This window comes from Hylobates moloch, unplaced genomic scaffold, assembly GCF_009828535.3.
Source record: "Hylobates moloch isolate HMO894 unplaced genomic scaffold, HMol_V3 SCAFFOLD_13, whole genome shotgun sequence".
In the NCBI taxonomy this organism is placed as follows: domain Eukaryota; kingdom Metazoa; phylum Chordata; class Mammalia; order Primates; family Hylobatidae; genus Hylobates; species Hylobates moloch.
In genome coordinates this window covers 52,326,528-52,394,828 of record NW_026652288.1, presented here as the reverse complement: position 1 = coordinate 52,394,828, position 68,301 = coordinate 52,326,528, and the positions used below count along the sequence as shown (strand labels likewise).

Genomic DNA, 68,301 nt, shown 5'->3' with positions numbered 1-68,301 from the left:
CAGAGAAAGCCTGAGGAGATGGAATCAGGACATGGTGGGTGGGGCTGTCTTCTCAACTAAAGTCACTGCCCTCACCTCCTGCAGGAGATCCGCGTTCTCCAATCCCACATCTCAGACACCTCCGTGGTTGTCAAGCTGGACAACAGCCGGGACCTGAACATGGACTGCATCGTCGCCGAGATTAAGGCACAGTATGACGACATTGTCACCCGCAGCCGGGCCGAGGCCGAGTCCTGGTACCGCAGCAAGGTGAGTGGCACAGGACGCCTGCCTGCTAGACATGGCAGTGGGAGGGATTTGAGATTATCTATTAAATAGGCTTCCTTTTCTGGGGATGCACTAGGGATGAGAAGAGATGGCTGCCAATCTGAGGTTGGGGTGGTAGGGCAGGACTGCCACATGTGGTTGCACAGGCTGAGCACGGTTGCACAGGCTGAGCACCGTACAACCTGCAAATCATCCGTCGTGCCCTGAATGGATGGGAGGCCCCACCCTGAGCCTCACGAGCATCTCTACTTCCCCCAGTGTGAGGAGATGAAGGCCACGGTGATCAGGCACGGGGAGACCCTGCGCCGCACCAAGGAGGAGATCAATGAGCTGAATCGCATGATCCAGAGGCTGACGGCCGAGGTGGAGAATGCCAAGTGCCAGGTATGGTGCATCTGTGCCCAAGGTCAGAGAGACTGAGGGTCTAACCATTGTCACACAGCCTGTGTGTGCCGTATCTGGATCTCAGCATTCGTTCTCCAGCCCCTTTGTCCATGTAGAGTCCCTGGTTGTGGTCTCTGTGAGTCCCAGGTGATGAAGGCAAGAGGCTCTGTTCTGGGATGCTCCCAGCTTGGTGGGGAGCATGGTCTCATCCAGGTAAGCATCAGAGAGACCCAGGGACTCTAATCTACCTTGTTCTCTCTGTTCTCTTCAGAATTCCAAGCTGGAGGCGGCGGTGGCCCAGTCTGAGCAGCAGGGTGAGGCGGCCCTCAGCGATGCCCGCTGCAAGCTGGCCGAGCTGGAGGGCGCCCTGCAGAAGGCCAAGCAGGACATGGCCTGCCTGATCAGGGAGTACCAGGAGGTGATGAACTCCAAGCTGGGCCTGGACATCGAGATCGCCACCTACAGGCGCCTGCTGGAGGGCGAGGAGCAGAGGTGGGTCCCATAGACCTTTCCCTTTCCCAGCCCTGCCAGGGTTCTCAGCGTGCTCTGTCCTCACACTCCTGGCAGCATTCAAGTTTTGTTTCTTAACCTCCTCACCCAGCAACCAGACAGGTAATTTGTGTAAGTCCTTTAAGTATGATCTAGCCCCGTTTGAGTCTCTCATATTCACCCAGGCACTGATCTGAGATTGCAGTCTTGTTCATCTCAGTTGAGATCCAGCAATCTGGCAGCAGGTATTCCTGTTACTGAGAAGCCTAATTAAGGCTTGGGGCCAGCTTGCCTGGGTAGTGCTTCTTCCCTTCCAGCTGTAGCTGCATGTGCCTCTCAGGACTCCTTCTCTTTTTCCTAGTCTGGCCCTGGCCCCATCTCCAGACCTGGGAGTTCAGATGTATCCCATAAGGACAGCTTCAGATAGATGACACTATCAACTCATGCTTTTCTATTATAGTGGCAATGAGCATCCCAAAGTAGTCTTCCATTGCGGCAGGTGGGAATGAGTTAGGCAGAGAGCAAGGACTTATCCCTTGGGGCAGTTATGCCTTGCTTTCAGGATTTTTGCTTGTTTGCCTGCTTCAGAGGTGGGGGGACTGGAGAAGACCCATTGGTCACTCAGCCTTCCTATAGCTGGAGGGCAGCTCTACAGCTCCTGCTCCCAGAAGGACAACGCTCCCAGACTGTGAGCTCATTCTTTGCCCTTGGTTTCTTTCCCCTAGTTGGTCAGTTGGTCTCACTCAAAGCTCCTTTTTTTTTTGTGGACAGTCAGGCCCTTGACACTGGGGAGAGGAGGGTGAAGGTTGGGGATGGAGAGGGAGCATCTTGTGTATTTGGGAAATGGGGAACACAGGTTTGGGACCTAGAAATTAAAGTGACCACATGATGAGATTTCCACCAAACTCGAGTTGTTCCATTGGAAAGCTCAGAGGCAGGGGTCTGGCTGGGCCTGGGGAATTTCATAAGTGAAGAATTCTGGGAGGAGGAGTTTTCCAAGTCTGAATTTGGAAGTTGGAGAGACACATGGAGATGGCATTGGAATCTGAGTGGCCCACTCCTCCATCACACAGGGCTCTTGGAATGAACTCAGGAGCTTTGGTGTATGTTACCTAGGGAAACTGGGCATGGAATGATTTGATGGTGGCCGTGGCTTCTCTTATCTGAAGCTGATTTCACCAATCCTTGGCCAGTGTGCTTTCAGGGGAACTCCATTTTCTTCCCTTAGGGGAAGCTGTGTGGGAGGGAAATGTGGGCTGGGTAGAAATGAGTGTCTGGGGTGACAGCCCTGCCTTGTCACTGGATATGTCCTCCCTCTGGGCCTCAGCCTTTCCATCTGCCAGATGAGAGGACGGTGGTGGGCAGTCTCTGAGCCTGTTTTAAAATCCCATTCGTTTATCCAACAGTTTTGTATGAGCCAGGCATTGTTTTTAGGTAGTGCAGAAAGGAATAGACGAAAATGTCTACCCTCCTGATGCCTATAATCTAATGACACCAATCAGACCGGATTTCAGAAGTTAAATCTGCTCCCCTCAAATGCACCTGCGATTCAGTCAGGGCCAACTTCGAGGTAGTGGCAGCTAATAGCTCTTAAGGGCTATGAGCCAGGCACTAAGCACTGGGCGCCTCTTATTTGATTCAGTCCTAGCAAGAGATCTACGAAGTAGGTTTTCGTGATGAGGAGGCCTAGGCTGAGGTTGTTTGAAGCTGGGGTTGCACAGCTCAGAAGCGGTGGAGAGGGAGGCGCTCACAGGCCTTCTGTCTCCAGACCCTCACGGTGACCCGAGTCTACGCTGGCTCCTGGCCGAGAGCATTTCTTGCCCCTTCCCTTGGGCAAGTGCCCAGATGGAGGGCCACAGATGTCCCCCTCCACCTCAGTCACGGGGGCCCGGCGCCCTTTCCGCAGCACTGACCTGTCCCCCTCTCTCCCCGCAGGCTGTGTGAGGGCGTCGGCTCGGTGAATGTCTGTAAGTAGTGGGGTCCGTCCCCTCCTCCCGCTGGGCGGGTCTGGGAGCCTCTGGGGAAAGGGCGCATGGGCTCGCAGCAAAGCCACTCACTCAGGTCGCAGCTGCGCCTGACGCGCGCCTCCGTTTCTTCCCCCTGCAGGCGTCAGCAGCTCCCGCGGTGGCGTCGTCTGTGGCGATCTCTGCGCCTCCACTACTGCCCCTGTTGTCTCCACCAGAGTCAGTAGCGTCCCCAGCAACAGCAACGTGGTGGTGGGCACCACTAACGCCTGCGCCCCCTCCATCGGGGTTGGCATCTGCGGCGGCAGCTGTAAGAGGTGCTAGGAGGCTGCGGCCTCCGCCAGCGCCAGTCGCCGTCACTCTCCACCCAGCCAGCACCCCGCGCCACTGGAACGCGCCGCCCGCGCCGGCCTTCCAATAGCCTCCGCCCGCTGCCTGCACTCTAAGTGCCCTCCCCACCGCTCCGCTCCGGGAGCCATCCCCGGTCGCAGGGGTCCGCGGGGGGGGCCCGGGCGGCGCCGTGGTCTCTCTCTGTAGCCTTTCCTGGTAGTCAATTTGTTGTCCCGAGGATTCGTCCTTTTCTTCCGCCTGCCTTCTGTTTTTTGCTGTATGCATTGGTCTTGCCTGACCTCTTCCCCAAAGCTTGGAGGAACGGGGGAGTCCCAGGAATGTCCCTGTCTGCACGACCTGGGACTCTGCCCATGTGCTTCTGCCTGTGGAATGGAGACTCGGACCCTGGATGGTGGTTCTGTGACTCTGCGAGGGACAGGCCCACACGTGGGGAGAACATCTCCCTTCCGGGGCTGCCCGCAAGAGCTTCTGAAAAACTGATGACTCTGCTGCCTTCTCCTTTGTCTTTGTTTCACTCTGTGTTTCCAATAAACTCATTGTAGCGAATCAAGTCTAGTGTCTCAGAGTCTTGAAAATGCCAGGGCCTTCCTGTGATAGGGGCTCCCTGCCAGAGCGCCTCAGGACCTGTTGATCCACTATTTTTCAGTAGCTAAAAATGACCACAGTAGGTGATGCCCATCTGTACTTGAGCAGCCCAGGCCTTGGGGAAAACGAGAGAAGACTCACGGAGCTAGGGAATCTTATGGGGTCATGGGTTTCTCTAGACCAGGATTTCTCGACTTCAGCACTATTGACAGTGTGAGCTGGGTCATTCTTTGTTTTAGGGCTGTTGCGTGCATTTGGTAGGATGTTTAGTAGCATCCCTGGCCTCAATCCACTAGCTGCCAAGGGTCCTCCACCACCCTCTTGTGACAACTAAGAATGTCTCTGGATGTGGCCATATGTTTTCTAGGGGTTCTCAACCAAGGTGATCACCCACCGCCCCCACCCCAGGGCCTTCCTGGAGGGGAAAGTGCATGGGGAAAAAGACGGGGTGAGAATAGAAGGAAGGTATGTGAGAGAGGGGAAGTATGTGAGAGAAGCACTGTGAGGGGAGGAAGAGCCTTGGGTTGAGAGTCAGGAGAACTGGGCTTCTCATTCCGAGCCTCGATGGCCATTTGCCACATGTGTGACTTTGGACAAATTGCTTCCATCCCCTGATCTTCAGCTGGCTTGGCTGTGGAATGGGGAGATTGGACAGTATTCCTAAGGTCCTTCTAGCTCCCTATGTGAGATCGTGTTTGAAAGGGCTATGTTAATGCCCTTTGAGTTTGAGTGCTGGTTCAGCCATTTACTAGTCTGTAACTGTGGACAAATCACTAAGTCTCACTGAGCTTTAGTTCCTTCAAATTTAGAATGGGATGATGATATCTACTGGGCCATAGGGAGGTGTTTCAGATCTCTGTTACACACAACAAGTCACCTACATGGAGAGGCTTAAAACAGCAATACTTTATCATGCCTCAGGATTCTGTGGGTTTACTGAGTAGTTCTAATTTACATGATGCTGTTTGGAGGGTTAGAATGTCTGAAAGGCCCAATATGGCCAAAATCTCACAAGGCTGGACTTGGTGCTGGCCACCAGCTGGGAGTTCAGCTGACATGGTTGGCCAGGGTGTATCAGTCAGGGTCCAAACAGAAGACAATAATTTGAACAGAGAAAGTTTAACATAAAGCATTATTAACCATAACAGAGATTGGCCAGTAAAAAGCAAGAACTCTAAAGACCACAGAAGCTGCAGCCATAAGAAGCAGCCCCTACCCCCAGGCCTTTTCTCCAGCATCCAGTGACAATTTCTTCGCTAGGTGTCCAGCTTTCACTAATTGTCTCCTTGAGCACATTTAGGCTCTGCCTGATGTCTGGGCCCAAAGTCAACGACGCAGGTTTTGAGTTTTGTTTCAGCAGCATCTCCCTGCCAGGTACCAACTTGCCCTCCACTTATCTATTGCTATGTAACAAGACATCCCCAAATTTAGTGGCTTAAAACAACAATATTTTTCATAGCTGTGTGAATTGCCTGGGTGATTCTTCTGCTTCATATCATTGACTGGGGCTCTGGCACTGCTGAAAGGTCCAGGATGGCTTCACTCGTACGGTTGGCATTTGGAGCTAGCTCTGGTCAAGAGCTCAGGAGCTGATGGCCGGGGCCTCTGTTCTTCCCTATGTGCTCCAGTCCCTTTAAGGCCTCCTGGGCGTAGAAGCTGCAGAAGGTGCTTTCCATCAGATGCTATTGGTCAAAGCAGTTACGGGGCCAGCCCAAGATCAAGGGGAGGAAAAACAGGCTCCACCTTTGATATTAGCAGTGCCATGCACAGAGAGGGAGGAGCTGTTGGGGGCTCATCTCTGAAGATAGCTACCACAGGAGGATTAAAAGAGACATCACAAATAAGTTTGGGGTATAGTGTGGCATATAACAGATATTAAACAATTAGTGTTTATGACTGCTCTTGTTGTTATTACTATTACCATGACATCATAACAGTGCAGCATTCTCAGCCTCTGAATAGCAGGGGCAGAGTGGGCTGGTAGGAAATACTGGGAGCTGGAGGTTTGGCATCCTAGCTTTTGTCAGCAGGAGTGTGTGGCCAAGCTCCTTCAGCTTTTGGAGCCTTGGGTAGTTTACCCACTTAAAGGCAGGTGACAGCAGCAGCCCACTGAGTGAATGAGAGCTTCAGCTGGTGTGCAGAGAAGGGTGGATGTCACAGCACTGTTAGTCTGGGTACTGGCACTACCACACTCGCCCTACTTAGGCTTGTCAGCACAGAGGGATCCACCATCCAGCTAGCTCACATTCCTCAGCAGCCAGCAGGAGGCTTCCAGAGAAGGAGGCAGCTGGCTCTCTGTGAAGCAGGGGAGGCCTCATGAATTGGCCCATAGCATCTACCTCTGCAAGAGGATGGGAAAAGGGCCTGGAAGGAAGGAGGAATGAGAAATGCCCTTGGGTGAAGAAAGCTTTCATGGAATGGAGTTGGAGCTGGGGTAGGAGGGGCTATGGAGGAGGAGGTAGGAAGGAAGTGCTCATTTTCAGCTTTTAGAGGCATTGGAGAGCAGCCCCCACTCTCTCTCCTTGGTGGCCTTCCTGATACATCAGAGCTCCTGGATGGCCCCATGCTCCTTTTCCAGCTCCATCTTTATCTCTCACATACTGTTCCCATGTCTGGAGCACATCTCTCGTCCTGGCTAACTCCTTACTTCAGTTCACTTCTTGCTTTCAAATGTAAGCGTTGCATGGACAAGCATCTTTAATTATTTTTTTTCACTTATAGGAACCCAAGCATGTGTAACAGTACCTGCTACACAGCAGGTGCTCAGTAATGATTTGTTGTTGGAATAATGAGCTCCTGGTTTTCCTTTAGGTCTCAGCTTCAATATTACCTCCTTGAAGAAGTAATCAGCTTTGCCTGCTTAATAATCCTCCAGCTGTGCTTCTCTTTTTCTCCCAGCACCAAGGCTCAGGGCTCTTCATAGCCACCCCCTCCTTGGTGGAGAGGTGGTAGTGGTGGTGGAGAAGATGGGGCTCAGGGACTCAGGACCAGAGGCTCCAACAATCTTGTCTAGCCCCTTGAGCTGGTTGGGTGGAAGGAAAATGTGTCACTGCCAGAGGCATGGAGCCTCTGGGTTCCCCCAGGTGGCACATCCATGACCTCCCAAGGCTGGCAGTCCTTACAGTATCCTCCTTAACCCCTGAGAAGGCAGTGTTAAACCCCAGAGCAGAAATCAGAGCCCCTTCCCAAGACGGGCAGAACTGAAAAGGCCCTTGGAGAGCCTGTGGTCCAACCCCTCACTTGACAGGTGTTCAGGACATCTTGAACCAGAGTAGAGGAGAAAGGTGGGGGGCAATGGGAAATAGGAAGCAGTGAGAGGCAATGAGCGATCAGTCAGAGCTACACATACAGGGGATGGTACATTGTGTTTAAGTCTGGACTTTGTCCCCGGGACAGTGGTGACCCACTGAAAGCTCAGCCTTGTGTTTGATGAAGGTCTCTTTTGCTGCTGTGAGGTGGGGCATGGAAAGGAGAAGAGCAGGACTCCAGGCAAAATGGTGGTGGCTGCAGTAAGGAGTCCTTACTGTGCTGGCAGCAGTAAGGAGAGAGGAAAGAGGGGGACGGAGAGGTATTTAGGAGGCAGAAAAAGAAGTCCTTGGGGTTTAATGAATATTAAGGGTGCAGGCATGGATAAATCATAGGTTCTGGTCTGGGGAACTGTGTCGATGATCTTGGCAGGAGAGACTGGAGGAGACTCCGGTTGAGAGGGTGGGAAGCAATGAGTTAAGCTGGAAGATGTGCTGAGTTCGAAGCATCTCTAAGACTGACAAGTGGAGGTGTCTTGTAGGAACTGGAGCTGGTGGGTCTAAGCCGAGGAGGGAGGGTAGGCGAATCATCAGGGCTCTGAAGCCCAGGTGGGGGATTTTAACCAGGGAGGACATTAACTGTGGGTGGTAGCTGAAGGCAAGAGACTGATGCGACTGCCTAGGGAGAGTGCAGAGAGGTGGGAAAAGGCCCTGGGGTAGTTGGATGATTGAGGCAAGGTGCAGGGTGAGGTGTGAGCCAGTGAGCAGAGCTACCTGGGAGGAGCTGAGAGCCTGGCCTGGGAGACAAGGAGGTGAAAGGTCCGAGACTCAGGAATTGGGAGGTGGGAGGGAGAGAAGGCACTGGGGAGCCCCTGGAGCTTGGGTGGAGGTTAAAAGGTCCTGGAGAGCCTGGAGATTCCAGGGGGAGCAAAGGAAGGGGGTGGGTCCTCCAAGGACATCCTGGTGAGACGGGTGGGAGAGGCCAGGGGCTGGGTGAAGAGGAGAAATGAAGAGGGCCAGCAAGGAAGGCAGTGCGCTACCCTGGAGGTGGGCTGCAGCTTTGCAAGGACTGTTCCAGGCCTGATTCCTCGAGGGTGGGGTTAGGGACTTCTCAAAGTCTTCCAGAGCTCTCTAGAGCTTTCCAAGAGGAGGACAGGAGAGATTGGGCCAAGCAACGGGCAGAGGAGCCTCTCAGCCTTGGGGTTGAAGCTGTGAGGTATCTCGGATGAGGGCAGTGAGTGGGGCAGTTGAGGGAGTGAGTAGATGGTGTCCTCGTGTCAGCTGTGGAGAAGGCGGCCAGGTACTGAGGAGGTGTATGCATGGGGGAAGGGTGGGCCAGGGGCAGGTGCCAATGCTCTCATCTTTCCCTCTTTGGTGGGCAGCATGAGGAGGACGTGGCAATGGGGTGGGGTCCAGACTGACACAGGGCAACCCCCAAGGGTGGCTGCTGGCACTTTTGGTGGTTGCTGCTGTGGTAGGATGGCTGGGGAGCAAAGTGAGGATATGCTAGGAAGATAAAGTGGAGACTGTGTATGCAAGAAGGGGGCAAAACTCAAACACGCACATAAGCACACATACACGTGCACACATATAAACATGCGCATGCACATGCACTGCCTTCTGGCTGACCTCTGGCCTCCTTGGTCCCCTTCAGAGCCATCCAGACTGACAGGTGTGACAGGTAGAAGGTGCTGTGAGCACAGTCTGCATTGCCTGGCCAGGAAATGACAGAACCATCTGGGGACAGGGCACTATGGGTGTCCAGGTGGAGAACAGGCCAGAATGACTCTAGTCTTCAGGCCGTATCATCAGGCTGGGGTGCTCACCACTTGGTGGGTGTGGGCAGGCCCCAAGAAAGCAAGACATTACAGCACACAAAGCAGGTCTCCAAGTTTATTGGAAAAGCGGAGACAAGAGGCCAGAGAGGCAGGGGGAACAGTCTCACAGTGCTCCTTCCAGGGAAGGAAGGCCCTTCTCCCTGGGAGGGGCTGAAGGCTGAGATGGGGGAAGGAATGGGTCTATTCCCCAGCCACAGGCCCCTTTCCAGTGGGATGAGAGGTGGGGAGGAGCCGCTGGTGGGAATGAGCCGATGGTGTATTCTCAGAACACAAAGGGAAAAGCCAGCGATGTGCTGCTGTCTTCAGCTGGTGGTGGGGCAATGGCATGTCTGGCAGGCAGAAGGGGCTCCCCTGGCTCTCTTTTGGGCCACTTAACACCTCCCCTGGCTGCAGGAGCCCCCTCCACAGGTGGTGTTCAGCTGGCCACAGGGCTTGCACAAGCCGGTGCTCACCACCAGGTTCCCGTTGCAGGGGGCGCTGCAGACGCTGCCCGTCACCGGCCTGGAGCCTGACACGCAGAGGTCCCCGCACACAACCCCACCCCGGGAGCTGCTGACACCTGTGGGAACAAGGGCAGGGTCAAGAGACCCCTGCTGGTGGCCATCCCATCCAGCCACCTTCCTTGGTCTGTCTGATGTGTCGACCATCCAGGGAAGGATGTGAAGAGCCTCCAGTTCTATTCTGAAGGTGTGGAGGGAACCCTAGCCTGGGAGCCAGCAGACCGGGGTTCTGGTCCTGGTTCTGCTTTGTGACTTTTGGAGTCCCTTCCTCTATCTGGGCCTCAACTTTCTCATCTATACAAGGTGAAGGTTATGAGTGACATCTGAGGTCCCTTCTTGCAACGACATCTTATTATTTTTTCCCCTCCCCAACACATTCATGCTGTGAGGTTCTTCCTGCGAGCTAACCTCAGTCTGTCTTGCTGCATGACCAACCTACCCTCTTTACTGGGGGAATTATTGGAAACACTCCTCCCAAAGTCTCTGCATATACTCATAGTCAAGAAGTCCTTTGTCCCCAGTCTACATTTTCCTTTCCAGGTCTCAAGATACTTACAGACATTCACAGCTTCAACACCTTCACACAGCCTGAGTGGGGAAAAAGTAAGGAAGGGGAAGATAAAAGAAGTCAGAATGAGGTCATCAAATTTCCCCTAGGTGCTGAAATGGGTCTTCTCAGGGCTATTTCTGACCTACATTTATTCCCTTGTGCAGCTTAGAAAAAGTTGCCTTTCTGGCAGTTGAAGCAATGTCAGGTCACACTATTTAGCAAGTAGAGTATGGTTGGATTTCAATTCTTATTTGTCTCTCAGCTGTCATATGCCTTTGTGCAGTGAACAACCTGAACAACCATATCTGTCAGGTCTAGATAGGCTCAACTTTCAGAAGGGGAAGGCCCTCTTGGGAAGACGAAGTCAGGGGTGGAGTTTGGCCAGCAACCCTGCCCCAGAATAGGTGATGTCCTAGCAACCAGGCAGGGTATGGATCTTGGAAGAGTTGAGAATGAGACACCTTGAAGATATGGATCTGGGATCCATAGAGGCAAGAATGTCACCTGGGGACTGAGACTGAGATAGGGAAAAATCAAAGGTGGGCAGGTCTATGCAAGTGGAGTGCTTAGGGCTGGGTTGGACCCACCTCTGCTCCTCGCCCTCCAGCAGGCGCCTGTAGGTGGCGATCTCGATGTCCAGGCCCAGCTTGGAGTTCATCACCTCCTGGTACTCCCTGATCAGGCAGGCCATGTCCTGCTTGGCCTTCTGCAGGGCGCCCTCCAGCTCGGCCAGCTTGCAGCGGGCATCACTGAGGGCCGCCTCACCCTGCTGCTCAGACTGGGCCACCGCAGCCTCCAGCTTGGAGTTCTGGGCGGTAGGGGGAATATGGAGAGGATAAAGTGAAGTTTAGTTTCCTGAAATCCCAGCCAGTATCCAATAGGATCATTCAACTTTTATCTTAAAATATTATCTCTCCAATCAGCTTCCTAACCTTCCTTCCCTCCTCACTTACACCGCACACACACACTCACACCCCAGATACACACACCTTGGCCAAGTCAATCAGAAATATTTCAGTAGATTTCTCATCTTACTCTGTCACCCGTGAGACTGCACTGGGAAGACTTTTCCAGAACCTAACTCAAATCCCTCTGCTGAGGGCTAACCCTAGTCTCTTCCTTCACTGAGGGGTGGGCCGGGCTCCCATACCTGGCACTTGGCGTTCTCCACCTCGGCCGTCAGCCTCTGGATCATGCGGTTCAGCTCGTTGATCTCCTCCTTGGTGCGGCGCAGGGTCTCCCCGTGCCTGATCACCGTGGCCTTCATCTCCTCGCACTGCAGGAAGCAGAGATGTTCATGAGGCTCAGGATGAGACATCCCATTCATTCAGGACAGCTCAGATGATTGCACAGATTGTGCAGTGCTCAGCCTGTGCAACCACACGTGGCAGTCCTGCCCTGCCACCCCAACCTGAGAGCTATTGGTTTTTCTCTTATCATCCTTAGGGATCAGAATCCCTAGACAAAGAAGCCTTTTCTACTAGATACCTTGCATCCCTCCCACTGCCATGTCTAGCAGGCAGGTGTCCTGTGCCGCTCACCTTGCTGCGATACCAGGACTCGGCCTCGGCCCGGCTACGGGTGGCAATGTCATCATACTGTGCCTTGATCTCGGCAACAATGCAGTCCATGTTCAGGTCCCGGCTGTTGTCCAGCTTGACAACCACGGAGGTATCTGAGATGTGGGATTGGAGAATGCGGATCTCCTGCAGGAGGTGGGGAAAGGAAGGACAACTCACTTATCTGGGCTTCTCCTAATCCCTGGATGCCTATCATCCTTTTGGCTCATCGGGAGCGAACCTCTCATGTTTGGAGAAACAAACCTGATGAAATCACATAACTTTCTGCACAAATAGGAAATCCCGTTAGAGGAAAACACAACCGCTTCTCAACTGCTTGCTTTTGGAATCATTCAGGCCCATGTGCAGCCAGCATGGTCCAGATGCTTTCCAGGGGCTCAGACCCTGTATGGGGGGCCTCTTTCCATTCTCCTAGACGAACCCCATGAAGGAAGGCTATTGCTGCCAGAGAAAGCCCTGGGCCAGAGCAATGGGTTCAAGTCTGTCTGATGCTGTGTGAGGTCTATGCTGCAGTCCACTGGCTCAGGGGAAGGACGCAGGGCAGGTTCCCAAGGCACAGATGTCTGGGGTGCTCACTCTCCTGCCCCTTACTAAATTTGTTCCTTTTTGGTTTTTCCATCCCTTTGCCTCCCTGTTCCTTCCCTCTCCTTGCTCCCTGCCAACCCTCCAGCCGTGAACCTGGGTTCATATGTCAGCAGGCCTGGTTCATGCCTGTGGGTGTCTGGGCAGAGGGTCGGGGATCCCATGGGGGGATCTGTGCCCGCCATGGCTGAGAGCCCCTCACCTCCTCGTACAGCCGCCTCAGGAAGTCAATCTCCTGGATCAGGGCCTCCACGTTGGCCTCCAGGTCTGACTTGCGGAGGTAGGCGCAGTCCACATCCTGCGTGGGGTAGAAGGGGCTGTGAGGCCGGCTTTCCTCTGAGAGCTCTGAGGACCTGGCTGCCACGTGGCAGGACAAAGAGGATGGGTGGCGGGACTCATGGCGGGCTCAGGGCCAGCTGGGCTTCACTCACCTTCTTTAGAGCCACAAACTCGTTCTCTGCTGTGGCTCGAAGTGCAACTTCTTCTTCATACCTGAGGTGAGCAGGGAGAACAGGACCTTGTCTGAACAGCTCTTGATCCTGGCCATGAGCATGTATGCAAAGGAGCCTCCTTCCTAGACCTCCCCCTGATCATCTCCTGCCCCCAAGTGAAATGGGTGGGGCTCTGGAGGAACCAGGCTGCTGGCCTGGGCCTACTGGGATGCACTAGAGAACCAGAGGGCCCACTCCCCTGTTTTTTGTTTTGTTTTGTTTTTGAGTCGAGTCTCGCTCTGTCACCCAGGTTGGAGCGCAGTGGCGCGGTCTCGGCTCACTGCAAGCTCCACCTCCCAGGTTCATGCCGTTCTCCTGCCTCAGCCTCTCGAGTAGCTGGGACTACAGGCGCCCACCACCACGCCAGGGTAATTCACTCCCCTGTTTTGGTGGAGGTTGGGAGGGCAGGATCTGGAAGCTGAGTGTGTGAATGTGTGCGGTTGGTGAGTGGGAGGTGCTGTTTTTCTCACCCAGGTCTCCATCTTTTCTTCCTTCAAGCCCTCCCCTACCCCCACTCAGCTGCAGGTGGTGGGATCCTCACTCTGTCTCTCCCCTCCTGGCCTGAGCTGTGGGAGGCAGCTCAGAGACAGGGAGGGAGGGGTATGCTGGGCCTGGGGAGTCCATGGAGAGAATGTTACTGAAGGAAGCTGGCCACCCCTCAAAAGCAGATTCCTTCTGAGGATCCAGTGCGTATTCTTCATACCATATATCACGCTTTGTAGCTGAAGGGCTAGATCTGTGGCTCTGTCATGCCTGCCTTCCAGCAGACTGCGGGCTCCACAAGGACCCGCACAGTGTGAATTGTGTGGCCCTGCGTCACTAGCACCAGCACGGTGTGCTGGCATATGTGGTAGGTGATCAGATAGTGTTAGCTGAGTGAGAGAGCAAACTTAGGAAGACACATGTCCAGGACTTTGAGATCTGCTCTCAAAGGGACCAAGGAATACAAGTTTTTGTGAAAAATGGATGGAGAAAGGGAGAGAGCATTGTTTCCCTGATCTGCTGATGGAAAGACAAGCTGAGCCTCCATCCCCCACACCCAAGGGACCCCTATGTCTTGACCAGGGGCTACAGGTTCTTCTCCACTCTCAGGCAGAGATGCCAGCTGCAGACCGGATACTCCTCCGGGCTCAGGGAGCTGCCACCATGCTCTTTCTTGTGCCCAGAACCCCTCCTGCCCACACTCACTTCTTCTTGTAGCCCTCCAGCACCTCCTGCACGTGGTTGAGCTCTGAGGCCAGCCTCCCACTATCGGCCTCCACGCACTCGGCCTCCCGCCGCAGAGTCTCGATGTAGCCCTCGAACAGGGGCTCCAGGTTACTCTGGCAGCACTCGCGGTTTTGGTAGAACTGCAGCTTTGTCTCCAGCAGCTTGTTCTGCTGCTCCAGGAAGCGCACCTGCCACCCAGAGGCAGAGCCTAAGAACCTCTTCTTGTAGCATCAGAGGGCAAGAGGGGTTCCCAGCACCAGGGCCTGAAAGCCCCCAACTCTCTGACCCAGAGTCTTCCCTGGAAGGGGTTATGTCGTCTCTCTCAAAAACGCCACCAGGGCTTAACCAGTTCACCACCTGGAAGTTCTTCCTGGGAGTTAATCTCTTCTAAGTCAGTTTACCTGGTGTCATGGAAAATGATTGAAGAGTCCAGATTCTGCTGCCACTTGTTAACAATGTGCCCTTGGATAAAGCACTCACCCCTTCTGTAGAGTGGGGAGGTTAAAGCTCACCTTACTACGAGGATTAAAAGAACCCTTTAACAGAAAGTCACCCCACACTGAGCAGCTACTGCTGTTCAGTCACACCAAGGCAGGTGGACCTTTTCAGAAAGGCAAACTGTGAAAGTTGAAAAATAAAGCATGTGCCAATTATTCAAACCCTACAACAACGATGCAATTAGAATAATAGTCACCTGGAATATGAGAGTAGGAACGTCCTGTGCTCCAACCCCCTCATTTTACTGATGAAGAGTTGGAGGCCAAGGAGATTCCCTGACTGCCTGAGAGCTCCCAATGGCAGAGAAGAGCTCAAACTGCGATCTTCTGCTCTGCAGGGGCGTCTTCTCTCACTTTGACAATTATAGGAAATATTCACATCCCTCTCCCAGCCATGAGGTTGGCCCACTACTCCACTCAGCTTCTTTTGTCTAATAACTTGGTAGGTCCTATCTTATGCTATCCTTGGTCTCTCATGCTATTAGAAATTCCACATTTTTTTTCCCGATCCTTTCTGGTGGGCATCTCTCTAGTGTGACTCCTTTCTTGAGGTTTTGGCTCTGGAGGACTCTTTCCAACCCCAGAACATCTTCCTAGTCAGAGCCTTTTCTCCCAGTCTCTCACATCACTGCCACATGGTGGTTGCCTGGATTCAGTGGAGAAGGTGGCTGCGGACTCGAGTTGGACACTGACTCCACGGATGGTTTCGACCAAACCCAGACTGTGCACTGCCTGCCTCCCCATAAAGCCCGTGAGGTTGGGGACCATGTCTCTTGCTCACCCCTGGATCCTGAGCCCCAGGAGCAGTGGCTTGGACAAACTACTCTAGCCCCTGCTCAGTGGCCAAATCACTGTGTGGTATAGAAAGAGCTCTGTGCCATCCACGAGACCCACTTCCAGACAGTCTTTCAGCACCACACTTACTAGCCCTGCCTTGATGGAGACAGCATCTCCTTGGCATTTAAGCAGTTATTTGGCTTCAAATGCCCTGAGCGCCCACACAGTGGTCCTTTGCTCACTAGGTGATAATATCACTCAGTGTGGAAGGCTCTGCCCCTAGTTCTGCTTTTGTGTTTTCAGTTAATCTCCCCCATCAGTCTGGTAGCTCCTGGTCCTATTTTTGTCTTTCTGTCTGTGTCCTAGAAGTATGACTACTTTTCCCTTTGGCCTGGGAACTTCTGTGGGCAAGTTCTTGCTTTTGACTTCCCTGTCAGTGCCCAGCCTGGGTCCTGAACATAAGTAAGGGTTCAGGAAGGGTGTGATCCGGGACACCCACCTTGTCGATGAAGGCCGCGAACCTGCTGTTGAGGGACTTGATCTGCTCCTTCTCCTCCTGCTTCACGCACTGTGCGTTGGGGTCGATCTCCAGGTTGAGGGGCGTGAGGAGGCTCTCGTTGACCGACACGGTGGTGATGCATGGGGGGCTGGGTCCGCACACGCCCCCGGAGCGGTAGCCGAAGCTGCGTCCACAGGAGCCGGCCCGGAAGCCCCCGCATACGCTGTGGCTGCCAAAGCCCCCGGTGAGGCCGCGGTAGCAGGAGATGCCGCGGTAGGGGGCGGCGGTGATGCAGCAGCGGCCAGGCCGGGGCCCGCAGGCAGAGACACAGCTGAAGTTTCCAGGGCGGAACCCACAGCCCATGGAGCTGAAGCCACAGGTCATGATGGAGGTTAGGAGGTGTCTGAACAGTGGAGTAGATGGCAGAGGATGGAGCCAAGGGCCTGTGCTCCCTGGCTGATGGCAGGCCCTTTTATGTGCCAGGAGCAGCTGGCATTAAAACAGGGAGCAAAGAGACAATAGCTGAATTTTATTGGCTTGGCATTACCCTGGCCTCTTAAGCTAGAACCCTGCTTGCCTCTTCAGTGTGGCTGCATCAACAATCCCGGCCGTGGGCCCTGTTTCATCTTCAAAGCCCTTTATAAGCTTCCTCCTTGCTCCTGCCCCTCCCATTGGCACTGCTGTGGAGCGGGGAGAGGGGTTCCTAAAAGCATTAGTTGCATTCCACGCTCCAAGCGAGGGGAATGGGTGCAGTGACCTGGGGTGAAGCCTGCTCTCTGAACTCTGTTCTGAAAGGGGCAGAGCTGGGCTGTGGGCCCTGGACCCATGGCCAAGCCCTGGGGTGGAGTGGCTGGCCTGTCCCAAGGAGGGGGCTGCCTCCCAGACAACCTCTTGCTGTAGGCTTTCCTGTCTTTATCTCAAAGGCAGGTTCCTTTCCTCGTTGTCAAGATTGGCCTCTCCTATCCTATTCCTGCCCAGAGCCTGGTCAGGGATGGGAGTGGGGGTAGAGATTTGGGGGTGGGAAGAGGGCATGTTCTTTGCACTTTGGGTATTCCTAGTGCAGGGACACCATCTGGGTCATGGAAGAAACTGATTCTGAGAGTTCAGGACAGTGCCAGGGCTATGCTTCAGAGTTCCAGGCGTCATTGCTGATGGGATCGGGAGCGGGGAGTGTGGAATACCTCAGAGCTCCAGGGACTCATGGAGGAGAGTGGGGACCTGGGCTTGAGGAGGATTGGGGTGGGGTAGTACAGGGTTGACAGATGACCAGAAAAGAGTCCGGCTCTGATTTGCAGACTAGACTATGTGTATTCATTTATTCAGGAAATATTTATTTGGTGCCCACCAACTATGCACTAGCCACTGTGCTAGGTTCTGGAAATCCTACAAAGACCTGGGGCGCTTGGAAGTAGCATGCATGTGGGCGAGCCAACATTTGGCTGGGGGAAAGATGAGAAGCCAGAGGTGGGGGGAAGGCCCCCACAATGTCCAGGCTGATTGGTGTTCTTTAGGTTCCCAGCAGGGAAGCTCAGTGATGTGGTCTTGGGGTGTATGTACGCACCAGGAAGGAGGGAAGGTGCAGGAGGTGAGGGACGTCAGCAGGTTCCTTAAATGAGATCACTCTCTCACCTCAGAGAACACATTGGGTGGGAGAAGGGTGCTAGCTCATGTGGCTGTTCCTAAAGCCAAGCTCTCTTACTTTGGGCCCTTGTTCCTTTGGGTTAGGACAGGCAATGGCTTTGATGGATGGACAGTGGGACCGAGCCAGGAGGTTTGCCTTAACCCGAGGACCTGAGCCCATCAACCCTTCCAAACACACATCTCTAGGCTGCTTTTGTCAGGAAAGGATGAGGAGGACTCCACTGATGAACCTGTGTCCTGACCCAGCCACAACCCAACACTGACCCAGTCTGGGCTAATAGTAACCCTCCTGTGACTCTCATTTTTGCCCTTCCCAGTCCCGCTCAGGGTGAGTGGGCCAGTTATATCCCAGAGTGGGGATCTGGGAATGATGGAAGAGGGGCCCATCTTCTGTGGGCCTGAGGGAAGGCAGGCGATGGTGCTGTTGAAGTCTCTTAGGGAGCTGGACATCTGCCATGGATCCAAAAACAGGACTCTCCTAGCCCCTCTTCTTGGGTCCTGTGGACAGGCTTCCAGAGTCTTGTGTCTGGGGTGGGAACTCTGGGGGTGTGGGCTGTGTGATATGGGATCCTGGTGTGAAAGACACACCAGGGGGGCACAGCCTGAGGGTACCTGGGGGGCCTGGGTGTGGCTGACTGCAGCTGAGTGGCTAGTGGGATTTGGGGAGCATCTTTGAGGGAGGCTGCGCTGGCTGGTGCTGTCATGTTCAGTCTTGGCTGGGTCAAACATCTGCTAGACAGCCAAGAAAGACCAGGCTCTTCACGCACACTGGAACCAGTGAGCACCTGGCATGCTCTCCACACATATCCAATGATTATGGGGGATCTGTTTCTTGGTGAAATGCTGAGGACTGCAGGGCAGCGAACCCTCTGTGAAGCATTTCTCCATCACCGTGCTGGAAACTGCGCTGCTGTCTTCTGACCTGGCTCATCTGTCTCAATCCAGCAGGATTGGATCGTGTTGGACCTCTCCACCGAGGGGCTCTGTGTAGACACATGACCTCCTTGGGATGGGGGAGCCATGACCGTGCCCACCCCCGCCCTGATTGGAGCTGAAGATAGCATGGACCCTGGAGAAAAAAAAGACACAATTCGAAGCCCAACTATATCTCTTACCAGCTTTGTACCATGGCACAGGCGTTTTCCCCCAGGGTCCTTGCTTGTGAAATATAAATGGCAATCCACAGCTTGCTGGAGGCTGGGAGGACCGAGCGAGTGCCTGGTCGGGGGAAGCACCACCCCCACCTCACTTTGTGCTAGCAGGGTGACTGGGTCTTGGTTGCAGGCACCTGGCAGGGCCTTGCAAAGGGACAGTGTACACAGCTAGTGAGATGCAGAGTACCATTCCTGGGTAAGCAGAAAGCAGTTTTACAAGGCAATCGTTGCCGCCTCAGAAAGCCTTAATTAGAGCATCTATTTGTAAATGGCTCAGAACAAAGAGAACTGCAGACTAGGAGTCCCTTGAAAACAGACTTAGACAGGAAGCTGACAAAGAGACAGCAGCACCCAAATCCCCAGGCTACCTCCTCCCTCCTGGGCTCCAGGCTGTGATTGGTTCCCGCCCTAACCATGGGCCCAGAAAGGGTCCGGCAGAGCTGTTTCAGTCACCAGGGCCTGTACTCTGTGCCTGCCCTTCACACCTGGTCTGGGTTGGCCTGGAGGAATGACCGCTTGCCCTGTTGATCTGGTCCTCAGATTCCTGCCTGCCTCTCTTGGGGTGCAACCCCCTGGCCTTATTCCTGTGTGTTTTTCTGGTGTCTGCCTGCCTGTCTGCTGGGTTTCTGATACCCTGATGCTTTGACTTTTGTCACTTCTTTCTTGCCTTAATATCCATGTTCCTTCACATTTTTTGTCCCTTCTTAATGGAGTTTTGATAAACAGCTCTGAGATGAACATTAGGAAACACATCTTTGGGCACATGTCTAGTAATTTCCTTAAAACAAATTCCTGGAGGTGAAATCGTTGAGTCAAAGGGGACTGTTCTGATCTTCTCCAGGTGTGCCTGGCCACAGGTCTGTTGCTGACCTGGCTGTGGAAGTGACATTTCCATGGGAAGCCTGTTGCAGTGAAGTCGTTAGATCTGGGAGTCCTGGAAATATGGCTGCAGCTCTCATTTCGGTCACAGCGTATGTGTGATGAATTAGCTAATTTCTGTAAACCTTGTGTCTTCATCTGAAAAAGGAGGATTCTAATACTGGCCTTTTAGGCCTTTGTGAAGATGACCTAGGGTGGTGCATGTGAAGCCCGTGGAAGGCATGCAATCCAGGAGTGCAGAAGGTGCACGTGGCTTCCTGCTCCAGGCAGGAAGAATTCTTTGATGCCTCCAGTTTTGCCTTCTGGCCTTAAACTCACAACACACCTCCAGAGCTGATAAGATGTGGCACCTTCACATACTCACTACTATTTACTATGTAAGTTCTCTGTACTGAAGAGGAGGGAGAGAGATTTAATACACAGCCCCTGTCCTCGAGGATCCAGCAGTGTAGTTGGGCAGATTTGTAAGTATGCACAAGTTGTATTCTGGATGAAGCAGTTCTTCAAACCTCCTTTTCCTCGGAGTGGGAGCTTGCTTTGGGCAGGAGCAGTCAGAGGCTTTGTAGGAAAAGTCAGACTTGAGCTGGGATTTGAAGGGTAGAGGGATTTGGAAAGGATAGAAGGGTGGAGGCAATATCAGGCAGTGAATGGAAGAGAGCACAGACGTGTTCACAGGGCGGTGGATACCATGGTTGAAGCTTAGAGGATGTCACACCTAAAGGATGAACTTGAGGCACATGCCAATGAAGACTGAGAGCAAGAAAAAGGTGTCCATTCTTGGCCGGGCGCGGTGGCTCACGCTTGTAATCCCAGCACTTTGGGAGGCCGAGGCGGGCAGATCACGAGGTCAGGAGATCGAGACCACAGTGAAACCCCGTCTCTACTAAAAATACAAAAAAAAATTAGCCGGGCGTGGTGGCGGGCACCTGTAGTCCCAGCTACTCGGAGAGGCTGAGGCAGGAGAATGGCGTGAACCCGGGAGGCGGAGCTTGCAGTGAGCCGAGATTGCGCCACTGCACTCCAGCCTGGGCGACCGAGCGAGACTCCGTCTCAAAAAAAAAAAAAAAAAAAAGAAAAAGGTGTCCATTCTCAAGGCCATGCTGTAAAATGCTAGAATTCCTGGCCAAGAAAAGAAATGTCTGTAAGAATTGGGAGAGAAGAGATAGAACTGCCATTATTTTCAGACAACGGGATCAGCTGTGTAGAAAACCCAGCACAGTCAACCCATACAGGTAGAAGGAACAGGAAAAGTTGAGCAGTGCTGCTAGTTACAAAGTCAACTTACAAAAATCAAAAGTGCTTTTCTTTATCAGTGACAGCTAATCAGAAAATATATAGAAAATATGGCTGGGCACAATGGCTCACGCCTGTAATCCCAGCATGTTGGGAGGCCGAGGCGTGCAGATCACTTGAGGTCAGGAGTTCGAGACCAAACTGGCCAACATGGTGAAACCCCGTCTCTACTAAAAATACAAAAAAATTAGCCGGGCATGTTTGTAGTTCCAGCAACTCGGGAGGCTGAGGCAGGAGAATCGCTTGAACCCAGGAGGTGAAGGTTGCAGTGAGCTGAGATCACACCATTGCACTCCAGCCTGGGCGACAAGAGCTCAAAAAAGATGTCATTCCTAAGAGAGATTAAAAACAATAAAGTATGATATAACTTTGTAAAGTATGCACAAGATCTCTAAGGAGAACGATATAAAACTCTATAATGAAAAAAACAAGAAAATCTGATTAAATGGAATTATGCTATATTCAGGAATACTTTGACCTAGCATTCTAAAGTTATAAATTGCCCCTAAATTAGTTGGCAAATTCAATACAAACCCAACAATAATTCCAGCTGGATTTATTTTGAGGAACTTGATAAAATTAATTTTTTTCTGAAAGAGTAAAGCTTATTTATAGCAAAGCCAGTTATGAAAAAGGAAAGCAAAGAGGTGTCTGAGGACTAGAGATAAAATAGTAAATAGTAATAATACAGTGTGCAGCAATATGTAAATAGACTAATGGAGAGGCACAGACACTCACAACAGGCCCCTTCCCATCAGTAAAGCTTGGTATTTAATGAGGGTTGCAACAAGCAAAGGGCCATTTATTCAGTTGGTGAGATTTGTAAAAAATAGACACACCATATGGAAAGCATAGAACTGGAGTCTAGTTCATACCATGTCCCATGGGAAGCCTCGGATGAATTAAAGGCCAGGACAGATAAAGCTAAAAGGCAAGCAGAAGGCCATGTAGGAAAATGTCCTTACTTGTGGGTGGGGAAAGATTTCTTAAGCAAACCTTAAAAATAAAGACCAGGTAAAAAATGGATTGACGGCCGGGCGCGGTGGCTCACGCTTGTAATCCCAGCACTTTGGGAGGCCGAAGCGGGCGGATCACGAGGTCAGGAGATCGAGACCACGGTGAAACCCCGTCTCTACTAAAAATACAAAAAAATTAGCCAGGCGTAGTGGCCGGCGCCTGTAGTCCCAGCTACTCGGAGAGGCTGAGGCAGGAGAATGGCGTGAACCCGGGAGGCGGAGCTTGCAGTGAGCCAAGATTGCGCCACTGCACTCCAGCCTGGGCGACAGAGCGAGACTCCGTCTCAAAAAGACAAAAAAAAAAAAAAAGAAAAAAATGGATTGACACGACCACATTAAAATGAAAAATTCCAGTTTAGTGAAAGACTACACAGAAAAAAAATTAGTTGGTAGTTGATAGCCTGGGAGAAGTTTTACTTATATAAATATATATATAAAAGTTCCTTATACACACGTGTGCGTGTGTGTGTGTGTGTGTGTGTGTGTGTGTGTGTGTATAAGAAACGTCTATATATATAAGGGATGCCTGCAAATCCAAAAGTAAAAGAAAGGAAATCCAGTAGAAAGCTAGTCAGGGATCTGAATAGACGGTTGATCAAAGGGAAAGCCCAAACGGCTAAAAGGAATATGAAGAAATGATGACTGCCCCCCAGTCCTTAGAAAGACGCAGATCAGGCCACAAGATACGTTTGTACCATCAGAATGGCAAGGATCAGGAAGGTGGATGTGGAGGGGTGGGAGGATGAGAACCCTCGGGCACTGTGGTTGGGAGCGTGGGGTGGTGTAGACATTCTGGAAAGCAATGTAGAGTTGTTCAGTGAATTCAGGCACGTGTAAATGTGTAAATGACCCAGCACTCGCACTCCTGAGAGAAATCTAACCCCACATATGAAAGCAGTCCTTATGCAAAGAACAGGCTATTCATTGTGGCATTATGTGTAGCAGAAGGAAGTTGGAGGCACCCTAGCAGATGAGTTAGTGAGCTTTGCTAGGGCCAGCCTGAAAATCAGGCCCAGGAGCCTTCGGATGTCTTCTGCTGAGCCTTTGGTGCCTGGGGAGATGCGTCTTGAAAGTGGAACTTTTGGGAACTAAAGCTGCGAAGGCATATAACGGGCTGGAAGAGGGGAGACTGGCTCATAAGATCTATTTAGAAAGTTAATGTCTGGGATGGTGGTAGTGGGTTGCCCAGGGAGCGGTACACGGCCAAGTGCTGAGCACATGTAGAGAAGCCCCTGAGAAAGTGAAAAAAATCCAGGCAGGGAAGAGCCAGGAAAGCCACACTCCATGCTGATCAGTGTAGGAGGGCTTCTTGTAGGAAAAGGGCTCTCCCAGGTGGCAGCACTGGGTACCTCCTGATGCCAGGCTAGGGTGCCCTCAGGTGGGAACATTGTGGCAATCCTGGCAGTCCAGGACATCTTTTCTAAGGCACCCTCTGCAGCACAGCTATGACTCACACGGCTTCTCTGAGCCACAGAACTCAGGGTTTTGGTCTATGAAATGGATGCATGTCATGCAGGTGTGATGAAGCTGGGTGAGCTCCAGCTCCGGGGTAATGACAAGCGTTTCTGGGCCAAGGTTTTCTTCCTGTTCGTCTCTGACACTCCTCCCACAAGCCTTCCGAATGATTGGAGGGGGTAGCCCTGGAGGGCGTCGTGTCCCACCCCACCCTCCATGCTGTACCACTCCTGCTGGATCCCTCCAGGAACAGGGAGGCTCCAGCCAGGCTGGGCAACCTGAAGTGGGCCTTATGTTGAACCTGAAGCCAAGCCCCGGGCTTGAGCTTGTTGGTCACCCTCCGCCTGTCTGGTTATGCCCCACACATTAACCCGGTCCCCCAACAGCCTTGCTCAGCACCTCCCAAGTCCTCTCCACCCTGCACCCCACCCACTCCCATGAGATGCACACCCATCCTGCTCTCCTCAGGAGCACTCACAGTGCAGGCTTTCAGGGACCTGGGTGCACGGGGCACCCCTCTGGGTGCCATCTGGGCCAGCAGTGTCCTCTGGAAGCAGTGAGGGGCTGGGACTGGCCACTCTTCCCCTCATGGGGTCTGAGCAGCAGGGGAAGGGTGGCCACAGCTCTGGACGCTGTGCTTCTGTGGGTGCTGCCTGAGGGTGCAGGAGCTCCTTAAAACAGATACAATGAGCTCTCCCTGCTTGGACTGCAGTCCCCAAGTAAGACAAATCTGGTAGTTAAAGCCACTAAATTTGAGGACTTAGTAACTGCTGTAGTAAAGTGCAACAGACTTACCTGGATTCCGTAATTTGCAATCACTGTTGCGTATTGGCATCATTCCAGAAATTAAGACAATTGAAATTCATTGTAAGCTTTCAGTTTTAGCTCCATTTAAACCTCTTCTGTCTTCCCCCACCACTAGGCCACCTCCCCACATGCCCAAACTAACATATTTATGGCTCTCATGGCCTGGTGGGATGGGGGTCTTTTCATCACACACTTCCACCTTCCTTCTCTTGAGATTTGCAGCATGTATTGAGGCAGGGGAGGAACTGTCAGGCAGGGCTCCCTGCCTAGGTGATAGCTTGTTAGGGCAGCAGGCTCCGTGGCTGCCTCTAAATTTAGGTAGTGGCCCACAAGCCTGTTGTTGGAGGGTTGATTTCACAAGGTCCCCTACCCTGGTGCTGCTTTGCAACATATGGCCACATCTTGCCCTCCGTGCTGCTGGATGGCCCTTCCATCTCAGTTATCCTCTGAGACCATCTTTTGGGCCTATGGCTATGAGGGGTGGTGACCAGGTAGGTGTGTGCAGCTGTCTTAGAAGAGGAGGGATGCTGACAACCTCTTGTGCTCAGCTTTAGGCCTTGGCTGCAAATCAGGGAACACAGGAAAAATGCATCTGCTCTCCCCTTCCTCACGCAATACCACAGCGAATATCCTAGTTTATTGTACATAGCCTTCCATAGGAGTTTAGGGCTACTTCTTCACCCTAGAAATCAGAAGAGCCTGTGTCTCCCTTCCCCATCAGACACAGGAGATTCTAAGCTGCTCCCTCAGACACTCCCTTTCTTCAGCCTGGTCATGTACACTCTCTTCTCAGAACTCTGCATCCCAGAAACACTGCTTCTGCCTCCATGCTGCCTCAGGTGTAGCTGCACCCTCCCCCTTCTTGTCCTGGATCAAAGCTCTTATTCTGCCCTGGGCTCTCTGTCCTCTCCCCCAGCTATCAGTCTCACTTAGTTTGGAAGCATCTTAGAAGCAGGGTTCTAATTCACAGACAGGGACCTTCTGCTGATCTAGAATTACAAGAGAAGGAGGTGTTACTTTATAAGGTACTAAATACATGAAGTTTCACTCAAAACTCTTCTGTGGGGACAAAAATATTTCTAAAGTGAATTACTGGCTTTCAGGCTGCATTAAGTGCATTGGATATAACATGAAGTTTACTTGGAGGCTCAGGGTCACAGGGACCATGGTGCAGCCCCCATGGGCTCTCAGGGACCATCCTGTGCAAGCTTCTCCTTTTATGACCTGGGAATGACACTCTGTCCTTGCTGTGTTGCTGCCTCATCTTTGCATCAGCCAGCAGGATAGTGACTGTGGTGTAGCGCTTCACTGATTATGACGTTTTGCATCTGGCCTGTGCAATGACCCTGAGTTTTTCTTGCAAACCAGAGACAGTGAGATGTGTAGAATAATTTGTAGCCACGCTAAATTAGGACCCCATAGTCTGTGCTATTTTCAAGTTCACATTGGCTTGAGATGCCTGTGAGACCCTAAGGTGGAGATAACAGTAGAAGTTACCATTTATTGAGCATGCAGTATAGTATATGTTACTCACTGTGCTAAATACATTGCACAATTATCTCATTTAATCCTCTCAACCAGCTCAGGAGGAGCTGTGGTCAATCTCGATGCTTTTAATTGACTTATACTCTATACAGGGAGGGCCTGACATTGGGTGTACTCCCCAGAGAAGGGCATTTGGCTTGTGTTTGCCATTCTGTTGTCTTAAATGCTTATTCCTGACACAAAACTGTGCCTTGGATGGTGATATGGTTTGGCTGTGTCTCCACCCAAATCTCATCTTGAATTGCAGTTCCCATAACCCCCACATGTTGTGGGAGGAAGCTGGTGGGAGGAAGTTGAATTATGGGGGCAGTTTCCCCCATGCTGTTTTTGTGATAATGAGTGAGTTCTCATGAGATGTGATGGTTTTATAAGAGTCTGGCATTTCCCCCGCTTGCACTCATTCTCTTTCCTGCCGCCTTGTGAAGAGGTGCCTTCTGCCGTGATTGTAAGTTTCCGGCGGCCTCCCCAGCCATGTGGAACTGTGAGTCAACTAAACCCCTTTTCTTTGTAAATTACCCAGTGTCGGGTATTTCTTCACAACAGCGTGAGAATGGACTAATACAGATGGCAAGATGGCTTTAAGTTCAACCTCCAGGGAAGCAGAGTTCACTTAATACCAAGCTCTTAGTTGAAAGGCATTTGGCAGAGGTGTTCCTAGCGCCAACCATCATCCTTGTTGTGGGGGGATGTGTGAGTCCTTGTCATTAAATGGGGAATAGTGGCAACTGAGGACTCCCCTCTGCCCAGGTGCTGTGCTGTCACATCCAGCTTCCTCTGGACAGTCAGCCAGAGTGATGTGGGGTTTAGGAGACTGGCCTTGGACAAGCTGGCTCTTGTACTGACCTGCTGGTGACCAACCCATTTAGCTGAGCCTTAGTGACCTCTGGAGTGAGAATACTACATCTTCCGGAGATTGTCGTTAGCCTGGCCACCAGATAGTTATAGGTCTCTCCATTTCCAGGCACACGGCAGGATTGCCTTTCCCTGCCCTTTGGTGTGACTGGCTCCAGCCAGTGAAGTGTGAGCAAAAGTGATAAATAGCCTAGCTTGTCCTAGGCTATTCCAGTCCTGATGCTGCACTGTCAGTATGTGATCCCCAGACCTCTCTGTCCCTCTGCCACAGCAACTGGAAAAATTCCAGGGAGGGGCTGCTCCATCACGGCTGTTCCAGTGACCTGGAGTAAGTTTATTAAGAAGCAAAGCCCTTAGGCAACAATGGTGGATGTGGAGGATGAGTTAGAAGCAAAGCACTGCTGTTTTAAGCCACTGAGATTTTTGGGCTGTTTGTTGCCACTAAATAGCCTAGCTCATTCTAGCTGACACCCTCCCACACTGGGTTTGGGGAAGATTAAACGAACTGATGCCTGGAAAGCACTGAGCACATTCTGCCCATCACACATACTTGATACAAGTTAGTGTTTTCTGTGCTTCTCCATCTAATGTCCCATGGGCATTTCAACCTCAGCATACCGAAAACTGAGCTCAGACATTCATCCACGAATACCATGCCTGCATTTCCTCCTGCTCTCCATGCAGTGAGATTGCACCACCTCCTAGTCTCTCTCACAAGCTGACAACCTGAGAACCATCATCGGGACCACTCCTTTTCTCTCCCCTGACATCCAATAAATTGATGGGCCTTCTAGATACCTTGTGGTTCTTTCCATTTCCTCCAACACTGTCTTAGCTCAGGCCTATGTAATTTTTCATTTCATTTCATGTGTTGGCTTGCTAGCTGGGTTTCTTGCTTAATTTATTATGCTCCATAATCTGTTCTTCACTCCTCTACTTAGTTGATCTGGCCAAGCCTCCAGTCTCTCCTTCTTCTCACCCATCCATCAATTCACTCATCCTGATCCACCCACTTCTTTGTGTCACTACCACACAGAAGAATTGAAAATTCTTCACTGTTGACAGGAGAAAGTCTAAACTCCTAGGGGTGGCACACAGGCCTCTGTGTCCTGTCCTAGCCTGTTTCCAACCTCACTTCTCATCACGCTGCAGGGAAACACTCTGTTCCAACTATGCTCAACTGCACTTCTCTGAGGGTCATTCTTGATCATGCCTCTCTACCTTTCTATGCATTATTCCCTGGGTCTGGAAACTCAAGACTTGGTTCAGGGGCCATTTCCTTTCAACAGAGCCAGGCATCTTTGCACATCTCTATTAAGATGTTACAGTAGTCATCACACTGTACTGTAGATGTTTGATTTTCCATCTTGTGCAGTAACTGTGAGACTCATGAGGGTAGAGCCTGGCTGTGGTCCATCTTGGTGTCACCAGTGTCTAGTGTGGTGACAAATAGGCCCTGGATAAACAATATGGATTGAATGGATGGATGAGTGGATGAGGTTGGGCCAAGGACTCATGGATGAGGAGGAAGATAGGCACTAAGTGACCACTATGTCACCCCTATCGGCCACAGAGCACCAGCTTGCATGGCCATGATACCATCACCAGGCAAATTCAGGTAGCTACTAAGTAAAGGCTGACTGCCAAAGATGAATGCCAGGCAGGGCAGCTTGGTGGGCCATGAATGGGGCTCCCTTTGTAGTTTTGTTCTCTGTTGACAGGGACCTCCAGTCCTGGTGGTTTCCCATCTGGGGAGTATGGCCAAAAATTGTCAGCTTTCCTTCAGGATCTGAGCATATCAGAAAATCCAAGCTGAGATCTATCTATCTGGGTTTTTTGTTTCTGTTTTTTGGACACCCTCATAATGTTGCCGATGTTAGTAAAAAATCCAGCTATCCTTAAGCTGAAGGCAAAAGAGAAAGGCCATGTAGTGCATTCTTCTCTCAGTCCCTAGAATTGAAGATTCTTAGCTTTTCTTTGGCAATTTATCCAGCATCCTACAGCTCAAAGGCTTGCTGTATCTTGCAAGGTGAGGTAAAGAATCGCAACTTCAGAACTTGGTTCCTGAATGACTATTTGGAATAAAGTTGCCCTACTGACAATTGTACACTCTCAGTAGTGTTAAGTGAGCAAAGAATAAACTTTTATTGTGTTTGAGCCATTCAGTGGTGTATAGAGCTGCGTGTGGGGCAGTGGGACTGTTCCACCCTACGTATAGACCATAAGGAGTAAGTTTTTTTGTACAGAATTTAACAACAATAATAAAATAGACTAAAAATTAGTCTTCATTATCACCAATCACCAGCAATTCTAAACAATGTCAATGATAATAAATTCTTCCCCATCAGAGCAGACTTCTTCCATCCTCCATTCCCCTTTGATGATTAATCACCTGGGCTATTACACATTTTTTTTTTAACAGCAGCTAGCTTTGTTTACACTACATGAATACAATAATGCATTTGGTTATCCAGGACATTCTGCCTGCCCTGCACTTAGGTCCTGCTGGGGAAAGTGTTCCCAGATGCGTATCTCTCTATAAAGCTGCCATGCTTTGTGCTGTGTGATCCTGGATACAAGATTAGCAAGATTAGACCAGAAATTGGGCCAGAGGTAAACACGACCAGCACGGATATCAGGGAGAAAGCCAGCCTTGATGGGGGATTCTGCCTAACAGGGGTGTTGCATATGAGATGCAGATCTACTAGCCCAACCCAGTTTTCTATCTTTGAGAATAAACAAGTACAGCCCCCTCAGAGAAAGCAGGGGGAGCTGCTCCTGAGAAGATAACACCGCACGTGGGCTATTGGAGATGCCGTTGATACTGAACAATGTTAAGCCTTTTTCCATTAGTCTTTGCACACCGTGGAGAAGAAACTTGATGCTACTGCTGAGACAGATGCTTTTCTCCCTAATGTCCTCAGTTAGCCTTATCATATTCCCCCATCATCTAAATTGCTGAAACATGGGTCTTCCTTGAATTCTGAAAAAGCATGATGAATATAGGGAATTAGCAGGTAAACATGGAATGTTAACAAAAAGAGATAATTGTAAATTCATCAGTTGTTGGGATGGAGATGATGCTTTAAAAACTACAGACTGCAAGGCTTTAAATATTGTTGAATGAACAATTTCCTGTATCAGAATACATGCCAGATACCTGAACACAGATGTTAGGAACAGAGAACCTGCAATTATTGAGGTCCCTCCCCAACAGTTTTATCTCCCAGAGGGCAGAGTAATCCATGAGACTAAGTGCTTTCCTGGTCCAAAAAGCTCTAATTGCTGATATGACAATAAATAAACCGAAGAGAAAGAGACCTTGTTCCTTGCTTTTCCGTCACAGCAATGGAAGAACATTTTAAGAAAAGTATGTTTTACAATTAAATTTCAAGAAATTATTGGTATGACATAGTAAGAGACCCTAGGAAGAAATATAAAATAAAATTCTGCAGGTATTTTCATAAATAATTTTAATGAAAAAGGAAGGAGCTAGGCATGTAAAGAAATCAATGTTGCTAAAGAGAGAGATATTTGAACCCAGATTTTTTTTTTTTAGAGGGAGTTTCACTTTTGTTGCCCAGGCTGGAATGCAATGGTGCAATCTCGGCTCATCGCAACCTCCGCCTCCTGGGTTCAAGCGATTTTCCTGCCTCAGCCTCCCGTAGCTGGGATTATAGGTATGCACCACCACCCTTGGCTAATTTTTTTATTTTTAGTAGAGATGGGGTTTCTCCATGTTGGTCAGGCTGGTCTCAAACTCCTCACCTCAGGTGATCCACCCGCCTCGGCCTCCTGAAGTGCTGGGATTACAGGCGTGAGCCACTGCGCCTGGCCTGAACCCAGATTTTAAAAGGCTACCTTTATAACAGCCTGAAGGCAGGCTATATAATATCAATTCCAAAGACAACAAAGTAAGTTGGCTTTTATTTTCTGCGAGTAATTCTTGAAACCAGAAGCAGCTCAGGGATGCACAGGTGAGGAATGGGGCACAAGGTGAGGAACAGGTCTATTGGTTGAGGAAGAGAGTGTGACATTAGCAATTAGAAGAAGCAAAAGAAAGAACTCAGGGCCTGATTTACTTCTTTCTTCCTCATCAGAGTGAAAATGGTCACTCTTGAAAAGCAGGAGAATGTCATGTGTTGAGCAAAAGGTCAAAGGCATGACATTGAGGCTTCATCTTGATGCCTTAGAGGCCTAGGGCTCAGATAATATCACACTCAGGGGGACCAAAAAAAGTGTAGAAATGATGGAGAACAACTACCAGAAATCTTGGGAGAGTGATGTCAGCAAGATAGTGGGTTAGTTCCAGCCCTTGATCTCCCCAGAGAAATACCAATTTAGCAACCTTCTATGGAAAAAATACCTTTATGAGAGCTCTAGAATCCAGGTAAGAGGTTATAGCACCTGTGTAGAGCAAAGAACTAAGAAAAGATGTAAGGTGAATTAAAAAAGGGTAAGAAGGATTTACCGATGTCACCCCTTCGCCAAGCTTACATAGCACAATGCAGAGAGAGAGCGAAGAGAAAGAGAGAGAGACAGAGGGAGAGAGAGATCCTCTCAGCCTGGGAGTTCTGCTGTGAAAAGGAAAGTGAAGTGAACTTCTAACTTTTCTACAAACCCTGGCATTAGGTCCATATACCCATAGGCTCTGGCCCTTGGCATTAGGCCTATCTGTAGACCCTGGCACCAGGCCCAACTGAGGACCCTAGATCCTGGCACCAGGCCCACTCAGCTGCAGATCCTGGCACCAGGCCTATCTGCCCACAAACCCTGGCACTGGGCCTACCTATGGGCCTTGACACCAAACCTGCCAGTCTGTGGACCCCAGCACTAGCCCCACCCGAGGACCCCATCACTAAGTCTGTTTATGGATTCCAGACCCTAGCACCAGGCCCACTTGTCTGAGAACCCTGGCACTGAGCACACCCTCCTGTAGACTCTGGCACCAGGCCCACCCAGATTGCTGACTGGGGTGACTGCTGAAGGGCTTTCCCTGCCAAAGCCAGCCTAAAAAGACTGGAAGAGGTGACTGCTTCTTCAAATGCACAGACATCAATGTAAGGCTACAAAGATAATGAAAAATCAGAGAAACATGATGCCATCAAAGGAACAAAATAAAGCCCCTGTAACTGATCCTAATGAAATGAAGATCTACGATCTGCTTGACAAAGAATTCACAATAAGTTTTGTTGTTTTTTTTTTTTTTTTTTTGAGACGGAGTCTTGCTCTGTCACCCAGGCTGGAGTGCAATGGCACAGTCTCAGCTCACTGCAACTTCCACCTCCCAGGTTCAAGTGATTCTCCTGCCTCAGCCTCCTGAATAGCTGGGATTACAGGTGCCCACCACCACACCCAGCTTATTTTTGTATTTTCAGTAGAGACACGGTTTCATCATTTTGGTCAGGCTGGTCTTGAACTCCTGACCTCAGGTGATCCACCTGCCTCAGCCTCCCAAAGTGCTGGGATTACAGGTGTAAGCCACAGTGTCTGGCCCAAAATAATAGTTTTAAAGAAGTTCAGTGAATGACAAGAGAACACAGATAGACAACTAGGCAAAATTAGGAAAGCAACACATGAATAAAATGAGAAGTTCAACAAAGAGATAGAAATCACAAAAAAGAACCAAACAGAATTTCTGGGGCTGAAGAACAGTCACTGAACTGAAAAATTCAGTAGAGAGTTTCACCAACCTACCCAATCAAGCAGAAGAATGAATCAACAAACTCAAAGACAGGTCATTTGAAGTTAGCCAGTCAGAGGAATGAAAGAAAAAGAAAAAAAAAAGTGACAAAAACTGTGGTATTTTTACAGGACACCATAAGCAAACCAATATATGCATCATAGGAGTTTTAGGGGGAAAATAGAAAATGTACGAAAGATTTATTGAAATAAATAGTGGCTGAAAATTTTCCAAATGTGGGGAGGGAAATGGAGATCCAGATTCATAAAGCCCAAAGGACCCTAAATAGTTGAACCTAGAGAGGTCTACACTGAGACACATTATAATTAAATTGTCAAAAGTCAAAGACAAAAAGAATTTTGAAAGTAGCAAGAGAAAAATGACTCATCACTTTCAAGGGAAATTTCCTCCTCACTGCCCAAGACTATTAGCAGATTTCTCAGCAGAAACTTTGCAAGCTAGAAAGAGTGGGATGATATACTCAAAGTTTGCAAAGTTTTTACTTTGCCACCAACCAAAAAGTACTATATATGGCAAAATTGTCTTTTAAAAATAAAGAAAAGATAAATACTTTCTCAGACAAACAAAAGCTGAGGGAGTTTCTCATCACCAGCCCTGCCTTATAAGTGCTAAAGGGAGTTCTTCAAATTGAAACAAGAGGATGCTAAACAGCAACATGAAAGCATAGAAACATATAAATCTTACTGGTAAGATAAATATATAGACAAATGCAGAATAATATAATATTGTATTGGTAATATGTAAGTCACTTTTAACTCTAGCATAAAAGTTAAGAGACTAAAGTATGAGGAATAACCTATGACCATAAAATTGGTTAATGGATACACAATATAAAAAGAAGTGAATCCTGACATAAAGTGCTGGGGAGAGGGAGTACAAGTATAGAGCTTTGCGTGTGATTGAAGTTATCAGCTCAAAATAGAACAGTATAACTATAAAAAGTGCTGGTTATACAAGATGAATAAGTCCAAGAGATTTACTATACAGCATAGTGTGCATAGTTAAAAATATTGTATTGTATGCTTAAAAATTTGCTCAGCAAGTAGATCTTATGTTAAGTGTTCTTATCACATAATAAATAAATAAATAAATAAATAAATAAATAAACAAACAAACGGTAGAAGGAAACTTTTGGAGGTGATGGATAGGTTTATCTCATAGATTATGGTGACTGTTTCGCTGGTGTGTACACATCTTCAAACTCATTAAGTTGTATAGATTAAATGTATATAGCTTTTTGTATGACAATTATTCCTCAATCAGCCTGGGTTAAAAATCTAAGCACACACACAAAACAAACAAACAAAACAAAAAATAAATCTTGGTACTTAGGGAACAAGACGGGGGCTCTGAGGTTGGATAGATAGTGATCTCTTGGTTCTTAATCCTGGAAAGAGGACAAATGCCAAAGTGACTCTCAAGGATTTCCAACAAAAAGGAGACCGCATGGCTTCCTTAGGAAATGTTGAAAGTCAGCCGGTCCAACCCTTCCTTGTACAGTTGAGACACTGGGGACCAGAGAGGGGAGGTGACTTGTGCCAGGCTGCACGAGTCAGCAAAGCCACGATGAGCATTTGGGGCACTCACCTTGGCATTTGTCTCAGTGTGCTACTGCTTCTCTTTGTTGCAGAGACAAGTTTAACCTATCAGAAAGTGTGGAGGCGTTCTTGACTCTTCCCCTTGTCTCACATCTCAAATCCAGTAAGTCAAGAAATCTAGTTGGCTCTTTCCTCAAATTCGATCCATAGCTGGCCACCTCTCACGCCCTCCAGGGATTCTCATACCCTCCTCCCTGTCAGGAGCCTCTGCCATCTCCTAGGATTGACCCTTCTCCCTCCTTTCACTGTCACGTTACCTACAGTCTGTTTCCCAGGCAGCTGTCAGAGTGATCATTTAAACAAGTCGGGTCTTGTCAGTCCTGTGCACAAAACCTTCCAAGGCTCTACACCGCACTCTGTGTGGGAGCAGATGTCCTTACAACAACTCACTGGCCTTCCATGACCTGTGTGGAGACCCCTCATCGCTGTATCTCTCTGACCATGCCCATACTCACTCCTTCACTCTCACTGCAAAAACCACACCAGCCTCCTTGCTCTTGGTGGGAACACCAGGCCTGTTTGTTCCCACTGTGGGTCTTTGCACAAGCTCTTTCCTTGGCACATGTGGCTTGCCCTTACCCCCCTTAAAACTTTTGTCCAAATGTCCCCTTCTCAGTGGAGCTTACTCTAACCACAGCCGAAATTGTACCCACTCTTTCTCCCAGTTCTCCTGATTCCCCTTAACCTGTTTCTTTCTTCTTTCTGTAACACTCATTGCCATCTAACATATAATTTATTTATCTAAGTTTACCATTTATCTCTCCCACTGTAATGTGAATCCACAAAAGTATGTGTTTTTGTCTATTTTATTTACTGGTATATTCCCAGTTCATCTAAAGGTGCCTGGTATATAGTGGGTGCTCAGTAAATGCTGGTTGACTGAAATAAACAAATAGAGACCAACACGAGACAGGTCCTCCAGAGCATCAGCTTTGAACTCTGGTTTCTATTTTGCTTCCCTTGTTTAGTGTGTCCACCATGGAGGAACCCTCTCACCTTCAGACACACTCAACTCTTCCCCATGGGTTAGGATTAGTGTGGGGGTTGTCCTTCCGTGGCCAGCAAGTGGTGAGGTAGCCACATGGCCACAAGAACAAATGGCTGGAGGGCGTTGTTTCTTTACAGAATTCAATTTATAGGGTGCCTCCCCAGGCCTCCTCTGCTGTCTTGGTTCCCCTTGGAGCTCTGTGCTGCAGATGCAGAAACAAGGCCCTCATCTCAGACTGATGCTTCCTGGGGCTGGGATGGAACCTGCTCCCTCTGCATCCATCCTTACACTCTGCTCCTAGCATGTGACTCTGTCCTCTGTGTCTTTCTCTTGTGAGGAATGTGTGCATGCACGCATGTGTATGCATGTATATGTGTAGTCGTGTGCACACATGTGAAAGAAAAAGACCAGAAAGACTCCTACTCTCTCCTGTGGTGTTTGGCTCTTTTCTAGTGCCCCTTCCCCAAGCCTGTTTCTCTGAGAGAGAATTCCAGAAGATTATATTTTATTCTTGTCTTCATGCACAGAGAGCTCTACTCAAGGGCCTGGGGCTGAGGCGGTTTGGCAAAATTGCCTCCAGACTGCTGTATAAAAAGGCAGGCACTTTCCCCATTAAACCCCATTTCCATCCTGTTCTTGGTGTGACATAGAAGGTGCCCTATAGTTTGGGGAGGCAGGGGCGGGCAGTCCCTGGCCAAGGGCCCTGCTTTGTGAAGGATCTCATGCACTGGTTAATTTCCCTAGGAATTAGGTTTGTGCTCTGCCTGGAGACTGCACCCCCACCTCTGTTCTCCCTGAAGACGTTGCTATCCTCTGGGACCTGACTTTGGTCTTGCCTCCTCTGTGACCCTCTGGCCAGCTATAAGTGACCTTCCTAGGAAGGCTAAGAGCATGCTATCTGTGCCCCTTACCTGGTCATCTTTCCTTCTCTGGCTGTGACTCTTCCCTGCCTCTGTCTCTTCAATGAGGTCAGGTTCTTCAAAGGCAAACTGTCTACCTAGCTTTATTTCCCCCAGCCTGTAGTTGAGGGCCTGTTCTGGTGGGACCTTACCTGCCAAATGAAGGCGCCTGCTCCAGGCAGGCTCCTGAGGCCAATGACTGGGCCTGGCACATAGTGGAGGGTCAGTCAGTGTTTGTGGACTAGATAAACATGCTGTGTAGATGTTGGCCGCTCCTTCCTGAGTCCAGTCCATTCATTTCAACCAAGGCTGCCTGGTGACCTGGTATGTACTAGTTGCCAGAGGGGATATAAAGGTGAATAGACATGACTTCTGCCTTCAAGGGGGGCAACACAAAGTCCAATGGCTGCCCTATAAGACGAATTGTAGCTAACGGCAATCATAGGGAAAGGCTTGAAGGGTCTGCCCCACAAGTGCCTAACCTGAAAGGATGGGCTTGGTGGGAACTTCGTGGGACATAGGACCCTTGGAGTTTCAAGAATGTGCTGGCCCACGCCTCGACTTGCCTGGTGGGATGATGATTCCTGGTCCTTTCACAGGTTGGGGGGGAATTAAGGGCTTGATAGATGTATCTAGGCCTGTGAGGTTGGAATGGCAGGGGCAGGTTTATTGGGAAGCAGGGTCTCTTTGATATGCCTATTAAAAGAGGCAGGTTTCAGTTTCCCTTGCGGTCTGCCTAGCGGGAGATTCTCATGCTCATAAATGGCATTAATAACATTATCTGCCTTTATGTTGTCAGGAGGCCTGTCCCCTGCCCAATAAAAGGCAGGAGGAATAACAGGCCTCCCGTGTGAGACCATGTCATCCTTCAATCCTCAGTCCAGGGGACTGTTCCACAGAGCAGAGGCACGGCGAGCCAATCCTGCCACATCAGCTCTGGCTGCAGGGTCAAGAACTTTAGCTCCTACTCTGCCATTGTGCCCAAGCCTGGGGATCACAGCTGTGTCAGTGCCATGGCCCATCATGGGGGCAGTTCCGGGGCGATAGGCTACTGGCACCTCGGAGGCTTTCGCAGTCAGAGCCTGTGTACGGTGGGGTCTCCTCGGATTGCAGTGAGTTGTAGATGGCCCCTACACAGCAGGGGCAGGTTTGGCTACTGGGCAGGGGGCCTTTGCAGGCCCAGCCTACCCCACATCACATCTGTCACCATCAACGAGAGCCTCCTCACGCCCCTCAATCTAGAGATCGACCCCAATGCCCAGTGTGTGAAGCATGAGGAGAAGGAGCAGATCAAGTGTCTCAACAAGTTTGCTGCCTTCATTGATAAGGTGGGTCTGTGAGCTGTTTCCTGGGACTGTGGCTTAGGAAGGGGAAAGGGACTTGGAACTCGATGATGGGGTGGTTCAAATTCTGCTACTGACTAGCATGTGGCCTTGAGAACGTGGCTGAATCAGAGTCTTGGTTTTCAAATGTTGCCATGTAAGTCAAATGCAAAATGAATCTGAAACCACCAGACAGAACAGGAGGGTTTGCTGCTGCCGCTCACAGGCAAGCAGCAAGCATGATGTGTGTGCGCCGTCCATCTTCCCGATCTCACCGGCACACAGTAGGACAGTGTGGGCAGAGCAGGTAGCTCTGCCTAGGCATGTCTGGCCTCCCTCTTAGAGGAGATGCCACCGTCCCTAGCACGGAGCAGGAGCCAGGATGCAGAGGGGTCAGAGGCTCCTTGTCTGCTCCTCCTTGGTGGGGACATCATAGGAAGGCTGTGAACCCTTAGGACTTCTGCCTGAGGCACTTTATACCCTGCAGCACATGCATAGATTAAAGGCAGTGACTTGAGAAACTTAAAGCATGGTCCAGGGAGAGACTGTTGAATTGACTTTTCTGATGCTGCAGTTTCGCAGTCCTCCTGGTTGAGTGTATAGCTCTGGTTTCCTTTAACCTAATGATGCCCTCCCTAGGAGATCACAGTCTTTGGGGGAGGACGGCCACCAAAGTTTAAAGGAGCAGAAGCTCGTCTTCCAGGGCTGAATGGTGTGTATATCTACACCCTGGGACTGCATAAGAAGGCACAAACCAGGGCGATGGTGGGTGGAAGTTCTGCTCTCAGATCAACACTACATCAGAAGTGGGCATATCTGCACACAGAGGTGCTGGGCGTCCATTGTTAACATACTGCTGGCTGTCCAGATTACTCTTCCCTTCCATCAGCACAAAGAAGCTCACTGTAGAGTTAGGCAGGTTATTCATTGCACAAGAACACCTAGCAAGAGCAGGGAAGGTTGGAATCCAGCCCAGGATTTTCTTGCAGAGCCATGTGCCCTGGCAGGGGGCTGGAGGCATCTTTTCCTAATTTGCTCAAAAGCACAGTGAGAGCCCTGAGAGTGCAGGCTCAAAGGGGTCTCTGCATGTGGCCTTTTGGGCATCACCCATGAATGCTGCTGTCTCCGTTGAGAGGCGTCAGTTCTGGGTCTAGAGAGAGGAACTTATACCACTGCACCAGGCTGGCTTTCCCCTCCCTTGGGGTTGCTGATGGCCACCCTCTTCCCTCCAGCCTTCTTACTGCAGGCTCCAAACTGCATTGAGCTCCAGACTAAAGTGCATTAATATGGTGGGTTTAATCCTGCCAGAGGGCTGTCCCATGACCTGGGTCTGCACGTTAAAATCCAAGGCAGATGCCTTTTGGATAATCAGAGTTTTTGTTCCTTGTCCCTCAAGAACGGACAATTGGACAGTTGAGGGTTTGTACCAGGCTTGTGCTCCCAAGAGGTTAGGGTTGGAGAAGAAATCACCTGCTTTAGGGCTGGTAAATGCAAACTTCAGCGGGGGCTTGGCAGGTCACATGAATGAAGCCAAACTTGAGAGGCATGCCCACCTAGAGGGACAGTAGCTGCTGCTCACTCCAGCCACAGGCCTACCTAGCCTTGCCAGAACTTCTGGTATGTCAAGAGGGTCAGAGAGATCCAGATTCTTACTTGAAACCACTCAGTTTTTAAATGTTGGCAACTAATCAGATCGCTATAAAACAGTGTGCAAGGCAAGTAAGACATGCCTGTGGGCCTGATAGGGCCTGGAGCTGCCAGTGTACCACTGCTAATGTATTTCTCCTGTCTTGTTTTACAATGCAATTCAGTGAGAATGAGGCGAAGTGGTCTGGTTGGTGGCAGAGTTAGAGTGAGAGGTCTCCTAATTCCTGGTCTGGGATCCCCTGTCCTGGGCTTCAGTGCCCCAGCACCAGAGTAAGGAAGAGTCATGGTATGTACATTTAAAAATTGCTGTTGTACAAATGCCCACAAACTTAGCAGCTTAAAACAACACAAATTTACTACCTCAAAGGCTGATGTTAAGGTGTCGGCAGGGCTGCATTTCTTTTTGGAGGCCCCAGGGGAGCATCTATTTTCGGGGACATTTAGGCTTTTGGCAGAATTGAGGTCCTTGTGGTTGCAGGACTGAGGTCCCTGTTCTCTTGCTGGCTGGCTGCCAGAGGTTGTTCTCAGCTTCCAGAGGCTATCCACATTCCTTGGCTTGTGGCCCCCTCTTCCTCCATCTTCAAAGCCAGTAATAATGGGCTGAGTCCTTCTCATGTTTCAGATCCCTCTAGTGCAGGCACCTTTGGGGGGATCATTATTTGCCTACTACGCATAGAATGAAATATTTCTGCAGGATGTTAATTTCATTCTGTGTAGAATAAACGAATGTTTATAAATAGTGTGCTCTTTCTGGGAGGTGGGGTGAGTGGAGAGAAGTTACTTGGGGACTACTTGTGACCTGCACTTTCAGACTTTGCCAATAATTTGGCCTCCTGGGGAAGGTCACAGGCTGCTGCAGGGCAGGGGCCATCCTCAAGGGCAGAAAGAGCTCTGGGGGACCAGGGAAAACCTGCCCTCAGGCTTTCCCCTCAGTCTCTTTCCTCCTTCCTGAATGGCAGGTGCACTTCCTGGAGCAGCAGAACAAACTGCTGGAGACCAAGCTGCAGTTCTACCAGAACCGCGAGTGCTGCGAGAGCAACCTGAAGCCCCTGTTCCAGGGCTACACTGCGACTCTGTGGCGGGAGGCTGAGTGCATGGAGGCCGACAGCGGCAGGCTGGCCTCAGAGCTGAACTGCACGCAGGAGGCACTGGAGGGCTACAAGAAGAAGTGAGCATGACAGGGCTGGGATGGTTCTAGGCAGTGGAGTCGGTCTTAGCTGAGATCACACAACTCCTCCAGAAGCCGAGACTGCTGAAGGCCAGTGTTGCCCTGACGAGCTATCAGACACTTCTGCTTTACCGTCTGCTTTGTCTCGTGTCAGCTTGTAGTTCTTGCAGCCCTGTGCTGGGGGCCGGGAAAAGATTTATAGAGGAGAAGAGTTCCCTGTCTGGGAGGGATGGGACACACATCCAGGGTACAGACTGATGCAGAGATGAAGAGATAGGAACAAATGAAACAGGAGGAGCAAGGCCAGCAGGGCTGGAGAGGAGGAGCCCGGAGCAGTCAGAGCTAGGAGGGGGGGAAAGGGAAAGGCCCTGGAGAGATATCTGAAAATGAACTGGCTGAAGTCATTCCAAGTATCTGATGAACTTGGATTCTTCCTTTATTTATTCTGCAGATAAACCATCAGGTTCTCGTTCTGCAGGGCTCCACAATTTAAATACCAATGTAAATCTGGGTTTTCCTGAGTTGTTTAGCTTGTTCATTACCTAGTCTAAACTCACTGTGTCACTGTACTTACCTTGTAGATACAGACAGAGTGAAGGGTGATTTTGACCTCAATCAATCCTGGTAATTCCAACCCTCCTTGGGATTCTTGGAAGTTCAGGTTTTACCATCTGGCTGGACCCAGCAGTGGGTCCTCACCTCCCTTGGGGTGAAGCAAATGTAGACACAATCCTCAGCATGCAGGTGTCAAGGTCTGTCTCCCACTCTGGGGGTGTGCAGGCTGGTAATTATAGAGCTGAGTGCTTACTGTAGCCCCAAATGACCATGGAATTCAAAAGTTAGGAAAACAGGCCAGGCGCAGTGGCTCATGCCTGTAATCTCAGCACTTTGGGAGGCCGAGGTGGGTGGATCACCTGAGGTCAGGAATTCAAGACCAGCCCGGCCAACATGGTGAAACCCCGTCTCTACTAATAATACAAAAAAATTTAGCTGGGCGTGGTGGTGGGTGCCTGTAATCCCAGCTACTCGGGAGGGGGAGGCAGGAGAACCGCTTGAACCCGAAAGGTGGAGGTTGCAGTGAGCTGAGATCACGCCACTGCACTCCAGCCTGGGCAACAAGAGCGAGACTCCGTCTCAAAAAAATAAATAAATAAAAATAAAAATAAATAAATAAATAAATAAATAAATAAAGTTATGAAAACCATGTCTTCCTTGTGGGGGCAGGGCTGCTCCTGGGCTACAATCTCACAGGCAAGAGGAAGAAGGCTGGGCTGGTGGAGGAGGGTGGGGGAATGGCTTGAACAAGCGGTTGCTTCTAGGAATTCAAGTCCTTGGATATTGGGGCAGGGGTAATAAAACCTCATGGGGGTGGCTTCATAGAGCTTTATGTTTTGTACAGTGTAGAATTTAAAGGCTCTGTGGAACATCTGTCTGTTTTTAAATAATTCCACAAATATTTACTGAGTGACTCACTGCACCTCAGGTGATTTAGACCAAGACGCAAAGAGATTAAATGTCTTGCCTCAGGTTTTGCAGCAACTTCAGTTAAGCTGGGATCAGATACCAGGGACCCGGACTTCAAGTCCAGTGTCCTTCCAATGGGTTCTTTGTGGCTAGGAAATAGAAGTCCAGAGAGGCCAAGCCTCTTCTTCAAAGGCACAGAGAAAGGAGAAAACCAGGGAGTTTGGCACACCTGGGCTCTGGCCTGGCCAGGTCCTCAGTCCCAGGGGCCTTTCCACCTGGGTTGTTTCTCCTCAGGTATGAAGAAGAGCTGGCCCTCAGAGCCACAGCTGAGAACGAGTTCATGATGCTGAAGAAGGTGAGTGACCGTTCTCACATGGGAATAATTAAATCCTGGACACCGGACGCTCTGATGCTGCAGGCCATGTCAGGTTCCCATTAGCCCAATTGGTGGTGGTAAGGCATTGGAGCCCCTGGCACAAGAAGGTGGGTTAGTTTGGTTGCAGAAGCCATCGTGGAGCCCATGCAGGAATCCAGACAGTGCCGATGGAGCCTTCATAAAAAGAAAACCTCACCATGCTCCTGCTTGACTTTTTGAAAACTACCGGATTGGCTGAAATGTTCAATTTTAATTCTGTCTTGCTTTCTTGCGGGCATTGCCTTCCCCTGTTATCCCAGACTAGGGGTTGGTTCTCAGCTTGTTAATGATTTCAAAGTGTGACCGTCATTCAGTACAATTGGTGATGATGGAAAAGCCCGGAGGAACAAAACTGTGAATGGTTTCCCTTTTGTTTCATGCTGCTGAGTGAAAGTGCATGTGTATGTTCTTTAACAAGTAATGTGCTTGCTTGCCAGCCTCCTTATTTGTGAGTATCACAGAGTGGAGTGAAGGCTGGTGACAGATCCTCCAATAGAGGCTTGGCCTTGGTCTCAGGCAAGAGAGCCAGCTGTTTGAGTGCTGGTTGTTTCCTGACCTGGGCTCTGAGGACAACCTACAGAGAGGCTCTGTGACTGTCACATGCTTGTGCTCTGTGGGTCAGTCTGGCTGGCAGGCAGCAGCCTGACGTTCTGGGCCATGGTATCAGGCTTCCTTCTTTGGCAAGGTCCTCAGCTCTGAAGGGGGGTCAGACCTCTCTCCACTTCATTCCCCCAGAAGGTCTCATTTATGCAATGGGAGGTAACGTCATTGGCAGATAACAAAGGCTCTGTCCCTTCTGGGGGAGCCCTGAAGGTGAAGATGAGAAGTTTAGGTTAGACTTGTAAGTGCAGGGTGGCTGGGCAGGGGCAGGCCAGTGGCAGAGACAGTCACAAAATCCACCTTGTAAGGCTGTTGCAGGATTAAGTGAGTTTTAATAGAACATAGTAAGCCCCAGTGGGAGGAGGTGATTGTCATGAGATGATGGCCAGGCCAGGCTTCTGCGACCAGAGGGGATTTCTCTCTTGTTCGGGTGGAACTGGGTGATGCCCTTCCTTTAAGATGATTTGAAAGAATGTGGTGAATTCCCATGTCATGAAGTGGAGATCTGACAATTAATTTATTAATTCAGGTAGTGTAAAAACCCAAGCAGATAATCCAGGCCTCTACCTCTGGCCACAGTCTGGTTGATTAGATTTGTGCATAGAGCTACAGCTGATCTGGATTATTCAGGCCCCAAGGCGGGGTGAGCTGGGGTGACGGCATACACATAAATCCAGCTCTGTTGATCCCTGTATTAGTAGAATTCCACGTTACTCATTGCTTTGAGGCCATGGGCCCAATTCCAGCCTTTTCCTCTTAGTGCTACAGTTTTTAAATTTTCCTGACTTGCTGGTAGTTTTCTAATTTAAGAGCTGGGATTTTTTTTTTTTTTTATTTCCTGAGGAGATAGATCAGAAGGGGATTTGGAGTTGAGGGCACTGCTTGCTGTCTCCTACAGGAAATCCGCCTCCTTCAGTCACAAATCTCTGACACCTCCGTGGTGGTGAAGGTGGACAACAGCTGGGAGCTCAGCATGGACTTGGTTGTGGCCGAGATCAAGGCTCAGTATGATGATATTGCCAGCTGCAACCGGGCGGACGCCAAGACCTGGTACCAAACCAAGGTAGTCTGGAGGGCAGGGCTGCCCACTGAGACAGGAGGATAGCTGTGAGCCTCGAGTTTCCCTGGGAAACGCACTCCTGCACTCTAGAGGGGCTGCCGCTAAGGTCCTCGGTAGAGCAGGGCCAGAAGGCGGGAGAGCTGCGGAACAGCAGGTTGGCTGACTGGGTCGGGGACAGCAGCCTCTAGCCATTGTTTCTGCGTGTTTGCCTCTCAACCCGCAGTGTGAGGAGGTGAAGGCCACAGTGACTCAACAGGGTGAGAACCTCCGTAGAACCAAGGATGAGCTCAACGAGCTGAACTGCATGATCCAGAGGCTGACGGCAGAGGTGGAGAACGCCAAGCAGCAGGTTGGGGGGCGCTGAGACCCCACTCCATAAACCTGCCACTTCTTGTCTGCTTCCTGCTTCCCTCCTATCTTCAGGGACTGCTATCATTTGGAGAGGCATGTATTTGAACTGTGCCAGAGTACACTACTACAATCAGCATGCAAGGGCTCCTGTTCCAACTCCCACTATTCTCAAACTTCCGAATTCTTGTGGATCTGATAGGTGTAAACTGGCACTTAACTGTTATTTTAATTTTCATTTCTTTGGTTAAGTAATGATATGAAATCTTTCCTCATACACTTACTAGTTATTTGGATTCCCCTTCTAAGAACTGTCTACTCATATATCTGCCCATTTTTCTATTGTGGTTCCCTTCTATTTTCTTGGTGATTTGCAGTATTCCTTTGTCCATTCTATCTGGATTGTAAGCCTTTGTCAGTATACATGTTGCAATTAACTTTCTCTCAGTCTATCACCTGTCTGTTTGTCCTTTATTGAGCCCAAATCTTTAACCTGGATATGCCCAAATCCATCTTAAGTTCTTCCTTTAATGGTTTAGACTTAGAAGGTTTTGAGGTAATAGAGGTAGCCTCTTAAATTTCTCCCCCCTATTAGTTTTATAGTTTTACCTCTTGCATTTAGGTCTGTGATCCATCTGAACTTTATTTTTTTTTTTTTGTATACACAGTGAGTAGGGTTCTAAGTTTATTTTTCTACATATCATAAGAAAATAGATTATGTAATCCATCCTTTCGCCAGTGATTTGTAATAGTACCTCCGGCATAACACTGAGCTCCCACACATGTCTGGCTTAATCTCTGTCTTCTGCTTTCTGAGTTGCTGTTCTTCATCACTGCACAGGATGTATCACTAGTAATTTGTTACGGTTAAGAGCTAAATAATGAAATATGTGAATGGTTTACTTTTTAGATGTGAAATTAGAGAAGATTCGAAGTTGTCCCATGATAACAGTGTTTTTGTTCATTTGCTTCTGATACGCTTTCTTAAGTTGGGTGAAGGGAGGGGCTGTAGTTAGCATGTCTGGAGTTGTTGCACGTGGGAGCTTCTTTCAGCAAGATGATCTCAGCAGGCCAAAGAGTGAGACCCTGCACAGTGGCCTTTGAATACCTGAGCTTGGTGCTAATTAACTGCATAGCTTAGGGCAAGTCACAGCCTTTTGGAGTCTTAATGTCTTCATTTGCATAATGGGAACAATAATGCCTGTAGTGACAAGCTTGCAGAATAACTTTGAAGGCACATGTACCCTAAAACTTAAAGTATAATAATAATAATAAAAAAAGATAACATCTATGAAAGTACCTTGTAAACAAACAACAGTATATGCAAGTATAAGGTAATATCACTAATAATGATCATTCCTATTTCAGTGCTAACATTTCCTCCCTCTAATGGCTCACCTGCCAAACTCAAGTCAGTTTTATGGAAAAGTGTACAAAAATGAAGGAAAAAAAATCCAAATGGGCCCTGTCCCTGCCTAGTTAATTTTCCATTTATATGTATTTCTTTTAAATAGTATTAAGTTCAAAAAGTAACCATTTTGAATGGAGATAAAATAGGATGACCAAGGCCACTGGAGACCCACCAGAGTCCCCACAACCTGCACCCTTTTCAAACTCCTTCCCTTCTGTCCATCCCCACAGCGCTGCAAGCTGGAGGCTGTGGTGGCCCAGTCTGAGCAGCAGGGTGAGGCAGCCCTCAGCAATGCCTGCTGCAAGCTGGCTGAGCTGGAGGGAGCCCTGCAGAAGGCCAAGCCGGACATGGCCTGCTTGCTCAAGCAGTACCAGGAGGTGATGAACTCCAAGCTGGGCCTGGACGTGGAGATCGTCACTTATTGCAAACTGCTGGAGGGCGAGGAGATCCAGTGAGGACAGGGGCTCCAGGGTCCCTTCATGTCCCTACTCAGAGCTGGACTGAAATCTTCCAGGCAGAGAATGTTAAAACTGGGAAGGACTCTAGAAATCATGGACTCCAACTGTGTCCCCATTTTGCAGTTAGGGAAACTGACATCAGAGAGGGGAACGGGCTTGCCCAAGAGCACAGCCAGTTAATGGCTCAGCTAAAATGTACCAGTCTCTGGGCTGGCCACCAATGCTCTTCTCCCTCCTGCACGGCCCCTCAGGCTGGAACCTGGATCTCATTCCAAGGCCACTACTTGACCCTCTTGGCTGAAAGGATGTTTCTGCAATCAGCTTCAGTGGGTTCTTAAAGCTGGAATCATTCAGAAAATTAGTTAAAGGCCATTTGATTTGGGATGTGCAAAGAATCCTATCAACCTAGATAGCCTGGTGTTCAGGACCAGGGAATAGAAATGAGTGGCACAAGTTCTGTCCTTGCAAAGGAAGACAAGACAGACATACATCGGTCCTCCAGGGCCTGGGGTTAGTGGCCCAGGGAAGCTGTCAGAGAAGGAGGCTGCCTTCTCAACTGCTGAGGAGAAGCTATGCTGACAATTTGAGCCAAGAATTCAGGGCAGGTGAAGCCAGTGTGGGGCAAGAGTGATGTGTATTTACACCTGGGATGGTTGCATGGGCCTCTGGACTTGGGATGGCCACATCGTTAGAGCTTCTAGCTGGGTCCCTTCAGGGCGGGGAGGCTAGACTGGGTAGTAGAGTATAGAGGTGAAGAGCACAGGCCATGGGCCCACTTTGGGTTCAAATCCCAGCTCCGCCACTTGTTAGCATGTGACCTCTTTATACCTCAGCGTCTTCAGCTGTAAAACAGAGACAGTCACAAAATCCACCTTGTAAGGCTGTTGCAGGATTAAGTGAGTTTTAATGGAACATAGTAAGCCCCAGTGGGAGGAGGTGATTGTCATGAGATGATGGCCAGGCCGGGCTGCCCCCATAAAGAGGGAACTCAAAGGCCTGGTTGGCTTTAGAAACCCTCCATGAAGCGGCACTGAGGGCAGCCCGGCCACGCTGCTGGAATTGCTCCATGCTTGACTCAATCACACACACTTTTCTGTCAGCTTCCTTGGGGCTTTGGGTGAAGCCACCGGAGTTCTCTCTGCATTCAGATACTTATGCCCCCAACCCACTCACTAGCATTCAGTGAGCAGCTGGCACTTGCACTGATTTTCATTATGATACTAATAATTAATGGATTAATAACTCAATCAGAATTATTAGTACACATCCCCTATGCATGTGATTTTAAAGTCGATTTAGCATATTGTGCTATGTGTACTGTGGCCATTGACCTTTTAAGAGACTGCCTCCTCTTGGCATTTAAAATATTTAATTTAATTACATAAGTAATGCTCACTGCTGCCAATACAGAAAATAAGAAAACAAAAGCATTCAGAGCCACTCAACTCAGAGATAGCTGTCACCAGCACTGTGGTTCGACAGGCACCACCACGGGCACTGTGGGTTCCTTGAAAGGGCACAGTCCTAAGGCTGTGGCAATGCCAGACTGAGTGGCAGGAAACTGAGCCAGATGCATACATCCTCACTCAAAAGATGAGTTAAGAAGTGTTTTGAGCTGGGCAGAATGAGGCAGGGTAGGGCTTTCCTGGGGATAAAGGTTTGAAGTGGGAAGCTACAAAAGGGGAGACAGAACAGAAAGTGCAGAGAGGTGTGAGGGAGGAGGGAGTGTTTATAAAAAGCCCACTGTAGTGGTAGAAATGTCTCATCGTGAATAATATATACATATTTTTTGAGACAGAGTCTCACTCTGTCGCCCAGGCTGGAGTGTAGTGTTGCAATCTTGGCTCATTGCAGCCTTCTCTTCCTGGATTCGAGTGATTCTCCTGCCTCAGCCTCCAAAGTAGCTGGGACTACAAGTGCCTGCCACCATGCCTGGCTAATTTTTCTATTTTTAGTAGAAACAGGGTTTTGCCATATTGGCCAGCCTAGTCTTGAATTCCTGGGCTCAAGTGATCCACCTCCCTCAGTCTCCCAAGGTGCTGGGATTACAGAAATTAGATATTTATAATGTTGGTAGCAAACATATTGGATTTCCTTACTATGTGCCAGTCTCCATTTTGGGCACTTTCCATGTAGAACTCAATCAAATTTTACAATAATCCTTTCAGGCGGGTATAATCATCCCCATTTTATGCTGGGGAAATTGAGGCACAGAAAGGTTAAGCGACCTGCCCAAGGTCACCCAGCTAGTAAGTGGCACAGCCAGATTTAAGTCCAGGCAGCCTGGCTTGAGAGTCCAGGCTCTCAACCACACCATACTCTTCAGCCTCCCTCTGCATTGAATAAAATCAGGTAGATGTCTGGGGTACCATTTAAAATCATGGTATAAAAATGAATCTGTTTGAGTAACAGGCAAGCTTTATTCCTGCTCAAAGACATCTAGCTAGGTAGCAGCAGCTTCCATCACCACTTTGGCTTTGCTGGCATTTCCAGCCAAGGGACCAGGAGGATGCCCCCCTCATCTCTACTTCCCAATTCACCAAATTTCCATGGCCTAAATTTCAAACGTGTCATAAAGTAGCCTTTTGGATCCTGTAAGCTAACATGCTCCTGTCTTTTTGGGATCCCAGCAAGCAGGACCAACACTGGTGCTGTCTGCAGCAAGTGGGTGGCCTGCCCTTGCCTCTTAGGGCCCCTCTCCTCCTTCAGCATGGAGGAGAATAGGTTTGATGCAAAAGAAGAGGAACTCAGCACTAACCATACACTCTCTCCTCTCCCTGCACGATGTGTGAAGGCATGGGCTCAGTCAATATCTGTAAGTTGGGTGTGTGTGGGCATGGCTTTCTGGGATGTCAGCAATCTTAGCATCTAACTGATGACCAAGCCTCTGTCTATGGAGTGGTAGACAAGGGACTCCTGAGCTGATGTCTCTGGGATCCAGACAAACTGATGACCTCAAATATTTGACCATACATGGATCCATCTGGAACATCCATGAAGTCTAAGTCAATGAATGGGGCAAATTCTGAACGCCTATTTGGTTCTGCAAAAATAGCTTAAGCCTTTTAGTTACACACAGAATACTACTCAAGTGGTAGCATGTTCTAGTAAGAAAAAAAGCTAGGTTTATATTCTGATCACGTGGGTCTTTGCAGGCAACTTGTAAATCTCTATCTAATAATCCAATGTACGCACAGCCCCTGGGCCAGGTGTCTGATTCCCGTCCCTCCATTCCCCTCACCTCTCTAGCAACCATATTTCTAGATGACTCCTCTAGTGTGATATATCAGTTTTTGCTCAAAGATTGTATGAACACACCTTAACATCAGCCTGGTCCAAGTAGAGTTTGGTGTGCAATTTGCCAACCATACTCCTGAAGAAGCAGATGGCAGTGGGTTCAGGTTTGCCTGTAGTTTAAAAAGACTCATGTTGCTGGTCCCTCAGAGAAGGAAGATAATTAATCATTGGTTCTAAAGGATTCTGGGTCATAATATGTCTGAGATGGAAGAGAATTCTGACCCCTGTCTCTGTCCACAGGTGTGAGCCGTTCCCAGGGTGGTGTGGTCTGCGGGGAACTGGACTCCACTGCTTCCCGTGGCACAGGGGGTGTGGCCATCAGCAGTGGTGCACTGTGCTTCCCCTCTGCAGTGGGGGCCTGCTCCAGTGCTCGATCTGTGCGGTTTGCATAGAGGGGGTGGGACTCTGGACTGACGTGTTCTGATGGGGGCAGTGTGGGTTGGGGAGTGGAAATCTTTTCTCTTGCATGCCCAAATGTCAGTTCAGTAATTTCCCCTTACAGAGAACCCAGAACTAACTCTCCTATTTCCTTCTTATTGGAGTTAACGTTTACTTTTTCTGTGAAAACCCTGGGTTTGACATTATTTTCACTTCCATTGCTTCTCCCCTTCCCTGTGGTCCAGGAAAGAAATAGAAAGGCTTCTTTTGATATAGATTTCTCGGTCCTTGTCTTCCCCAATTAACTTCAGGCCAGCAGATGTTTATTTAGTCCTGACTGTGTGCCAGATCCTCTTGGAACGGAGCCAGCTAGAGGGTGTGGAGTATGTGGGAACATCTCTGTGCTTTACCCTTGGATGACAGGGGCTCCAGAAGCTGCCTCAGCATGGAGGGGCGGTGGGGTGCGGAGCGGGGCTCCTCACTTGCTCTGAGAGATTGTATATTCCCAGAGTCCCCCAACTATTCATGTGTCCAGATTGAAAGACTGACGGAGGCTCATCAGCTGGGTTTATACTGTTGGTTGCCTGGAAGTTCATTGTATTTGCATGATTCCTGTACGGTTTCTTCTTTCTTTTGGTGTGCTTGATTAACTATCAATGGAAAAAGGCTTTTTCTTAGTAACCAAGTTAATGCCTGCCTCCTTCATTGTCTTCCCAACCCACCCAAAGCCCTGACTGTCTTGGTGCATCTCACAATGTGGTCCACCGACCACCACTTGCATCAGAATCCCTGTGGGGTAGTTGCTAAATGTGCAGATCCTGGGCTCCATCTGGAACTCTCAGTCAAAAGTTCTAGGGATGAGCCCAGGAATCTGTATTTTAAGAAGCTTCCAGGTGATTCCTAGAAGAACTAAAGCTTGAGAACCACAGGTTTATGTGGGTAGAGGGAAGAGGAGGGTCAGATAATTCTGGCCATGGAAGTGACTGTCCCTCTGATTCTCACTGGATCAGTCTAGCCCCTTTGCATTTCTCCTTTGTCTACGCTAAAAGATCAGAGCCATGGTCTGGGCCACACACATACCAGGGCAGGGTGGGGGCAAAGGTACAAAAGGGGTGAGGAAGGGAGCCTGTATTTGTTAAACACCTGCTAGGTGTCTGGCACATTATATATGTATTTCATTAATTTCTCACAGCAACCAGAATATTATCCTCATTTTACATATAAATAAATTAAGGCTCAAAGAAGTAGCTTTACTAAGTTACCCAGCTAGTCTAGAATTCAAACTCAGGTCTAGGGAATGCCGCTGTTCATAAATGTTCCCACAGCATTTCCTTAATTGCTCCTCAGGCTAAACATTCTGGCTCATCAGATGCTCCTGGAGGAGTTCTGCCTGATGCTCCTTCACCAGCTGTCTGACACTTTGGAGATGAGATGGAAGGTGACACATGGGGCCTCCTAGAAGCATTTGTAGAAACATCTCCCCGTAGCTTCTGTTCTCCAAGAATCTCGGACGCATCGTACCATGGGACAGTTAATACAAGCCTCTTATATGGGAACCCAGGATCAAAGCTCAGATCCGTGGTTGGAAGGCGTTTGCCCTGATAACCTGGTCAGAGGCAATTGATTGGTGAACTATGTGTCTGGCCTACTCTTGAACTGACAGTTCCCTAGAAGTCCTACCTAGGGCTGTCTCACCTGTATGTGATGAATGGAGACAGGGGTTTCTGAGGGTCAACTTTCTTTCACTTGTTGTGCAGGAAGAACTATTTCTCTCACCTTATTTTATTTGGAACTTTTTTTTTTTTTTTAAGCCTGACTGGGTAGGAAACATTTTGCCACAAGAATGCATATCTGATCTCATGACACAGAAAAGTCTTTAAAAGGTTTTGTTTTGTTTTGTTTTGTTTTTTCTTTTCTTTTCCATGGTGCTCAGGCACACTGCCAAACCTTCTGGTACCAGCTCCGGACCCGCCAAGGCAATGGGTTGGCACCCTGGCCTAGGGGTGGTGTCTGGGGGAGCAGGGCCTGGCCTTTTGACTACCCGCGGGTTCGCTCCCCACATCCCACTCACTGCAGATGGGCGACCCCCGAGGGTCTTTAAAAAACCTCTGTGCCAGGACGCACTAGGCACCTAGACTTCGGAAAGGAGGGCACCGACCCCGGCCACGGTGCTATGGGCATGTCACGGGGCAGCCGTGAGCAGCCAACAACTCCCAAACACCTCGCCACTACCCCAAAACGGCGGGCAGGTCGCGCCCAGCTCGCCCTCCCGTCCCTCCCACTGGCCCCTCACCACTGGGTTGGAGGCTAAGGGCGGGACGGGGGCAGTCTCGGGCAGGGGCGAAGGAGGGCGGCCGGGGCCCAGGCGTGGAGGGCGGGCGCGTTTGAGAGAGGCACAGGCGGCGGGATCCCGTCGGACGGCAGAAGACTCGGCAACCAGTCCAGAGGCGCCGAGGCGCGAACCTTGCTTGCGCCAAGGACCCAAGGCCCCTGCGGACCTGATCCCAGGGGCTCCAGCCCGGCCCACGCCGTGCATCTGGAGATGTGCCCAGGGTACCCGGTGGCTGGACGTGACAGTGGGCAGGCAGGCAGGGCAGGGCACTGGGCGACCCGTGAGGAAAGCGAGGGTGGGGGTAGGAGGGGTGCGGCCCCTGACTCTCGTGGGTGGGGAGATGGGGGACAACGGTGGCCTCAGCGGGAGACAGAGCTAAAGTGGGGACCTGCAGAGAGGACCTGCAGGTCCCTTGTTACACTGTAAACTGTCCCCACCCGGGTGGCCTGCGGACCACCGAGGCTGAGGAAGTCCTGCTGGCCTGGACGGTGACTCGCCTTCCCATCCCGGGTCTCTCGCATCCAGAGGACCAGCACTGCACAGGCGCCGTAATAGAGAAGAGCCTTTGAATGGTTCTCCTCGGCCACGCAGTTCTTCTGATGTCTTCAGACTTTGTTTCAGTGACCACAATGGCCAGGCAGTGACTTGACCTGGGCGGACGGAGGTCTATCCTAGTAGGGTGGTGCTTCCCTTGTCTCTGTCTCCCTGACCAAAGGGTCTTGCAGGGGCCTGCCCATCACAGTCCGGATCCCACCGAGTTTGAACAGCATTTAAGCCAGGTTAAAAGGGTCACGAGAGTGGCTCTGAGGAGGAAACAGGGTCTCAGGGGGCCTTCGCTGTCCTGGGGCATGGGACTGTGGACTGGGGAAGGGTCTGTGTTTCCTTTTGATGGTGGTGGAGGGTGGCTATTTGTCTATGAGTGCCTTGGGTATTTTCTTCATTTTTAATGCGTAAGCTTATCATGCCGTCCCTGCCTCACTCCACTCCCTGGCTGCTCCCCTGCCAACATGCGGGAGCCCCCGGTTTTTGAACAAAGCAGAAATGAGCAGGGCTTTCCAGGCATACCCAGGTTGGGGGTTGGGGGTTGGGGGAGGCAGGAAGGGGGCCTGAGGCTGTGTGAACTAAGCCTCTCCCATTGCTTGTTCTGCCTGGCACTTCCCTACACCCAAGGAGTGTGGCGCTTAGTGCCCATGTCGTTGCTGCTCTAATCTTCAATGAGCAAAGCACTTAGTACAGTCACCTCCTAATTCTCATGTTCCCAGAGAGAGACAGGGGTGTGAATAACCCAGACAAGGGGACATTAAGTCCCACACGGTCATGTCCGTGTCTACACAGAACATACTTGCTAATTTTCTTGATAATATGGTTAATTTGTATTCCTCACTATGCTTGGCTAATGTGAGTAGTAACACAAAATTCTATTTTCTGAGATCCCAAAGATTGAAGCAGGGAACAGTTAGAGACACCGGCTGGGGGAAGGAACTCTCTTGGGCGTAGGTGTTTGTGAGGATGGGTTCAAGCAGAGTGGGTTGAGAATTGGTGGTGGAGTGTTAGTGGTTTCAAGAGAAAGGAAAAGATGACAAATCCCAAGAGTACCTCTTTCTATTATCCATGCTTCTAATCCTCTGGAAGCTTTGTGTGTTTGTGGGGAAGGATATCACTAACATTTACATAAGAATTGAATACAGACAGCAGGTCTGATTTTCTCTGATGCTGGTGTTAGCTGGGTTTGTGATGTTTCTAAGCAGGAGGGAGCCCAGGGCAGAGATCTGGGCTCACTCCAACGGTCCACTTTACTGTTTGGGCCTCTTGAACTTCTGGCTTTTCCTCCATCTCTCAATTTCAGGTCACTTGACTTCTTCGGAATTTTTTCTTTCTAATAAAATGTTAATCCCTAGTTACCCTTGGACTGTACTCTTTGCATTCCGAGGGGAATAGTTCTTTGATCAGGAGAGAGCTGCAGGAGCCCCAGCATCCTTTGAGCCAGAAGAGCTTGCTGTGGGTTTTTGCTGTTGGCTGCAAGGAGGGCTGGGGCAGAGGCTTACCTCCCGATAAGCAAAAGGCACCTCTGGCCAGCTGAGTCTGTTGAATGGTATTTGCACACAAAGCACGGAAATGTGTTAAAAAATTCATTCCTATCTCCCAGGTCCTGGCTGTTTGACTTTTCAATCCACGGTGCCGTTATTTTTTGGGTATTAGATTTGCCATTTTTGTTTTGCTCAGCCCAGATCCATGGTAACATTAAGCTGTTTTCCCCAAGCATAGACTCACTGTAGCATCTCAGAACCACAGGAGGCAGCAGACCTGGTAAGGACTCTACCCACTCATCTCATAGACCCCAGACTGACATGCAAAGCATGAAAGCCTCTTCCTGCCCAAGGACTCACCGAGACCTGGCAGTCTTGGCAGAATTGGGGCTTAAATTTCCATTTCCTGATGTTTCAGCCCCCTGGGATTTAAAGTTTCCTGTGGGTGAATGATGTTCCCTAAATTGGAAGTTGGCCTATTGTGATTGTCACCATGCCCTCAGGGCCTAAAGAGCTGGGAAAAAGGAGGCAGCAGGCAAGAGACCTGGAGGAGGCCCGCCAGGTGTCAGCCAGCAAACCTCAAGCAGAGCAGCAGCCTGAGCACTCAGAAGCAGCCAGCAGCCTCCAGTGGGGCTACAGCCCTTTGGGCCTGAAGTGAGGATGCACAGGGCCCTAGCTTCTCCCCTCAGGAAAAGAGGCTGCTGGATGGGGCAGCAGGGGGCTGGCAGATGCCTGCCTGATGATGGTGACAGCTAATGGGGAGATGGAGCTGAGGGCAAGAGGACTGGATGTCTCTACCTCCTGCTGCACCAGCTACCTGCATTCATCCAGCACATACCAGGCCTGGCATATCTTGGAGCCGCATCCTGGGACTCAGTGGAAGGTCAGAACCAGGAGGAGATACTTCCTGTCCTTACGGAATTTCCAGCTTGATCCAGACACACCCATTGACATCCCTGGCCCAGATCCGCAGAGACAAAACCAGAGATTCTCAGGGTTCCAGACACTATGTGATGGGGGCGGGGGAGAGCTGGGGAGTGTGGGGGTGAGGGTGGTAGCTTTGGGGAGCAGAGGATGGCCCTGAGCAAAGGCAAATGGGAGGAAGGATGTGGAATGGCCTATGTGTCCACAAGGAGTATGTAGGAGAGAGTGGCTCTGGGCTGCCTCAGAGGGTAGGCTTGTCTCCTTGGGGTGGAGTCCATGACTGGGAGGATGAGCACTGCATGGAGGGGTTGGACAGGACTGAGGAGTAGCTGGGGAAGGAGGTGATGGAGGAAGCCTGCATTTGGCATAAGAAGCACACACATGTGCCAGGAAGTGACTTGAGCCAGGCAGGAGAGGGTGAGAGCAGTGAGTTTGGGATGGAGTTCTGGATGCTGGGAGTACGCAGGGTGGGTCGGGGAGAAAGAGGTCATTAGTGGGGAGCTGGGCTGTAGTCCAGGCCTGAGGGGACTGAGGGCGACCAAATGGAGTCAGACTGTGGAAGTGGACAGGAAGCAGCAGAGTTTCTGGGGGGTGACTGGGGAAACACTGCATGGGGCTGGGCTGGGGCTGGTCAGCTGGAGATGAGGCAAGAAGGGAGTGGAGAAGTTGTTCACAAGACCACACGCCCTTGCATCGCAGCGGCATTTATTGAAACACAGATTGAGACAACCCAGAAGGCAATGCACCCATAGACAGTCATAAGAAGGAGACCCAGGAAGTGGCTTAACTCTCTGTCTAACCAGCTCTGTATTGGACAGTCCCCACCTGCACCCAGCAAGGGGGCGTCTGGAGCAGCCATGGAGTCTTCTTTGAAATGTACAAAGGTGCACTGAATAGCAAGACCTGTCCAAAGTGCCCTAACCAGGGGCTGTAGGCAAAAGGATGCCCTACAATAATGGGCTTCTCAACTGCGAGGTCACACGAGGAGCCTGGCTGGAACAGGTTAGCCCAGAAGCAGGAAGGCAGTCCGAGAGAGAAGCAAAACATGAACGGGAATGAACAGGCAAGTGCTTGCTGGGGAACCATTCTTCCCAGCCAGGAGGAGGGGGCTGTTGGGGAGGGACTTTCTCCCTGATTCTTGGGTTGTGGGTGGCCTGGCTGGATGGTTAGGATGGTGCCTCCACCCAGGAGGTGGAGCTTCTGTGCTGACCACCACGCTGGGGGACTGGTCTTGTCCCTGAGAGCTTGGGGAATAATGCAAATTGGCTACAGGTATTTTGGAGCTAAGTAGGAGTTACGTGAAGGGCTGGGAATGCCTCTGAAAACAGCTGCCAGGAGGACAACTAGGATGCATCTCCCTAGCATGAGAAGGCACAGGGGAGCGGCCCGAGGGTCTTTCCTTCTGTAGGTCTTTCCCTCTGTAGGAACATCCAGAAGATTCTGGAAGCAAGCACACATTTTCCATTCACATGCCATTCAGTGCAGTGATGCAGGCAGGCAGGCACTTGGCAGGAAGCCCTGGCTCCATGACTCTACTAGGCAAAGCGGACCGACCGGCTACTCCCGCAGCTGAAGCTGGAGGAGCGAGGCTGGCAGGGGGCACAGGAGTCAGGGGCCACCACCGTGATGCTGCCCCCTATGGCTGAGGGGCCAGAAGTGATCTGGCGCCCTGGGGTGGTGCTGTAGGAGAGGCCCCCACAGGAGACTCCACCACGGGAGCTGCTGACACCTGTGGAGAGAGGAGACATGGAGGGGTGAGCAGCTCCCTGCAATCTCACCCACCCTACAACAGGCCCCAGGGCACTGCAGGAGCTGCCTCCCTCTCCAAGGAATTGGTGGTCAACAATGCAGGCCCTGTCCCTGAGACGCACAGCCCATCTAGGGGACTATGGCAGGAAGGAAGTGAGGACCCCTGGACCCCGGGGAGCAAAGCTGCCAGGCCACAGGTCCATGGCCTATAGCTCACTGTCAACACTTGTGAAGAGCGCTTAGCTCTGCTTTCTCTAACACCTGTCATGGCCCCCACTGAGGAGCCAGGGGAGGGTGAAACAGTTGGGGGAACACTCGAGGCTCCATGGGTTAGGCCAATGAGTTCAGCTTTTCTATCAAAAAAGCCATTTTTCCAGGAGAATTTCAGGCAGATACTCACAGACATTCACGGAGCCCACACCTTCACACAGCCTATGGAGAAGGAAAACTCCGTTAGTTCCAGACACTAAGTTGGATTCCTTGAGACTGATAGTTGCTTGGGGACAGAGAGGGTCATCCTGTGTACAGAGCTTACCACTGAGAGGCAAGAAGGACTCCCCCAAATCTGCATTAAATGCTTTCTTTCTTTGATGGTTTTAACCATGAAGACAAGGCTTTCTGATTTTCAGCAGCAGTAGGTAAGATTATGAACAGTGCCCCTAGTTTGAGTGATGGTGGCCAGCTTGGATGGTGTCAATCAAGCTCACAGGAAGGAGAGCTGAATCAGATGCACAAGGGTGTGAAGGGGCTTTGTGATTGATGAAGAGCTAAATGCATGTAGAAGTGCATCATCATCATAACACACAAGCCTGTGTGGCAGCAGCTTCAGTAGGAAGCTATTCAACAAGGACGGATTTGGGAGGCATGAGACTTGGGTGCAGGTCCCAGCTCTTCTGCTTATTAACTGTGTAGCCATGATAAAGGCACTGAATTCTGAGCCTGCTTCTTTATCTTTAGATGGGGAAAACCATACCTATCTTATTGGATTGTGAGGATTATAAAATAAACACTTAGCACAGGTCTAGCACAGAAGCATTCAGTTACTATTATTATTATTATTGAAGCTATTGTATTAGCCATGGCCAGAGTTGTAGCTCACACTCAGCTCAAGGAAATTCACTCCTGGAGGACCACAGCCTCCACCTCTGAAACCCCACAAAGTCCTCTTAGCCCCACCTGTGTTCCTCGCCCTCCAGCAGACGCCTGTAGGTGGCAATCTCGATGTCCAGGCCGAGCTTGGAGTTCATCACCTCCTGGTACTCCTTGAGCAGGCAGGCCATGTCCTGCTTGGCCTTCTGCAGGGCGCCTTCCAGCTCAGCCAGCTTGCAGCGGGCATCGCTGAGGGCCGCCTCACCCTGCTGCTCTGCCTCAGCCACGGCAGCCTCCAGCTTGGCACGCTATCAGGTGGAGATACGAGGGCCAGGATGAGAGAGAGAAGCCACAGCTTGGCTCACCCAAGCTGATGGAGCCAGGGCAGGGGGAGGAGGGTCCTGGAGAGAAGGTTGGCCCATGGCCAGGTAGTTAATGGGGCTGTGAACACGAGGGAGGAGATGGGTGGGCTTTTCATCATCTCTCCCTGATGGCAGTCACAGGGTGGCCAAGGAAGGGGCTGGATCCTCCTTTGGAAGTCAGTGACATGGTCTGAGTGCTGTGAAATATGATAGAGCCCCTGCCTTCCCTCTGGGTCCCTGCTTCCTCATGGGCACACTGTGAGGCCTGATTAGGGCCAGGTGCTGCAGCCTGCCTGTGCTGAGTATTTGAATCCTCCACAGACCCCACCTGGCACTTGGCATTCTCAATCTCAGCCGTCAGCCTCTGGATCATGCGGTTCAGCTCGTTGATCTCCTCCTTGGTGCGGCGCAGGGTCTCCCCATGCCTGATCACCGTGGCCTTCATCTCCTCACACTGGGGGAAGTAGAGATGCTCATGAGGCTCAGGGTGGGGCCTCCCATCCATTCAGGACACCACGGATGACTGTACAGGTTGTACAGTGCTCAGCCTGTGCAACCACACATGGCATTCCTGCCCTGCCACTTCAACCCGAGAACTATTGGCTTTTCTTGTACCGTCATCATGGATCAGAATCCCCAGGCAAGAGAAGCCTTTTCTAATAGATGCCTCACATCCCTCCCACTCCCATGCTTAGCAGGCAGGTGTCCTGTGCCACTCACCTTGCTACGGTACCAGGACTCAGCCTCGGCCCGGCTGCGGCTGGCAACATCGTCATACTGAGCCTTGATCTCAGCGACGATGCAGTCCATGTTCAGGTCTCGGCTGTTGTCCATCTTGACTATGACCGAGGTGTCTGAGATGTGGGCTTGGAGAACGCGGATCTCCTGTGGGGCCAACAGCCAGTGCATTTGCTTCTAGTGCCTGATCTGGGCCACGTGATCCACCCAAGGGGGCCATGTCTGCTTCCCAGACTGGGCACTGGTCATGAAGGTTACATGACTCCTGCTCCTACCACCTTCATTCATGCACAGGCTCCTTACAAACAACAAAGCTGAAAGGGGCTGTAGAGGCCATCTGGGAACAGTGTCTGCCTTAAAAGTGGGAAAACTGAGGCCCAGAGGGTGAAAAAGATCTGATCCAAAGTCACCCAGCAGGGGAGCTGGGGTTTGGATGCCAGGATGAGTGATTAGTCCGTTAATGAAGACCATGCCCTATGTGTGAAGCCATCCTTACCCCCAGCACACATGCACACTCTCATGCCCATCTCCAGACTGGCACTCACACAGGCAGTACACCAGCACGCAGAGGTCACAGACACAGAGCAGCCCAAGAACATGTACACCCCATGCTCCTCACACACATGAACGTGGACGTGGCCTCTGTATTGTGGGCCCCGGCACATATGTGCAAGCTCTTTTCACACTTACATTGCACATTGGCAAACATAGGCACACACATGCATCCTTGCCTCACTGCTCCCCTGTCTCCAAAACACCCCTCCACCTACCCTGGCTGGGTGGCAGGTGCCCCCTTACCTCTTCATAGAGGCGCCTCAGGAAGCTAGACTCCTCCACCAGGGCCTCCACATTGGCCTCCAGGTCTGATTTCCGCAGGTAGGCGCAGTCCACATCCTGGCAGTGGGACAAACAGGAGGGGACATACATGTGAGAGGAGACCAAAGAAAGGTGCCTTTGGTCAGCATGGTGACCCTGCCCCTGGCTGGAGTTTGCACTGATGGGCCCCCCTCCTCCGTGCCCCATGACCAGCCCCTCACCTTCTTTAGAACGACAAACTCATTCTCTGCCGTGGCTCTCAGGGCCACCTCCTCTTCATACCTGGGTGTGGGAGAGAGAAGGGCTGGAGCCGAGAAACTGGACCTTGAATACCATCCCAACTCTTGGGCAAGTTCTTCTGGGGATTGAAAAGGGATTAATCTCCTCCAGATGTTGTCTTGGCCCCTCCAGGATCTATTTTGTGTATTATTCATGGGCTAGCCCTCGTCCTAGCCTGGCTTCATTCCACGGCAGTCCTTCTGCCTCTGAGATGGGGTTAGGGATGCACATTCCTTCCCCCAAGTCTAAAATCTTCTGTGCCTCCTAGGTCCCAAGAGAGCTGGTTCCGTTGGCAGGGAGATCACAGATCCCATGTCATAAAGGTGAGCAGTGAAGGACAGGGACATAGAGAGTGCTAGAATTCCACTGGATTTCCTCTCTTCATTCCCCCAGAAGTAGCTCTAAGGCTCACAGGGGTGGAGTCTTAGAGGTGAATCCCAGGAATCTGAAGAAATCTAGGCCCCACTGGATATCTGCTCTGGGTTCCAGGCAGCCTGCTAGAGGAATCTGAAAGAAGCTGCAGCAAGAGGGCTATGGGCAGAGCCTCCCAGCGTTCTCTCTGAGTTTCCCCTGAGTCCCCCCAGCTTGCTGCACTCACTTCTTCTTGTAGCCCTCCAGCACCTCCTGCACATGGTTGAGCTCTGAGGCCAGCCTCCCGCTGTCTGCCTCCACACACTCAGCCTCCCGCCGCAGAGTCTCAATGTAGCCACTGAACAGTGGCTCCAGGTTGCTCTCGCAGCAGCGCTGGTTCTGGTAGAACTGCCACTTGGTCTCCAGCAGCTTGTTCTGCTGCTCCAGGAAGCGCACCTGCCATTCAGGTGGAGAGAAGAGGGTCAGAGGGAGCCTGGGGGGAGGCACTTGGTCCCCCACAGTCTCTCTGCCCTCGGGTGCTGGCTGAATGGGCTGAGCCGTAAAGCTGAGTGTCTGCGGCTCAAGGGGCCCATTCCCAGGCCTCCATGGAGGCAGCTGTGGGTGTGAGAGAAAGCAATCTGACTCAAAGCCAAAGGTCTGTTTCCAGCCCCAGTTTTGATACTTTAAAGAGCAAGTTGTTTAACCTCCTGGGGCTCAGTTTTCTCCTTTCCAAAATGGAGCGAATAGTGTCTGTCTTAGCATTGTTGTGAAGATTGAACAAGTTAATGCATATCAAGTGCTTAGAGCAGTCCCTGACATGTAGTAAATGCTCAGTCTATTTAACTATTATTATAATTACCAGTTGCCCTTCACCTGCTCATTTATGCAACAAACACTTATTAAATATTTACTACTTAGTGCCAAGGCCTGTGCTAAGATATACACATCCATGTCTAATGTCTGTGTCTATGTCTATATCATCTAACTATACATTCCATTCAATTGTCACAGCCCTGTGGGATGTAGATATTACTTACCCCATGTTGCACATGGGGAAATTGAGACCCCCAAGGTGTGAAATGCCCAGCTCATGGTAAGCGGTAGTCTTGAGATAGGCAAGCTCTGCCTCCCCCTACCGCATGTCTGAGCTCCTCGTGTACACCCCCTCAGCTCCAAGCTGCTGTCTGATAAGTGGAGACGCTGATACCCACTCCAACCCGTCACTGTTAGGATGGACTCAGATCACTAAAGAAAGAGTGAAAGCGGGAAGGTCACTGCCTCTGCCCCCAAACCCTGATCCTAGGCCCCCAAAGCTGCTCCTTCTACTCTGCTAGAGGCCTGTGGACACAGGAGGAGCCTGTGAAGGAGGCTCCCAGCCTCCCCCCACAAAACTTTCTTGGGAGGCAGCCCCACAGCTATGCAGCGTTCTCCACACTCTGGCTGCATTAGGGGGCCTCCTCCTACCAGCCTGGCCACCTCCCCGTCTGCATTTCAGCCCGCTCTCATGAAGGGGCTGCCAGGCCTGGGTTGGCTGTCACACCTCCTCACCTACCACTGTCCTTGAAAAATAATGATAATAGCAGCTAACATGTATTGAGTGCTGACTATTTGCCATCATGTTTCATGCATGGACTCATTAATCCTCACAGGTGGATGAGGCAGTCCTGTTATCCAGCAGAGTAACCGCCTGGGGTCTCACACTGCTGAGTGATGCAGCAAGGACTTGGGAGAGGCAGCATGGCTGTGGGCATTACCCCAGCCCCTTCAAGGGCTGCCTGGCTAGGAGCCACAAGGTCTTTTGGTCTCCCGGTTATCTCCCACTCTTCCAGCACCTCCTGCCCAGTCTGGTTTTTCAGACCCAGTTCTGATAGTCCTATGTGATCTTGGCTCGAGAAATACACACACACTCACACACATGTACACACTCACATGCATACACACACACATATGCTCACACACGTACACACACACACATACACACTCACCACACACTAACATACATACACGCACACACACCGCTACACACACACACATGCACACACACATACACACACTTTGGATCAGAGGCTCAATTTCTAGACCACACCTGGACCTCATTAAATGCTGCGGGAGTTAAGTGATGGAAACTGACCCTTCCCCCTGTATGGGTCTGCACGTCATTCCCTCTGCTGCCTCAAACCGGCAGCCATCCTGTCTCCTCAGCAGACTGGGACCTCCCCAAGGGAGGGCAGGGCTGGAGGCTTCCCTGGGCCGTCTCAGGCCTCACCCACCTTGTCGATGAAGGCCGCGAACCTGCTGTTGAGGGACTTGATCTGCTCCTTCTCCTCCTGCTTCACGCACTGTGCGTTGGGGTCGATCTCCAGGTTGAGGGGCGTGAGAAGGCTCTCGTTGACCGACACGGTGGTGATGCATGGGGGGCTGGGTCCGCACACGCCCCCGGAGCGGTAGCCGAAGCTGCGTCCGCAGGAGCCGGCTCGGAAACCACCTACAGCTATCCGGGGCCCACAGGAGCCCAGGTTGCAGAGGCTGCGGCTGCCGAAGCCCGTCAGCCCTCTGTAGCAGGACACCCCTCGGTAGGGGGCGGCGCTGATGCAGCAGCGGTTGCCAGTTTTGGGGGCCACAGCTGAGCAGGAGCTGAAGTTCCTGGTGACCCCGCATCCTGAGCTGATCCTGTAGGAGCGGCACGACATCGTGTGAGGCTGAGCAGAGTCTGAGAGGCAGAGGAAGGCGGTGCAGGCGGCAGAGTGCGAGGCTCAGGATCCTTCTGGTCTCTCTGATCCTCCCTGGTCCTTTTATTGGTGGGGAGAGCTGGGGTTGGCTGCATAAAAGGAGTGAAAAGCCATTTTATGTTGTTTATGGGCTTGGGGAGTTTGCCAGCAACTCCCCACGGACTCATCTTAAAGGTGAGCTCAGCAGCGACTCTGGGGCTCCGTGAAGTCTTGAAGATATTATTAAGGAGACTGCGTTTGCACTTTTCATCTTCAAAGCTCGTTTACATACATTAAGTAATTAATTTTCTCACAGTCTTTCTGTGAGATGGCCTCAACCCACACTTGGAGACGGATTTGAACTCCACAACAGCCTGGGGGTGGCTGGGTTTGGGATACAAGCAGGAGCCATTGTCTCAAGGGAGAGGTTGGAGGGTCCTGGGTTAGGTGAGACTTGGGGGATCATTGCATCCATCTATCTAGTTCCACAGAGGACACATTCTCAAGTAAATCATTGCATTTCAGGGGCCAATGGGTCAGGTGAATCCCACCCCATCTAGGCAGCATTGCTTGGAAGGTGGTTCAGGACCAGAGGGGTCATTTTGACCATGCCCATGCCAGGATAGAGGACTGGGGCAGATGATCTCTCGGAACCTTCTGGATTCCAGCCCAGAAGGCACTGGTCCAGAGCTTTCATTTCTCACCCAGCAAAAGTGCAAACCACACAACTCTCAGTGGCCACAATAATGGCCACTTGCGGATTATGGGGAGACTCCCTCTAGCCACTTTCTTCCGTTTGGTCAAAAGGATTGGAGAACTCAACCTTGGGATAACCTGGGGGCTATAAATTTGCTGTGGGCAACTTTCCTATGCTCTTTAAGAAGGAACAGGTCATGTGATTCTCCCTTCCCAGACCACCAGTTACAAGAGGTATTCCTTCTGTTGGCCAGCCCTTGAATTGTCATCCCTAGAGGAGTGTTTAGAGACTGCATTGCACAAAGCTGGAAGTGGGATAGTGGTTTATTCTTGTCTAAGGTTGCTATGACTTCTGGCTCCTGGGGGTTCTGGGAGCCCCATCCTTCTAGTTTCTGCTTCCCTGTGTGTCCTTGGGCCACTTATTAGGATAATGAGTGCTATTCTTTCAATGTCTATGGAGTACAAATCTTAGGGATGTGGGTCTGCCAGCAGGGAGATTAGCCTGACACCCAAGTGTTAGGAACTTAAGGAAGAAGAGCCGATGAGCTTCCTCAGAGGGTGACTCCTCCTCCAGGAAGCCTTCCATAACCAAACACTGCCATCAGGCTGCTGTTCCCACAAGTCCTTCACGAAATGCCCTGTGCTCTGTCCTGCATCTGCTCTAATCTCCACAGCCAGCTGACCTCACCCAGGACCTTCACCCAGGATCAGGCTGATCGATTCCCACCTCACCTCCACATTCCACATTGTTCTTCAGGGCAGGGTAGAGAGACCTTGGCAGCTGGTGGGGGAAGAGCATGTGATCTCACCAGCTGACCCTAGAACATAATCATCCATGGAAAAGCAACTGGGTTTGGCAACCCGGGCAATGGAATCAAAGCTGGAAGACCTGGGTCAAGGGCCAGTTTGGATCCTTCCTAGCTGTATGGTTTTGGGGGAAGTTCTTAACCTCTCTGAGCCTCTGTTTCCTTAACTGTAATGTGGATTCATCCTTACCTTCCCGGGCTGTTGGGAGAGTGAAGAGGATGATACGTGAGGGAAAGCTCCGTGTAAAGGAAAGGGCCTGTTGCTTCCCATGAGAAACATTCCCACCTGCCTCACCCAGCAGAGAGGGCCTGCTCCTTGCCCTGCCACGGCCTTCACCTCCTCTGCACATTTATGACTCCTTCACCCTTTCGAGGCTGCTTTTAATGTTTTCTTTAGTCTGATTTCACTTGTATAGCAATTTTGGGTGGAGTCTGGGGACAGAGAGGAGGCTGTATGGGGGAGCTCAGTGTGGGGCCTATTGCTAGGGTACAGGGATGTTTGGACAGTGAGTTCACTGACTGACTGCCGTGTAGACCTGGAGCTGGTGTGGTATGGGCCAAGAGGGATTCCTGGAGGAGGGTGGGGTCTGAGCGTGGCAGGTAGAGGGGCCTGAAAACCCAGAAACACCTGCCTCTCTCCACAACTCCCGTAAGCCTCTGCCCTCCTCCAGGTTCTTAAAGATGATGAGATCAGAGACATTTCTGTTCCTTCTTGGGGGCAGGAGGTTTTGTCCTGGAGGGAGGCTCCTGTTTCAGCTGCACCCAACACACACCCCATCCAACCCTCCACCCTAAATGGGAAGGGAAGGTGGGGCCAGGGGATTCAGGAGTCTGGGGGTAGTCCACTGTTTCCACAACTAAGATACCTCTTCTGGGTCTGTCCAGCCCAAGGGTGTGAGCCCCTTAGAGGGTGTGTGGGGGTGAGACAGGCCCACCCTGCCCACAGGAATGTGCTCGTGAGTGCTGGGTGAAGCTTGCATCACTGCTGATGGCAGTGCCAAGTCCAGGTCTGGGGCTAGGGGCTGCCCAGGACGCTGTCCAGGTGGAGCTTCGGATTGGAGGAGCTGGGCTGAGGGCAAAGCCTTGAGGGGAGCAGATTCCTTGTGGGGCTGGTCCCAGGTGGTCCAGGGCCAGGGAGCAAGTCAGGCCAGGTGGATCTGGCACAGCTGCCCTGGAAGGACCTGGGCCTTTGCTTATGGTTCTACCCAGGGAGGACACAGAGAACACACAGCCTCCTTCCTGCCTCTAGCCATCACCCAACCACCCTGATCAGTGGAGCCCAAGTCATTGCCCTGAGAGTGAGGATCTTTTGGGGGCTGGGAGCCCCATCTCCTTTCAGTGTCTCATCCTCATTCACTGTGCCCTCATTCACGTGTGCCCTATTGCATCCCTCTCCCTTCCACCAACCTTCTCCCTGTTACACCTTGGCCTGGAATGTCTCAGAATAGCTGCCTCTTCCAGGAAGGCTTTGTGAGCTCATCAGGGGGAGGCTGTGATTTCTCCTCCCTGCTGTCTCATAAATGCCCTCTCTGGGGCTCCCCAGGTAACTCCATTTATCCCCTTCTACACCCTCTTGTCATAAGGACTGTCACTCATCACCTCCTTTGGCTCTGTCCCCTCTTGTTTCCTGCACCTTTTGAAGGCCCCATCTAGCGTCAGGAATCTGAAGAGTCCACAACCCTCCCATAATTTAAAGTGCTCCCAAGAGGCTTCTTCTTCCAGAAAGTCTTCAAGAACTACTTGAGGAGAGAAGTTCTTTACTCTACCCTGGAGCTCCAGGCAACCTCTGTGAATCTGCTCCACTCCAGAGTACATATTCTGGGGTTTTCTCAGAGGCCTCACTGCTCCCACCTCAGCCCCACCCTCAGGCGGTGCTTTTTACCTGAGCTGGGATGCTCCCTGGGGGCAGCTGGCTCTCCCCAACCCCAGAGGCCCACTACTTCCCTTCCCTTCTGCTTTTTCTACTGTGCTAAAATCCCCTCCTTCTAGGAAGACTTCCTGGATTTGTCTAAAGACAAGAGGGTGCTGACACCTTCCCCATCCAGCACTGTCTGTCCTTAGGGCTGCCTGTCTGTCCTCCCAGTTTTGTGTTTGTGTCTGCCTGGGCTCTTGTGAGTTGTCTTCCTATCCCTCCTAGTGGGCTGGTCCTCCTCAGTCAATCCTGATGGGCTCCCCATTGACAAGGCCTGCACAGCTGATTCAAGTTGGGTACCGCCCTTTGCCTCTGCTGGCCACACTTTTACTATGCATCTAAGGCTACGCCACTGCAGCTGCTGAGACGCAGCTCTTGGAGGATCTTCTTAGCCCTCTTTCCCTCTCTTTGGCTTTCACAAGACTTGGGCATGAGTTAGGGACCCTAAGTGAGAGAAAGGAGGGTCGGAGCAACTCTACGCTCTCCAGTGTGTCATGGCAGGGGTCCGTGCCCAGCTGACACAGCTGCTCCCTGGCCTGCTCCACAGGAACTCCAAGAAACTCCATTCTCCTCCTGAACTCTGTCCACGTGCCTTCCTATTGGCAGCATTCCCTGGTGCTTTGCTGTTTTCCATGGTTACTCGGGATCAGAGCAGTGGCTCAGTCATTACACAGCCTCTGATTTCAGGAATGTACTGCATGAATGGTTTTGAAATTTTTTATTTCTTTCCTTTGTTTTTGGCAGTTGAGTCATCTCCCCAAATCCTAGGAGGAAAACAGCTATATAAAGCCATGTATTTACTTATGTAGTTATAGAATAGATAAGATTGACATGCTGGTCTCCCTGTTTGCCCCTGGCCCTCCAACTCCATTCTCAACACAGGAGAGTAAGCCCCGTAAAACGTAAGTTGGATCATGTCACTCCCCTGCTCAAACAGGCAACTCCCAATTTCGCTTGGGGTCCTAACAATGGCCAACAAGGCCCTGCACTGCCTGTGTTGTGGCCTTTGTCACCGGTCTCCCTGTGTTCAGCAACCACAGTGACCTCCCACTGCTCCTGGAGCACCAGGACGGGGCGCAGTCCTGACTCAAGGCCTATGCCCTGCTGTCTCTTCCATCCAAATGCTCCCCTCTCATCCACGGGGCTTGCCCATTGCCTCCTGCAGGGCTTTGCCCCAATACCATCTCTCTGACCCTTTAAAAAAAATGGCAACCCGCCCTCCACCCCAGGGCACTCTCCATCCAGCTTATCTTGCTCTTACTTATTTATTTTTCCATCACACTTAACACACTCCAGAATTTACTTATTTATTCTATTTGTGGATTATTGTCCGTTTTTCCCATCACCCCAAACTAAATTCCATGGAAGCAGAGATTTTGTCTGTTTTGTTCATTTTGTTCACCTAGAACAGTGCTGGGAATATAGTAAGTGCTCAGTAAATATTATTGACTGGTGAATGTGTAAATGAACGGCTATCTTGGATACTTTAGATATTTGAGGTTTGGCAGAAAATGACAGCTTGTGGGAAGCCTTGGCCCTTGAGCCCTGAGGAGTACATGCAGTTTGAAAGCCATGGGACTAAGACCCCTCCCTGGCTCTTTCCTGCTTCAAGGCTGTGGTTTTCTGAATACCCATGGAGACAAAGAACACAGAACGGTGAAAACGGCTGGGTTGGGCTGGTGAGAAAGGAGATAGATTTATTTTTAAAAGCTGTTACTTATTGTTTTTATGTTTGTGTCCTAATTACAAATTTGGAGAAAAACAAATGGTTTTACCAGACTCTAGGCTCCCTCCTCCCCTTGCTATATTGCACAAGCCAATCCTGCTGGTAGCCTGCTTTGAAAATCTCCTACGCCTTCTTGTCCGAAGTTGGTGGCCAGAAGAGGGCAGCAAATTCCCACAACGGGCCTGGCAGCAGTTCAGTCATGGCAGAAGCAGAGAAGGCCAGGGATCTGCCTGCAGCTGGCTCTGGTTTCCAGAGCTTTGGAAGCTGGAGACAGTCCCTGACGCTTCTGCATCCACCTGTGGTTGGTACTGGAGTGGCTGAGCTGCTGACAAAGCTATTGTTCATTGATAAAAGAGAAACACCACCACCACCACTACTGAAGCAATTGTGTACCCACTGTGTGCCAGGTTGAGTGCCAAGCACCTTGGATTATGATTGCGTGTCATCCCCACATCTCTTTGAGGTACGACATATTTTTCCATTTTACAAATGAGGCAAGAGGCGTATTGAGATTACGTGACAGGCAGAACAGCACAGTGGTGGTGAGCATGGGCTCAGGAGTCAGAGCTCCTGTGCTTC

The 68,301-nt window shown here is 50.6% G+C and overlaps 4 protein-coding genes across 5 annotated transcripts in view; 2 read left to right on the top strand and 2 right to left on the bottom strand.

Annotated features, from left to right (window-relative positions):
• Positions 1-3,862, top strand: part of LOC116481052 (keratin, type II cuticular Hb6) — a 7,107-nt gene extending 3,245 nt beyond the window's left edge. Inside the window, exons 5-9 of the mRNA XM_032173682.2 lie at positions 85-249; positions 526-651; positions 923-1,143; positions 3,076-3,107; positions 3,247-3,862. Coding sequence (XP_032029573.1) covers positions 85-249; positions 526-651; positions 923-1,143; positions 3,076-3,107; positions 3,247-3,428 — 726 coding nt within the window. The 3' untranslated portion in view covers positions 3,429-3,862. The remainder of the gene's footprint in view (positions 1-84; positions 250-525; positions 652-922; positions 1,144-3,075; positions 3,108-3,246) is intronic.
• Positions 3,863-9,164: 5,302 nt separating this feature from the next.
• KRT83 (keratin 83) lies at positions 9,165-16,255 on the bottom strand. Its single transcript, XM_032173681.2, has 9 exons — positions 15,809-16,255; positions 14,015-14,223; positions 12,767-12,827; positions 12,538-12,633; positions 11,715-11,879; positions 11,324-11,449; positions 10,761-10,981; positions 10,180-10,211; positions 9,165-9,682 (listed from the first exon to the last, which is right to left on the bottom strand). The coding sequence occupies exons 1-9, from the start codon at positions 16,190-16,192 to the stop codon at positions 9,495-9,497; spliced, it is 1,482 nt and encodes a 493-aa protein (XP_032029572.1). The 5' UTR covers positions 16,193-16,255; the 3' UTR covers positions 9,165-9,494.
• Positions 16,256-30,696: 14,441 nt separating this feature from the next.
• Positions 30,697-49,221, top strand: LOC116480069 (keratin, type II cuticular Hb5-like). The gene is made up of 10 exons (XM_058426190.1): positions 30,697-30,747; positions 31,099-31,266; positions 36,539-36,967; positions 39,568-39,776; positions 41,535-41,605; positions 43,125-43,318; positions 43,539-43,664; positions 45,305-45,527; positions 48,318-48,347; positions 49,070-49,221. The coding sequence occupies exons 1-10, from the start codon at positions 30,697-30,699 to the stop codon at positions 49,219-49,221; spliced, it is 1,653 nt and encodes a 550-aa protein (XP_058282173.1).
• Positions 49,222-55,178: 5,957 nt separating this feature from the next.
• Positions 55,179-62,640, bottom strand: KRT85 (keratin 85). 2 transcript variants are annotated; one of them, XM_032173678.1, is made up of 9 exons: positions 62,145-62,640; positions 60,122-60,330; positions 59,466-59,526; positions 59,227-59,322; positions 58,411-58,575; positions 58,019-58,144; positions 57,416-57,636; positions 56,640-56,671; positions 55,179-56,219 (listed from the first exon to the last, which is right to left on the bottom strand). In XM_032173678.1, exons 1-9 carry the CDS (start codon positions 62,562-62,564, stop codon positions 56,026-56,028), a joined length of 1,524 nt encoding a protein of 507 aa, XP_032029569.1. In that variant the 5' UTR covers positions 62,565-62,640; the 3' UTR covers positions 55,179-56,025. The 2 variants fall into 2 exon arrangements, with proteins under 2 accessions (XP_032029569.1, XP_032029570.1); XM_032173679.2 differs by lacking the exons at positions 59,466-59,526; positions 60,122-60,330; positions 62,145-62,640 and adding an exon at positions 59,527-59,580.
• Between the last annotated feature and the right edge of the window lie 5,661 nt (positions 62,641-68,301).

What these genes read in the sequence shown, in the direction of transcription:
- KRT83 (XM_032173681.2), bottom strand. Translation starts at nt 16,192, where the DNA reads ATGACCTGTGGCTTCAGCTCCATGGGCTGTGGGTTCCGCCCTGGAAAC. An exon ending in CTGGAGGGCTACAAGAAGAA is followed by an intron (nt 12,828 to 14,014) that starts GTGAGTGTGGGC and finishes TGCTCACCTCAG; the next exon opens with GTATGAAGAAGAAGTTGCAC. An exon ending in CTGGAGGGCGAGGAGCAGAG is followed by an intron (nt 10,212 to 10,760) that starts GTGGGTCCAACC and finishes TTCCCCACTCAG; the next exon opens with GCTGTGTGAAGGTGTTGAAG.
- KRT85 (XM_032173678.1), bottom strand. Translation starts at nt 62,564, where the DNA reads ATGTCGTGCCGCTCCTACAGGATCAGCTCAGGATGCGGGGTCACCAGG. An exon ending in TGAGGCGCCTCTATGAAGAG is followed by an intron (nt 58,576 to 59,226) that starts GTAAGGGGGCAC and finishes TTGGCCCCACAG; the next exon opens with GAGATCCGCGTTCTCCAAGC. An exon ending in CTGGAGGGCGAGGAACACAG is followed by an intron (nt 56,672 to 57,415) that starts GTGGGGCTAAGA and finishes CCTTCTCCATAG; the next exon opens with GCTGTGTGAAGGTGTGGGCT.
- LOC116480069 (XM_058426190.1), top strand. Translation starts at nt 30,697, where the DNA reads ATGATGGAGAACAACTACCAGAAATCTTGGGAGAGTGATGTCAGCAAG. An exon ending in TTGCTGCCTTCATTGATAAG is followed by an intron (nt 36,968 to 39,567) that starts GTGGGTCTGTGA and finishes CCTGAATGGCAG; the next exon opens with GTGCACTTCCTGGAGCAGCA. An exon ending in CTGGAGGGCTACAAGAAGAA is followed by an intron (nt 39,777 to 41,534) that starts GTGAGCATGACA and finishes GTTTCTCCTCAG; the next exon opens with GTATGAAGAAGAGCTGGCCC.